Raw genomic sequence first — 72,089 nt, forward strand, 5'->3', positions numbered from 1 at the left:
ATCACAATTCCTAACCTCCAACTTTTTGGGGCTTAAGAGGAAAACAAAATAAAAATTAAAAACCAACATTTTAAAAATCTGCAATCTAAAAACTCTGCATCGCCTTATTGATTGGGCGGATTCTTAACTTGGTACAAGCAGTGGGCTGAATGGTGCTTCCCCTCCCCAAAGATTCTCCACTCAAAGCCTGTAAATGGGACCACATTTGGAAAAAGCATCACTGCAGATGTTATTAGGTTAAGGGTCCCGAGATGAGATCATCCTGGAATATCCAGATGGGCCCTAAATCCAGTGACAAGTGCCTTTATGAGAGAAAGGCGGAAGACATTTGAGGCATAAAGACACAGAGAGAAGGCAGACATTGACCAAGAAATGGCCGGAACTGCCAGAAGCTGGACGAGACAAGGAATGGACTCTTTTTTAGAACCTTGGGAAAGAGTGTGGCCTTGCTGACAGCTTGATTTCAGACTTTTGGCCTCCAGCACTGTGAGAGAATAAATTTCTATTGTCTTGAGCCTCCCACTTTGTACTGATTTGTAACAGTAGCCCTAGGGAATGAATACAGGGCATATGATATGTGTAGGTAGGTCTATTTTACACTAAACTGAGGATAGGACTTTACTCACCTATTTCCTTTGGGGTGTACTTATGCACACTACCATATGATTTCCGTTGCAATTTTATCTCCAATTCATATCACTAAAAGATTAATATTGCAAATATGATAAAATTATCCTAAGACAGCTCCCAAATCTAAAACTACCCTGCCTTCTTTGGATAGAGGCAAGTTCCTGTGGTCACCACCTGGGAGTACCCTAAGTCTGTGACACTGGCTTCTATATGTCAAATTTTGTATTTTAGTGTCCTCAAATTTACTTCAAATGTGAAAAATTTTTTAAAACAATTTGTGCAAATCTTAGAATAAAAATTAATGTAGAATAAACTATATATAACTCTGATGACACAATGGCACAATTTCATGGTGTATAACCTAGAAGGCATATAAAGTGTTAAAATATCTTTGTAAGATAGTCTCATCTTTATGTTCTTCTTTCATCTCCAGATGTAGGCCTATGGAGGATTATTTTTATCCTCCCAAGATTCCCACTTTTGAGGCAGTACAAATTCCTCCCAAACTGAACCAGGATTTCTCACCAGTTGTGTAATCTGTATCTGAATTCTGAGTTTTCTGTCTTTTAGGCTCCCTGAGTCTCCAACAAAGAACAACACCTGGGATTCCCTCCTTCGTCCTTCCTTCCACATTCCCTCTTCTCCTTTCTCTACTTTTTCCTCCTCTATCTCCTTCATCCTAATATATTTGTCATGCTGTCACAGGACATTAGAGCAGCCCTTCGGTTCTTGCTTGTGTTTTCATTTTGCTCATCCTTTCATTTCTCTCTCTTTTTCACTCCTCCTCTATAGGAAATTTTAAAGATGTTTGACAAAACTAAGATGTCCAGGTCTTATTTCTTCCTACCTTTGTCCCTTCCCTCTGCACTGTCCCTGGCATGTCTCCCACCATGGGTCACCTCTTTTATTTTAGAGAGATGAAGGAAAGCACAGACAGGTAATTCCAAGTTCTTGACTTCAATTAAGTTGAACATGGGTAGCTTAATCCATCCTACATTTTTATTTTGAGAGAAGAGGGATAAGAGTCCCAACTCCAAAAGTGAATGCAAAGCCCTCCCACCCCTCTTGCCTATATTAGTTGTGCTCTCTCAGACATAAAGGAATAGAGAAGTCGGGAGGTCATCAGGAATGACAGGTGTCTCCTAGAAGGATGCCTGCCCTCTCCATATTCTTGACTCCTCCAGGAGCTAAGTGCAGGTCTGTTGGACTTTCTCCCAGGTGGGGGTCTGCCAGTATCCCTGTGTGACTGCCTCTGGGCTAGGCACTGAAGCCTCCAAGCAAGTGGCTGCCGTTGAAGGTATCCATGGCAGAGAGCATGGCAGCTGTGCTCAAAGATGAGCTGAACTTTTGGTGGCTTCTTTCCCAAGGGGCCATGGGCATGACTGCACCAGGCATTTCATGGACTGCCCTCTGGCTCACTATTCCTCCCTGTAATGTGCAGTGTCTCTCTCTTCTGCAGCCACTGACACCTACCCAGTGAGGCAGCTGTACAGATTAGAAATAATATATGCAATGGCCTGGCAGGCAACTAGTGACAACACTTATTACTTTGATTTCCTATCTCTTTCCACTGTAGTTAACCTTTCCAATCTGAAAAAAAACTTTTGCATTCTTCAATCATTCATTTACTTACATATTCTACAACTATTTACTGATCATCTACTATATATTTTGCAGTGCTATGGTTTGGATATAATTTATTTGGCTCTGCCAAGTTTTGTGTTGAAATCTTGACATCTACACAAAGAAAAGAAAAAAGTATGTCAAAAAGATCTGCACACACTGGCAACCCTTTGCTTTTCACTACTTGCGGAAGCAGTCTGAGGGCTTCACCAGATGCAGGCGCCAATGTCATGCTTCTTGTACAGTCTGCAGAACTGTGAGCCAAATAAACCTCTTTTCTCTATAAATTACCCGGCTTCAGGTATTCCTTCAGAGCAGTGCAAATGGACTAACACATACCCTTTGCCCAGGCCCTAGGAATAAAGGTGAAAATGACAGGGTTTCTGTTCTCAAGGAATTCGCAGTTTATTCAAACTGTCCAACAGCGGAAGGAAGACGGTCCACAGCAAGGTGGGAGATGATGTAAGTGTGCACTTCATTTTTGTTGATGACAAGCAGTTCAAACATTATTATTTTGCCCATTGCAAGAAATATGGGACTTCAGAGAAGAGCCAGAACTGATGTAGATTTGACTTTTTGTATGTGAAATCTCCATCTGTAAATATGATGTTCCCAATGAAGAAAGTCTAGCATTGATTAGGGAGTTCATTTCCTTGAAATAGTGAAAGGCGAAATTAGTAATAGAAATGCAGAAGAATTCATCAAAGAGATGGAGAGTAAGAAGAGTAGGAGTGTATATTCTCTGAAATGATTTTAGTATTCATTTCTAAACTATTGACAGATAAGAACCACAGAGGTTTACTATGTAATGTACTTTATCCTCAAATAATGAATTACACATTGAGGCTCAGAGATGTTAGATAACTTGCTCAGTCACCCGCTAGTAGGCAGTAGAGTGAGGACTTGGAGACAGGAGACTCAGGCGCCTAAGCTCATGTTCTTCCCTAACTGTTGGTAGCCTTCATGCCTGTAATCTGGGAAACTGTTTGGGGCCTCTTCACCTATCTGGGGATGTGATCCATCTTATACGTTGTCCAGGGGAATGTTAACTTTGATGATTGGCTTTCAACAAATAAGAGTCACTCATTTCCAACTCCACTGGAAATTAGAAAAAAAAAAGCCACTTATTGAAAAAGAAAAAAAAAATCCTTAATAGAGTCAGGGCAATGGTCTATTAATAATTTCTATTCACAAACCACTTCAGTGTTGACTTATACCATTTTACATTTTACCCTTGAAATTTTGAGATAAAAAATAAGAAAATAATTTATTAAAGTTTTCGTTCTTCTCCCTTTGAGAAAAAATACAGAGAAAAATGATGGAAACATTAAACTGCATAAGACAGAAGAAGATATTAGAATCACTCTTCAGAGTTACTTTATTGCTAAACAAAAAGGAAATGTTGTCTAGTTTCTCATATGGAAAACAAAGCTTCAACTTGTATTTTATGATGACTATTGGCATATGCAATCTCAGAATAAGAATTACAAGAAGAACCCTGGTTTATAAAGTTTGGACTTCCAGGAAAATGTTGAAGGGTTTAATAAATTAATGTAAACACTGAGAATACATTTAGAAATATACACTAAGTTTATTTTTTTTTGTAAAGCACAGAGAAATTATCAACCACACACTATATGCCATTGCATTTGAATTATGGACTCTGTACCATAGATTCTCTTTGAGTAGCCACTGTTTTTCAGGACATCTTGAAGTTTACAATTTTTACTGGAAATGTCGCTTTATGTAGTTTCCTCTAAAATTCAAGGAAAAAGAATTTGTTTTTAACTTCAGTATCAATAAAAGACATATTTAAATGGCTCATAATAACAAAAAATAGTGGATAGGATAGAAGTTTAGTTTTCAATTGTATTAGTTTTCTAGTGTGACAAAGTTACATCAAAGCAGCAGATAGGGCAGCTTAAAGCAACAGAAAACAGTCTTACAATTATGGAGTCCAAAGTCTAAAGTCAAGGTTTTAGCAGAGTTGTGCTCCCTCTGAATTCTGCAAGAAAGTAACCTTTTTCTTCTCCCTCGTTTCTAGTGGAGGCTGGCGGTCCTTGGTGTTCTTGGCTTGTAGATACAGCACTTCAGTCTCTGCCTCCTGTGTCATGTGGTGTTCTTCCCGTGCATGCCTGCGTCTTCTCATGAAGACACCAGCCATACTGGATTAAGGCTTCACCCTATTCCAGTATGACCTCATCTTATTAACTAATTACATCTGCAAAGACACTATTTCCAAATAAGTTTACATTATGAGGAATTGGGGGTTAGGTCTCAACATGTCTTTTGGGGAGACACAATTCAACCCATATCATCCTTTGAACATTTTTTTTCTCTTTTTTTAAAAAAAAAACCTTTTGATATTGAAACAGTTTAGATATACATAGAAGTTGCAAAGACAGTGCAGAGCATTCCCATACACCCTTCAGCCAGCTTCTCCTAATGTTAGCAACTTTCATATCCATGCTACTATTAATTAAGCCAGAAACTGTATTTGTATTTCACTAATTTTTCCACTAATGCCTATTTTTGTTTTTGTTGTTGTTGCTGTTCCAGAATTCAACCCAGAACACCAAGTTTCATTTAGTCAACTTTGTCGCATCTCCAATCTGTGACAATCATTTGTGTTTCCCTGGTTTTCATGAACTTGGCATAGAAACTTTGAAGAATGTTGGACAGATACTCTGTGGAATGTTTTCATTTCGATTTTTTTCTGATTTTTCCTTAGATTAGACTGAGATTATGAGTTTTGGGAAAGATATTTTAGAAGGGAAATCCTCTACCTATCACGTCATATTTTGGGTACATGATCTCAACATGACTTACTCTAGATGATGCTAACCTTGATCCCCTACATAGAGCACCGTATGTCAGGTTTCTCTATGGGAAAGTTACCATTTTCCCTTTACGTGCTCTATTCTTTGGAAGCAAGTCACTAAATCCAACAACATGGAGAGGAAGCAGAATTAACTTTCACCTTCTGGAAGAAGGGAATATCAAATAATCTGGGGCCATGTGTAAAACCAATAGAGTAATTAATAAATATCTTGAGGAAGATACTTTGAGCTATACAGATAACCTGTTTCTCCTTAAACACTGACCCATTAATTTTAGCACTCATCAGTGGATCTTGCCTGCAGCAATTATTACTGCACTATTCAATGGTGATGTTTCACTTCGCTCATACCATATTCTTTAGAAGAGCAACTAAAAAATAGGAATCCTGATGCAAGATTAAAGTCACTATATCTACTGGGATGGTGTGGGACTATTAAAATGCATTCACAGTGCTTTTGTTCTAATAATATCAGCCCTAAGAAATAAAAGCCCGTGGGCATGCTTTCTTATGGATGCCAAGTGCATTTGAGCAGTGAATGATGCAAAAGTAGGTACTTAATGGTCCCGAGAGAAGGTGTGTCACCCTCCTGTGACAGGGCTCATTTGCATACACATGGTTAGCCCCAGCAGGGGTGTGCATTCAGGAGTCTCCCAGAGCAGAAACATAGACATTTTCAGCAAAAAGCAGCTCTTGGTAAACTTTATAACCTCATTCCAAACTCCAGGTGTCAGTTTACAGCTTTTTAGATTGGCATCTTAAATCAACAAAATGTCACATGTGTACAGTAACTGGCCTAATCTTTTCTGTAAATTGCTGCTTGCGGTTTTCAAAAACATAGTAAATTGCTGGCAATTGACAATGTGTCTCTTTGCATGGCTAACTTCACTTCTGCAGGGTTAACAAATCAGTCTTTAATTATTCATGCACATCACACTATGTCTAGGCCTTGACTGACAGCTATTGATTTTAGGGAACTGTAATTCTCTCTTTTATAGGGAAGAAAAATATGTCACCTGATTGTTTCCATTTTATTCAGATGTAAAATTAAAACTGTAAGCAGGAAAAAATAACTATACCCTGTGTCTCAGCATTTCAGTTAAAGGTGAACATAGCTCACTACACTACACTAACTGTCCTATGCTACTATAAAGTAGGACTCGCCATTTTCTTAGGCTAACAGCTTTAATGTCCTTTAGTATTTTAAATACACAGAGGAAATTTTATCTCCATTAATTATATAATTACAGGAGACCAAAAAATGATTAATCATATGTACAAACTAAAACATCAGATGGCCCGTTAAGAAATGGTACTATTACCTAACCATTGCACATTATTCTAGAAACAAAGATGAGATCATTTCTTAACCAAAGAGAATTTTTATTCCTGAAATAAGCTTTGGGATATGGTATTTGTTCTGAAAAGATTTCTTAATGCCATTTTCTTTTCTAGAAGCATACTCTTTAAAAGGGAATTTTCTGGAAGCATATTTATCCTTCCTTGAAGCACTTTTTGAATCAGCACTGGCTCTAAACTAATCTACTTGTGCCATATAGGAGTCTTGTATTTGAAAAGTACATCTGTCCATATGTGCTTAGGAAAAATGATTTCTAGGCATCTCAAAAGGCACCCCAGGAGGAAAGCATGTTACTACTCTTTTTGTCTATAACATCAAAACTCAGTAGTTTTGTTTAGAGTGTGTTTCTGGAAGACTACCTTCTAAGGACAGTAATCTATGATAGTGTGTAATCACAAACATAAACTGCATGTAGTGGCCGGGCACGGTGGCTCACGCCTGTAATCCCAGCACTTTGGGGCGCTGAGGCGGGCAGATTACGAGGTCAGGAGATCAAGACCATCCTGGTTAACATGGTAAAATCCCGTCTCTACTAAAAATATAAAACTTAGCCAGGCGTGATGGCAGGCACCTGTAGGCGGGAGAAGGGCATGAACCTGGAAGGTGGAGCTTGCAGTGAGCGGAGATCTTGCCATTGCACTCCAGCCTGGGCAACAGAGAGAGACTCCGTCTCAAAAAATTAAATTAAAAATAAACTGCATGTAGAGAAAAGAGTCTGGAGAAGGAGTGCTTGGTGGTGATTGATAGATGAATGTAATTCATTGCAAGAGATAGTAAAACAAACTGCTTTTCTCCTGCGTTATTGGTCATGAACATTGTCCAAATACGTGAATATCAGCATTAAATATTAAACATTAAAACTCTATTGTCTTAAACACAGTAATGCATAAACCCATCACGTTTTCCTCAGGGAGACCTTTGCTCAACTTGATGTATTTAACGCTCCTGCTCTATGTACTCAAAGTTCTAAGGGAAGTCCTTTATCATAACATTTTAACATTCTATTATTATTATTATTACTTAAATTTAGTATTACTTATGTTTCCCATTGTGTAGAAAATTTCATGAGAACAGAGCTATCTGGTATATTCTTATGTTCCAATTGCTATGCTCATAAGTTCTAAACTAAAATTTGTGTGTCAGTTTGCATTAGGCTGGGTTATATATCACAGAAAAGCCCCAAAACAATGGTTTAAAAGATATTCTATCATATAAAATAAATTCAGTATTAGGCAGACTAGAGATAATGCAATATCTCCACAAAGATAGAAGGTCTCAGGCTCTCCCATCTTCCTTGTCTATTATCCTAATCAATTACTTATCTGCTGAAGGTTATCTTTTGGTCCAAGTGGGTTGTGCTGCCCTCAGCCAATCTTTTTTTCCATCTTTCCTTATATAATTGGTTTGCTTTACCCATTATCCTGCTTAACTTGCAGTCTCAGACTTAATGCTTTTTGGGTGAGGGATCTAGAAAGCTTGTGCTAAGCTTACGGGCACTTTGTGGCACCCTGTCATGGTCATCTCAGTCAAATCACAAATCAAATGCATGGCCATTATAGTGCCTCTCATGTTCAAGGTCACTCCAAAGCATTTAACCCATAATTTCTTGTGACATCAACAATAAACTTTCTCTGTGCAAGGAGAGAAGTTTTTAGATATGCCTACAAGATATATGTCATTTTTAAAAAAGGAGTTACAGAGGTAAATTTTTGTAGTAATTTAGTGTTTTTTTTTTTCTTTATAACATTGCAGAAGGTAGTGCTGCATAATTGTCTTGCAAGCTCCTCTGTTCTTGCAACGCACTTCAACTAAATATTCATTCGGATCATTTAATTGTGTAGTAGTATTCTGTTTTATTGCATAAAACTACACAGAGGCATACATTGCTATTCAATTACAAAAACCAAAAGATGACATGCAAATAAATCTGTTTATCAGGCTTTCTTTTATCACCTATAAACCACTGCAAATCTCACCTAAAATTCTTCATCATTCAGATTTTACTCTTAATTGAAGTTTCTCAACTGCTGCGGGAAGTCAGGGATCCTGAATGGAGGGACCGGCTGAAGCCATGGCAGAAGAACATAAATTGTGAAGATTTCATGGACATTTATTAGTTCCCCAAAATAACACTTTTATAATTTCTTATGCCTGTCTTTGCTGCAATCTCTGAACATAAATTCTGAAGATTTCATGGACACTTATCACTTCCCCAGTCAATACTCTTGTGATTTCCTATGCCTGTCTTACTTTAATCTCTTAATCCTGTCATCTTTGTAAGCTGAGGATGTATGTCGCCTCAGGACCCTGTGATGATTGTGTTAACTGCACAAATTGTTTAAACAATATGAAATCTGGGCACTTTGAAAAGAGAACAGGTTAACAGCGATGTTCAGGGAACAAGGGAGATAACCATTAAGTCTGGCTGCCTGAGAGCCAGGTAGTACAGAGCCACATTTCTCTTCTTTCAAAACCAAATAGGAGAGATATTGCTGAATTGTTTTTCTCAGCAAGGAACATCCCTGCAAAAGAGAATGTGTTCCTGGGGGGAGGTCTCTAAAATGGCCACTCTGGGGACGTCTGTCTTTTACTGTTGTAGATAATGGATGAAATAAGCCCTGGTCTCCCTTAGAGCTCCCAGGCCTATTAGGATTAGGAAATTCACACCTAATAAATTTTGGTGAGACTGGTTGTCTGCTCTCAAACCCTGTCTCCTGATAAAATGTTATCAGTGACAATGTGTGCCAGAAACTTCATTAGCAATTTTAATTTCACCCTGGTCCTGTGATCTTGCCCTGCCTCCATTTGCCTTTAGTATTTTATTACCTTGTGAAGCATGTGATCTCTGTGACCCACACCCTATTCGTACACTCCCTCCTCTTTTGAAAATCACTAATAAAAACTTGCTGTTTTTGCGGCTTGGGGGGCATCATGGAACTTGGTGACATGTGAGTCTCCCCTGGACACCCAGCTTTAAAATTTCTCTCTTTTGTGCTCTTTCCCTTTATTTCTCAGATCAGCTGACACTTAGGGAAAATATTAAAGGACTCATGTTGAATTATTGGGGGTGGGATCACCCGATACTCAACCATGAGATTGCATCCATGAAATGCATTAATTAACATCACAGCAAAAGAATTTGTGATCTTAATGGCATTTACTGGTGTTCTATTTGTTCTATGTATTGTTCTAGAATGACCTTATGTTCAGATTGCTCCATCAGAATTACCCTCGTATATTTGAAGTTCCTTCTAAAAAGCACAGCAATACTTTTCATTAGAAGTTATTCAAGCTGTTTTCTCTGGAGCACAGAACTACTTTCATTGAAGTTTGGCAGTCATGGCCTATCTTTAATGGTTTAATGTTTGCAATCTGTGGCCCAATTAACTCTCACTTATTGGAATAGGTATAGCTTCATTGAGAAAGAAATGTTTCTATAGAAGCATGTAAAAGAACTGGGCAAATTTGGAGACCATTGTATCAGCAGGGCTCCCAGGGGCACTGGAGAAGCTGAATGAGAACAGGGTCAGCTCCCAGCCTCCCCCCGGCTTTTTCTGGCAGGGTGAGATGACCACCACAGCCCATATCTTCCCACACTCAGGCAGTAAAGTCTGGAAGTCAATGCCTGGGAAAGATAGAAAACCTTCAAGCCACAAGTCAAAAGTGTGGTTTTCTTTGACCAGAGATGGAGACAAGAGACCAAGTTTTGAGAACTCAATTCAAACAGTTAAAGTTAGTGCAGACTTATGATGTGTTAAAGAATTAGAAAAGGTGATTTAACACAGAAGAGTTGGGGAGTGAGTTGTTGGAGAAACTAAGATTGTTTCATGTTTATACTCCAGAATTGAAACTATGAAATAAACGAATGACACAGTTAAAACATTTACTTTTCTTTAAAAATTGTTTTCTCATATTTGATTGGAGGGATAATACAGTATAGAAGAAAAAGAACAGAAACCATGTATTTCTGCATAGCTATTCACTTATTTTTGCACAAACCTTGCTCAATACAGTGACTCTAAACAAAGAGCAGTTGTTTTTTGAAAATCCAATTGCTTTTGAAAAATGACAAAAATAAAACCTATTTGCAACCTATTTGTCTGCAAAAAGAGACATATTGCTATTACACAAATTTCTGATTAACAGCTATTAATAAAACATCAGCCACATTGATTCCTTAAAAATTTAGATGGTTTCTGTTTGTAACTAGATTGTATAACCCAGCAGTAAATTAAATTTTCTGAGAAAAGATTCCCAGAATCTTTATATTTGCATTAAGTATCATGATAAAATACGATACAGGCTTCAAATTTCATAGATTTCCTTCATTGTGGAAAACATACAGAAGGAAAAATTAGGTCACCATATCAGTGAGAGAATATTGGAACTTAATTTTTCAGGAATTATATTCACTTCAAACTTTAAGGTCTTTGGAATAAGAAGCATATCTCTATCTAAGATGATTTGTTCCATTTTCTGAAATATAATTGCAACCCTTGGAAAAGTTTTGTGAAGCAACAAAATATAGCCTCTACTGTCCACAGGACTTTAGATTTTTTTACGATCAAGACCCAAAGACAAATTTAATTATAGAGATCTTCCAAATGTAGGCAAACATCTGTCACCATCACCTCCCTTCTTTCACTTTGCTCTCCAAGCAGTGTTTGAGAATAAAAACAGAAAAGTAGAATACATACAGAATTTCATTTTCCCCTACTGATGTAAAAGTGTTTATGCATTTAAAAAATACCCAACTGTATTATTTGTTGAGTATTGACAATATGGTTAACAAACAAGTAGAGATATTGACTAGAGGCTTATAAACCTAAATAACCTGAGTAAATTCCCCTCATCCCCCAAAAAGTGCCTAATTGACAATGATATTAGATTGTTAAAGAGGATGTCATTCTTGTAGCTCCTAAATAAGGCATAGCCTTTGCTGTGTTTTTAGAACGCTATTTCTATAAAGGCTTCCAGATCGTTTCCTTGAGACATTATTCTTGAATATAGGCAGTAGCAGCCTCCAGACCTCCAAAAATACAAAATTTACAGATTTATTTCAGTGGTTGCTCACATAGGAAGAAAACATAGACAAGAAAAGATAAAAGTAAATTATAAAAGATAAAACTACTAGATTTAAGTAAGTTGTATATGTTTAAATAATAATAAAAATATACAAAGCAGGGTTGCCTAAATTTCACCATGTGAAAATAAAAAGAAACCTGTGAAGTAAAAAAAATTAAATAGTTTATTAAATATAATAGATGGATTGTAGCCACCTGGAGGAAACTAGGATTTGGGGTTTCCTACATTCCTGGCACAAAAAAGAACAAACCTTGAAGATTAAGAAAAAAAAAGTAAATCTTGAGCAAGACGAAATGTTTTCCCAGCAATGTTCTGGGAAGAATTTAAACTAGGTAATAAGAATTACTTGACAAAGAAGAATTATTTCACTGACCCTGCCTGACTCCTCAGGTGAAATACACAGGTGGAATATTTCATGGGAAAAATGAGCTCTCATGGGTAGTGGTGTCAAGTCAAGATGGCTAAATAAGGTTCTATTGTTGGTACTTCAAAAAATTGCTTAATTTTCTTGAAGAATTGTAAACCAAAAATAAAATTCTAAGCCCCCAACCAAATGAATGGACTACTCCTCTTGGCCAAGAACATTCCAGAGTTAACTCAAAACGTGAGTTCAGGTTATGATGCGAAGGCGGATCGGACATGCCGTATCATAACCTTCTTCCTTTGGAATTCAGGCACAAATGATCAGCATTAACATTAAAACAGAGATCTCAAGAGGGACAAACCTGACTCTTTGTAGCAATAAGATACGCAATAACAGATAGCAGACCCTGAAAGAAATAAAAGTATTTTACCCCCAAATATATTTCTTCAGCATATTTTGAAATGGCCCTGCAAAGCTGTCTCTTATGGGGAAAATACATTCTATGGAGAATCTCGTTTCCTTTCTAGGTCTTTTTCCTTACCCAGGAGAGGATTAACTAAGAGTCTGTCACCTTTCTAAGTCTGATAAGAAACATTTACAATCTATTCTCTCTGAAACTTGCTACCTGGAGGCTTTGCCTGCGAAATAAGAACCTTGGTCTCTACAACCTCTTATTTCAACATGAACATTTCGATTCCAGATCTGTACATAAAATCTTACACCAATTGCCATCAGAATATCTTTGAATCCACCTATGACCTGGAAGCCTCTACTTCAAGTTGTCCTGCCTTTCCAGACCAAACCAATGTACATTTTACATATGTTGATTGATGTCTTATGCCTCCCTAAAATGTATAAAATAAAACTGTAACCTGACCATCTTGGGCACATATTCTCAGGATCTCCAGAGGCTGTGTCATAGACGTGTCCCTAACCCTGGAAAAACAAACTTCTAAACTGATTGAGATTTGTCTCAGACACTTTTTGGTTTACAGATTCAAAACACTAGCAAATCACGCCACTATAGAAAAAGATCACAAAATATTGTACATAACAGAAAAAAAAGAAAAATACATACTTGAAAATCCATATTTGACAATACAGATGATTTGTGGACTAAGCTATGTGATGGATCAGGCAAAAATCTTATAATCAAGACCTGAGATTTGTAAACTAAAAATGAAATTCTAAACCACCCAACTGACTGAATGAACCATCTCTTAGGCAAGAAGACCCCAGAATAACCCTGAAAACTGAATTCTTGGCCATGATGGGATGAGGGAGTCAGACTACCTTCTTCGCTAACCATAATTAGACTTTCTTCCCTAAGGGCCTAATAGAAACCAGCTGTTCTGAAAAACTCCACCACTGATTTCAACCTACCACCTGATGTTACCCTTCCTTTTTTGCCTGTTAAGTGACCACTGACCACTACTGTTCTGGCCAGTCTGCAGAGAATGCACAGTGAGAGTTTTCATGTCTTCTGCTTTACCTTTTGATATCAGAAGGCCCAAAACACCCTCAGATCACCACCGTTTTATGAACATAGAGACACAGGGAGCTCCATTGTGCATGTACATGTTTCTGCTTTCATAAATATTCATGACTCCTTCTGTAGCTTACTGAAGATGTATATTTGGTCACCCCACTTAACATATTCCTGTTCCCCTTGCCCCTGCCTTGAAGTGTCTGTTTTGAGCTTCTGGTCAGAGTCTATGCTTCCCAGCCTGTCAGAATGGCTGTAGGCTGCAACTCTTTATGATAAAATCTCCTCTTCTAAATTTATAAATTGTATGTTTTTAAATTGACAGAAATAAAGTCTCCTCTTCTAAATTCATAAATTGCATTTCTTTAAATTGACAGGATAAAGTCTATTTCCCCTGTTCACTAAATGTGTCCTCTTAGCACATTACTTAGACTCTTTGAGTTATATTTCTTCATTGAATAATGAAAATAATATTCTCCTCCAAGGATTACTGTAAGAATAGAACAAAAAATATAAATGTAAAGAACATATGCAGAGTAGGCAATCAGTACCTATATGTGATGTGATAGGAAAGCCCTCTTTTTCTATCATTGCTTTTAGAAGGTTGCTAATTTAAGTTCATGATTAATGTGAGATAAATATACAGATTTCTTCACATTTACCTATTTCTATGTCTAAATTTGTTTATTTATAATTGTACGTATGTTGAATACTTGGAGATTTTGAAACATTGAAAATATTCTGGAGTCAGAGGAAAAGTTCCCACTTCTCTCAAGAAAAGTAAATAATAAGGAAAATTAGCCTATAATGTTAGTCATCACCAAAATAACAGAATAATGTCACACTCATTCCTTAGGAAAACAAAAGTATGATTTGGATTTTCAATATATTTCTTGGTATCTTAAATGAGCTAGATGAAAGAAGCTTTCGTATTTATGTGCTGCATGTATTATTCAGAAGGAAGATGATTCCAAGTCATGTTATTTCCAAGGAAGCAACAATAACTTCACTGGACCCCTGCTGATCTTAAAGCACAGCATGAAAAACAGTCTTGGAGACTACTAGAGATATCTGAAGTATGCCTACAGGGAGCAATAAGGATACTAGGAGAATCTGATGGTAGATGTATACTTAAAAAGATGTTTACATGTTAAAGGATAGAATTTAATTAATACTGTTACAACTGTGTTGAAGTTAATGTGCAGATCTGAGATTCTATCACAAGGGACCATTATATATATTTAATGTGTCACTTAGTCCTCCGATTTCTCCTTTTACTTTAACGCATCACAATTAGTATATACTCCAAAGTATTTGCTGGGTATTGTGATGACTGTTAATAATAACAATAATAATGACCATGAGGATAACTGTCATTTATTAAAGTCTCACAATATGCTGGACCCTTTACTAAGTACTTTGTATGCATTATCTTCTCAGCAATTCAACAAAATGGATACTATTATTTTCTCTATCTTGTAGAAAATGAAACTAAGGCTTTAGAAGACTGAGTAATTTGCTATGGAGGGTGCTTTTGTTTAACTACCCAATTGCCACTCCTTACTGTTCCCGTATAAACTTGCAAAGAATATACATTTCTTTCAAGCATGACAATGTCTGGAGAGTCTCAGTGCTTGTCCAGTTCCAGGGTCTGACTTTAAGCAATCTCGCTCTGGTACAGTCTTTCTGTCCCCCTTGTGATTGATTGAGAGGTAAGATTGGACACATATCTCTGAAAGAACAGTTAGGGATATTTTTGCTGCATAACTTATGGGAAAATAGTCTACCTTTTTAAAAGAAACAAACAAAAGCAATACTCTGTCTTCAAGACTTTGGATGTTGTGTGGATGTAAGACCATCTGCCATCAGCATCTTGTGAAGATGAATGAATCTCAAGATGAAGCCCTCAAGCTACCCCCCAACTTCCAATTCTCTGTTCTATTTTTCGCCGTAAAACTCATTGCTTTTTAGTGTACCATATGATTTCCTTTTATTATATTTATTATTTATTATACATTATCATCTATTTATTATTTATATATTTTATAATCTATTATACTCCTTTATAGCTTTCCCCTCTGGCAACAATGCAAGTTCCACAAGAGCAGGGGTTCTGTGTCTGTTTTACTAATATTTCTTGAGCACCTAGAACTATGCCTGCTAAAGGAGAGGATCTGCTGAATATGGAAGAATGTAAACAGTAGAAAGAACCTGGACCATTGAACCCCGGAATTATTCAACGATGTTACTTCTAGACTTCTTATTTTGTGACTAAAAAATTCCTTTTGAAATAAGAGTTATTTGTAATTGAGATCTGGTTTACTTAAGAGCCAAAAAACAATAAGTAACTCTTATCAAATTGATAAGCCAGAAAATATCAGATAAGAGATTCAAATGCATGTCTGACTCAAGACCATATTCATTAACCAGCATGTTATACTGCATTATGGACATATTGCTGGGAGATGCTGTGAGATCACCTTGGAGTTGGAGAAGGAGGCAGTGATAATCATTCCACAAATTGTTGACTACTATGTGTTAGGCATTGGGATGAACAGTAGGAATGTAAGAGTACACAGAACTTGCTCTTCATCCTAGTAATATACAGTGCGGTAAATAATTGACTAGGAGAAAATATGAAGAAGTAACTCACCTGTATCAATTAGGTTGCTTTCAGCAGTAAACAACAGAAAATCCCAGTAAAATTCATCTTCTCAAATAATATGGAATTTATGGTGTCATTTAATAAAAAATCTGGAGGTAAGTGACATGAATTTGTTCAATTCTATGGTTCAATAAACACTGTTATATTAAGGATGCCTTAATACAATGCCTTCTGTTTTTTTTGTTCTGTTACCCTCAGTTGAGTGATTTTCTCAATATCTTAAGGTGGATCCAGCCATCACATCCTCATTCACATCAATGTCTAGTAGTAGGAAAAAAAAATGAGAAAATACTTCCTTTTATCTATTTTTATTAGCTAAGAAAATATCCCTAAAAACTTCCCTAGGCAAACTTGACATTATGTCTCATTGGCCAGATTTGGATCATATAACTATTTCTAAGCAGGGAAAGGGAATACAATGACTATAATTAATTGAGCAAAGGCAGATTCATTCCCTGAATCTGCAGTGGTTTACCAGGGATGTGCATTTTATGCAGAACAAGGTGACATAGAAAAGTTCCGATCTCTGAAAATATCAGAGTTATCTTAACAAGGAAGAAAAGGAGAATGGCTATTGAGCAGATGTCATTGGTGTTTGTGACTGGTTTAGTTCTCACCTTATATGATATCTCTAATGCTTTTGCTGGAGTTCTATGAAACAACTTTCTGTTAATTATTTCCTAATTATTGCAAAAGTAAATATAATAAACACCAAACAAAATACAAGTTTGGTGCTTTGAGTATCATGGTTACATAAAAAGACACCCCAAAACTTAGTTGTTCAGAATAAGAACAATAATTATTTTTCTTTCAATCTGCAATCTGGGCAATGCTGTCTGGGTACAGCTTGTCTCTACTCCATTACAGTGTCAGGTAGGGAGGCATGAGAACTGGGGGCTGGTATTATTTTTTACTTGTATACCTAGTACTTGGGTTGAAAAGACCCAAACAGCAGGGCGTCTTCTCATCTTTTATGTCTCCCCATGTGATCTCTTAGCTGTGGACTCAGGGATTCCAGGATACATATGTTGAAAAAGGAGAGAGAGAGAGAGAGAGAGAGAGAGAGAGAGAGAGAGAGAGAGAGAGAGACAGAGAGCACCAGAAAGAAGCTTGATTGGCTTTTAAACCTAAACTCAGAAGTCATATACCACTTCCATCATAGCCACAGTCCCCCACCCCCCAATACAAGAGGAGGGAACATAAAATCCGGTTCTCTATGGAGGACTGTCAACATCACATGGAAAGGAGAGAATGTGGAATGGGATGTATAAAAGCATAGATATTTATATGTGTTTTTAGAACATAGGCAATATTATTCTAAAGGTTGTATGGAAAAGCAAATAGAAAACATAACAGAAAGTTTAGTGAAAGAAGTATATAGACAGACAAACTTTATCATATATTAAAACATTTATAAAATTAAAATAATTATAAATAATACTGTTGACATAATAGTTAAAAAAATCAATGAAATCAAATGGGTACCTAAGAAAAAGGGCTTATAAAAACTTAGTATATCATTTAAAATGCATGACAAATCAGTGGAAATATTGCTAAGTAAATATTGTTCATATGATTGTTTAACTTGTAGCAGCATCTATTTTAATCTTCATCTTACAACATGTTGTGAAATTAAACTGCCAAGAAATCAAGCAAAACTAAACAAAATACTGCATTACCAAAGGAAAAATGTTAAAAATACACAAACACTTAGCAAATATAAAAACAAAACGAGCTGTTTATTAAGTATACAGGAAGATATTCAACTATATATGTAATCATAAAAGTACCCAGCCTTGAAAATAAAGCATTTTTTATCTACCAAAATATCAAAATTAAGAAATGACATTAGACAGTGTTAATGACAGTGTGACAATTTATATATTGCTATGATGCCATTTGTATTGATTGCCTATTGCTGCCTCACAAATTATCCCAAAAGTTAGTGACTTAAAATACCAGGTAAAATTTACTACCTCAGCATTTTCTGTGGGTCAGGAAACTGGGAGCAGTTTAGTTGGTTTGGGATTGCTCATGAATTTGTAGTCAGGATTTTGTAGGGGGTGAAAACCTGCTAGAGTCGGAGGGCCTTCTGTGATGGTTCACACACTTGGCTGGTTCAGTTTCTCACCATGTGGGCTTCTTCATAAGGCTACTTGAGATTCTTCACTGTGTGGTGTCTGACCTCCCCCTGGACCAGTAATCCGAGAGAATAGAGTGAAAGTTGTAATGCTTTTTATGAGCTAAATTTGAAAGTCACACGCAGTCACTTCCAAAATATGTTATTTATTAGAAGATGTTACTAAGTGTAGTCAATATTCAAAGGAAAGTGTCAGGGACTTTATCCACATATTTTTAAACCATCATGATTTTTTCATTTGAAAAAAATTAGTAAAAATGTATTAGGAGCCTTATAAATGTACATATCTTTAAGTCCATAATTTCGGTTCCACAATCGTAATAGGTAAAACAAATTTAAACAAAAAAGCTACTGATTTTCATTATTGCATTATTATTACCGTGACTTTGGAAGCAACATAATTGACCAAACAAACGAGAGTTATGTATCGTATCTACATGATGACAATGTTTTAACAACTTAAAATAAAAGACTGACATTTCTGGCCATGACAGTAAAGTGCTACTGGAATTGTCCTTTTGATGAAAATAAAAGTAAAATAACAAAATATATACAGCAACTTTTCAGGTATTAAACATCAGTCAGATCAGCAATCTCATCCTTGAAAGCATGAAAATACAAAATGTGATACACAAAATAGATCATCCTAGCTTCTTGACCAGAGACACTTTCTTGCTTGGACCAGTGTTACTCATTGGAGGAAGATGGTTGGGTTTTTGAGTGCTCTGGTTTCAATGTGTTCTCCAAAATTTATGTGTCAGAAACTTAATCCCCATTGCCAGAGTGTTGGAAGGCAAGGTCTAATGGGAGGTGTTTAGGTCATGAGGGATCCACCTTCCTAAATGCATTAACACAAATTATAAAAGGATTTAAGGCTGCAGGTTTGATCTGTTGATCTCTCTCACCTTGACTTTTCCCTTCCACTCTTCCTACATGAGTTGACACAGCATGAAGGTCCTTGCCAGATGCCAGAACCTTGATATTAGATTTCCCAGCCTACAAAACTGTGAGCTAATACTTTTTTATTCATTTTAAATCACCCAATCTGCGGTATTTTGTTATAGCAACACAAAATGGACTAAGACATTGGGTTTTTGACATGGTGAAAATTTATGTGACAGAGACTGGAAATAAGGGACGGAAGGAGTAAGTAAGAGAGGACAGAAGTTTTCACAGAGATACATAAAATTTTAGTGGCCAAGCATTACAACACACATGCACAAGATGGCTTTCTGTGAAGTGTAGCAAAGATAACCTACTCTGGGGCTGAGAGACGAAGTGTTACTAGAGCTCTAGACTGGGAGTTTAGCATTTTGGTTTATTCAGAGTTGAAAGGCTTTATTGAATACCTTGGACATTCATTTGAGACTCCAAAAAGGACATGTCTTAGAAGTAGGAAGTATGCTCTCAAGGAATGACCATGTTGCAGGACTAAGTTGAAGGCTGAAACAGATCTCTTCTAGACAAGAATAAAACCAAGACTTACAGAACAAAGGATTTTCCAATAGTTAACTGCCTGCCAAAGCACAACTCAGCACCCTGTAAAGCAAGGCAACATATCTAAACTCCCTATAATATAACATCAACACTGTTCTGCATACAATGAAAAGCTAAAAAACACACAAATAAGTGAGAAAATATGGCCTACTATGGAAAAAGTAAAATATCTCAAAATGACTCAGATGCTAACATTAATAGGCTAGCATTTGATTTATTATACTTTTTTTTAGCTGGTCATCTGTTGGTGTTGTCTTTTTAAGAATTTTATTTTAAATTGAAAAATAATAGTTGTATATATTTATGGAAAGCAACACAGCATTTTGATATGTGCATATAAATTATGGAATCATTTAAATCAAGCTAGTTAACACATTCATCACCTTACATATTTATTTTTTTGTGGTGCAAACATTTCACACCAGGATTTTAAAATGTTAAATTATGAATATGTTCAAGGATTTAAAGAATAATAAAATAATAATGAGTGAAGAGATAGAGAATGTCACCAGAAAAATGGGAATCATAAAAATTATAAATTCTAACAGAAAAGTACAATATTTGAAATGACACATTAATTGGAAGGCTTAGGAAAAGATTGAAGACTACAGAAACAAGCAATGGTGACCTTGAAGACAAATTAGTACACATTATTCAATCTAAAGAACCTAGAGACAAAAAGATGGGGAAGGGGCAGAGGGAGAGGCTAGTGCCTCAAATTCTGACATATATGCAATTAGAATCCCAGAGAGACATGTTTTTCCTATTAAACTAATAATAGCAAAAAGTTCTAAAATTTAGTAAAATGCTCCAGTTTACAGATCAGAGAAGTCAAACAAATTTCCAAGCAAGATAAACACGCAGTAAACACACTTTAGTTATATTATCGTTAAACTGCTGCAAAAGGAAGAAAAAGGAAATGTACCTTAATAAAATGCCCAGAGAAAAAGAAAGCATTATATACAGGTAAACTGTTAATAAGAGCAGTTGCCATGTTATCAGAAACAGTGAAGGCAAGAACACAATGGAGCAACATCTTTGAAATGCTAAAAGAAAAGAAAATTCTGCCATCCCAGAATTCTGTGTTTTGTGAAATTTTCTTCAGAAATAAGGGAGAAATTAAAACATTTTTAGATAAATGAAAGTGAAAAAATGTGTTGTTAGTAGATATATACTAAAATAAATACTATACAAGGTTTTTTTTTTAAAGAGAAGAAAATCAGATTGAAATTTGGATCCACAAGAATGTCATTTGAAAATTTCGAACAGGAGGCTAACTGTAAAAAAGTAAAAAATAAAAGGATATCAAAACCAGACAAATGAAATAAAATGTTTATATATATATATATAAAATTTTTTTTTGAGACGGAGTCTCACTCTGTCGCCCAGGCTGGAGTGCAGTGGCGCAATCTCGGCTCACTGCAAGCTCTGCCTCCCGGGTTCACGCCATTCTCCTGCCTCAGCCTCCCAAGTAGCTGCGACTACAGGTGTTCGCCACCAGGCCCGGCTAATTTTTGTATTTTTAGTAGAGACGGGGTTTCACCATGTTGGCCAGGATGGTCTCGGTCTCCTGACCTTGTGATCCACCCACCTTGGCCTCTCAAAGTGCTGGGATTACAGGCGTAAGCCACCCCACCTGGCCAATGTTTCAAAATATTTTTTTTTTTTGTTTTATGCAATTTTTATTCTTTATCCCAGTGATAACCACAGTTTTAAGTGTATATTTTGAGTGAATGCATAAAGTAAAGATTGATTAACAGATTTAAAGTATAATATATAAGTACAATTTTATCTGGTAAGAAGGGAATATACTAATTACATGAAAACTATAATTAATTAATTTTAAATATATAATATTGCATAATTGTTTCTTTACAGATTCAGAGTAATCTTGCTTGGCATATTGTTATTATTAATTAAGTTAGAAATCCAAACAATTTCTGGTTTCTTTTTACTGTAGACATCACAAAAAGAGAGAGCTATATAATTAAGAGGGCTAGATGAACTATATACTATATGTGTCTCTTAAGAAGAGGGCTTAATCCACAATTGGGTGCTTATCTTGGAAGAGTTATAGAATTTATCTGGAGATTTAACATGGAGTAAATATTAGTTATGGTCCAAAATTTTCACTTCCCTGATACCAATACATAAAGTTCTATTAGATCATAAAATTCAGAGTATTCAGTTCTGTCAGTCAGGATAGGTTAGGTTATGCTGCTGTAAGGAGCAATACATGCATTTCAGTGGTTTAAGACAACCAGGTTTATTCCTCATTAATATTACATGTCTATCACAGGTGAGTTGAGTATTCTGCTCCATGTTGTCCTTTATCACCTGGGCTAGAACATTGCTGGTCTCCATGGCAGAGGGAAAGCCTAGTGAACTGAGCACTAGCTCTTCTTAATATCTATTTATTTGCTGAGAATTTCTATTTTAAAATTTGTTTCAAAAATATTCATGATTTCTCACCAAGCATTTTAACAAAAATCATCTTAAAGTCTTTGTTAGGTAATTCCAACATCAGTGTCATCTTGGCCTTGGCATCTGTTTCAAAATATTAATAGCAGTTATCTTTGGATAGTTTTAGCATGAGTCAAATTATCTATGGAAGCATCTTGCATATCTGATCCCCTTAATTAGAGAGGTCTTCTGAATACAAAAAAAAAATCATCAAGAACAATACTCCAAAATTTACTCAAATATAGTAGGAGACATAAATATATGAGTAAAATCTCTATGCAGTTGCTTCTGCCTTCTGGAGATGTGGCATAACACATCTGTAGGGTAGAATGTTCTCTGTTTTTATATGTCTTTGGTAAAGGGCAAGACTAAGAGAAAGGAAGAACTGTTCTACCAATATATAGGGGCAGAAATTTTGTTTTCCACTGTCTGGATAAGAAGAAGAGACAAACTCAGAAATCAGGTACGTATGGAGAAATGAGGAAGGAGACCTCTGAAAAAGTAGCACATGGAAACATTTGAGGAAAAAAATGGCAAATGAAAAATTCCCTGTGGAGGAGATGGTCCAGGATCACTGATGTCTAATGCTCAAGTCACGTTCTACTCATAATGTGCTGTGGTCATCCTTTTTAATCACCAAGTCTTCAGTTAAGGTCTATAGACAAAGGCCCTGTGTTTATGTGATTTTCAAGCACTAAGGAAGTGAGCTGGAAGAGGGAGAGCCTCCCTGGAAGCTGAGAGTGACAATGGGAAACCTAATCGCAGCAGAAAACAAGTTAACAGGGTGTTGATTCTACAGGGAATGCCACCTCTAGTCGAATCGATGATTGATTTCACATCACATTAAATGGAAGCAAATAAAGAAAATTCAAATTACAGCCCACGAAATGAGTTGAAGGAACACATAAAACAATGTTTATAATTATTTTCTTTATAAAATCTGGAGTTATTTTATGACTTGCATGTGATAGAAGATAGTTGGACAATTATTGAAATACTAGCACACTATTAAAGAGAAATATTAGTTTACAGGTATAGAACTTAGTGTGGGAAATTTCATGTCTGGTTCTCTTACAAATTAACTGATGTGAGAAACAGTAACAGGTTCTGACTATAAAGTGATTATAAGGTAGAATAAATGGAAACCACCTCCGGAGGTGCTAGAGAAAATCCTTGGGGATTTCTTACTGTTTGACTGAATCAAATGCCCTTTGCTACACAGTAGGCCTCTCTGGAGTCTTTGTTAGACAATTCCTTAAGAATCTTAGATAGCCAGGCACATTTTCTAAGATCTAAACCACAAGGGCAAGTAAAGGTCCTTCGTGGTACTCAGAGAGCGTTGAGAGTGACTTAACAGAGAACGTTGAGAGTGACACAAAACATCAGCATACATTTGAAAACTAAAATTGCAAATGAAAAGTTTAAAAAATAGACGTGGCTTTTTATTTAATCATACTGTTTTAACTTCTTCTTTACAATAACAAATTATGCTGTGTACAAGAAAATATTTAAATCACTTAAATAAAAAGTCAACACAAGCTGCTCTTCTATTTGGATGGCAATCAAAAAATGTTTCTGCAGGAATTGTAATAACAATCCTGTGCTCTTCTGACATTTGTTCTAGATAGACTGATATAACCCTTGTCTAAGAGTTCATCCTGACAATGCTATGCCATCTAATCAGGAATTAGAAAGATGAGTCACCACACTAAAACATTTAGTTGGTCGTAAATAAGTGTTCCACTTCAATATGTACGTATGCCACTCTTTGTTATAATTCATTTTCCAGAATTGCTATTCGATCTGTGATACCAATTTGCTATGTGTATTGTTGCATTAAAATTCTTAGTCAATCCCTTTTCTTGTTTTAATAACAAGCATGTTTAAAACAATTTTTTTTTAGTCATTTGGAGCTGTGGTTATGCTGATGTTATTCTTTTATAAATGTATAGATTAGAAACCAAGTCCCACTTAAGCATAAAAAAACAAAATATAAGGCTATTGTCTTGAAGATTTATTATATTTACATATTTCCAAAGTCATGATTTAGCATTTAAATGGGCATTTCTTTTATCATATTATTTTGATTATTATATAAACAATAATGTGTAAGGATAATTTGTAAACATATTTCTACTTAGCAACAGTATAATAAATAGCATGATAAACTACCCATAGAAATGATACCTACTTCCAGATCAAAATAGATAATAAAAACATTCCAGGTGATGCAAAGGCAGTCCACATTGTACATAAGAAAAAAATAAAAAGAGAGAAAAATGTGGAGATCAAAGGCATGTATTGAAAACGAGTCAATAATAAAAATGTCAGTAAGTTTAAATCTAGAAAAAAAGAGACAGGGAGCACCCAGAAAAGTATGTGCTTTACAATGTCTGCTAGGATCTTTAAAATTTCAAAGACTGATAGTTTCCGCCACTTGTAGTACATGCCAATAAAATTCGATTTATTTTTAAAGTGTTTTATTGGCCTGAATATATAACTTTATTTTAAATGCTGAATTGACTACTGTTTTCTGAGTATTCTCATTTTGTTACAAATAACATTATACAAATTTTCTATCATGCCACCCATAAAATCAAAATAAATTGTGCTAGTAAACTCTCAGGACTAGAGATAGTAAATAACAACATGCCTATACCCCTAACAGTAGGCTAGTTCTAAAAACAGAGATGTGATCTTAAGTGAGTATAGTGTACTTTCTTGACTCATTTGATAAAAATAGGAAATGTGCTTTCTGTGAATCATAATATTAACTGAGGCCAAAAACATTAACTAAAAAAGCGATGACAATTTAATGAATAGAATTAGGATGAATAAATTAACAGCAGATTTCCATAATGATGGAAACCCTTCTAATCAAACTCAGCAACCTATGAATCTGTTGACATCACAGATGAAATGGTTTTTATTAATGGCTCCTTTGTATTAGAAAATGCTTTAATTACTAATTTGGTGGGTTTTTTTTAAGGAAATCACCTTTTTATTTAAAATATTTAACTGACAAAAATAATGCATATATTCAAAGCATACAATGTGATGACTTGATATTTGTATAAATTGTGTAATGATTATGAAAATAAAACTAATTAATATACCCATCACCTCCCGTACTGTATATGTGATCCTTAAAACTTATTCATCATTGTATTATTTGACCAACATCTCCCCATTTCCCCATCCCCAGTCCATGGCAATTGGTTAGCTTTAACTTCACTGGTTAACCCCAGATGGAGATCTTAGAGTTCATCTAATCCAGTCACTTTCTCTGTGTGCCACAGAGAACTTAACTATAGAGAAGCTTGAATTACTGAGAATGATATCTTCCTTGGGAGAACGTCACCACAATTAGATACAATAGTTGTTATTTACTTTACTATACGAGTTCATAAATTCTTAATTTCCTTAATATTCATTATATATGCACACCAGTTATATTATGACTTTCTATCAGTGATGATAAGAAATGAGTTTTAAGTGAAATAAAATTACAAAAAAATTACATTTATTATATGTATTTCTGTAAGTAATTTTATAATCTACCAGTGATAGAATTATGCAATGTGGGGGATATTTATGAATGGTTACAGTAATCATAAGTCACTCAGCAGCTCATGATAGTCACAAAATTTCATTTACATTCCCTCTGCTTTGTCATTCGTGATTTTTTCTAAAAGTGTAGTCCCAGAATTGATTACATTTGGTGTCATACTTCTCATCTTGACTTTGAAGTGGAAGTTTTCCTGGTATAACTTATTTTTAAAGGACCATAAAACTGCAAAAATGACCCGGAGCTCCTGACTCTGGAGATTTAGAAAAGTTGGTTAATAGAAGTAGAAATTTAAAAATAGGTTGAGGAAGAATCTCGCTTCAGCTCCCACATGTAAAGAAATTGGAAATCATCACTCCCATTCTTATAACAGGAAAAGCTTTACAAACTGAAAATCAATAACTTTTACTGAACCAATCAGAAAATGGAGATTCCAGGACAAACTGCCACCCTTACATTTGGAGGCACAGGCATATCCTGAGAGATAGAGCTGAAATCTGTTTACCTGGAGAGAAGCTGCTGGAGCCATAAACTAGTAGGACATTTAATGTTGATTCTGATGAATTGCTGGATGCTGAATGTGAAATAACCTGAGAGAGAGAAGCTCCATAGGGCCACATTCTTCAGGACTCCCATGCTTCTGTGGGCTTTTCCTACAGGAACCCCACCAAGTTCTTACATGAGACTCTGAGAAAGATCCGTCTGTGGCTCTCTTGAAGAGTGGGGAGTGGGAAGGAGTAACCATATATACCCATAGCTTTCTCCATAGCAAAGCCTACTATGGAGGAAATAATTTTGTCAGAGCCTTATCTCATCTGAGAGAAGAGGATTCCTCCCCACTCCAACCTTCTCCAGACTTCTAGGGTCTAGCAAGGTGAAAAAACATATCCACCAAAGTTCTGTTCTTCAAGAAAATGGATTGGAAACACTGCAGCCTGGGAAAGGAACTGGGCAATATAAATGAGAGGATGGGAGGAGGGGACATTAATACAACTGGAGAAACACTTGTGAAAGCCTGAGACACAGGCTTACTAAAAGACAGATTTAGTTGGAAGATTGTAAGACACTCCTCCTCCCTCATGCCTTGTCACCACACCAATAGCTCTCCAGCGGCAGATTTACCATCTAAAACATGTAAGCAAAAGAATGGAATAAAATATTTAAGGTGTTAAAGAGAAAAACACCAACCTTAAATTCTATATCCAGTAAAATTGTCTTTGAAAAATGATGAAGAAACTGTTTCTCAGATTAAAAAACAAAACAAAAAAAACAAACAAAAAACTGAAGGAAATTACTGAAAACAGACTTGACAGGCAAGAAATGTTAAAAATGCTTCTTAGACAGGAGGAAAATATCAGAAACTTGGTCTACATAAAGAAAGGAGGGCCAGGTGCAGTGACTCACACCTGTAATCCCAGCACTTTGGGAGGGCAATGTGGTTAGATCACCTGAGGCCAGGAGTTCGAGACCAGCCTGAGCAACATGGTGAAACCCTGTCTCTTCTAGAAATACAAAAATGAGCTGGGCATGGTGGTGGGTGCTTGTAATCCCAGCTACTCGGGAGGCTGAGGCAGGAGAATTGCTTGAATCCGGGAGGTTGAGGTTGCAGTGAGCCGAGATCACGTCACTGCATTTTAGCCTGGGAGACAGAGTGAGACTCCATCTCAAAAAAAAAAAGAAGAAAGAAAGATCTACACAAAAAGAAAGAGTAAATGGTAGTAAACTGAGATGGAAAATTTATAAAAACATAATTTACATACTACTATGCTTGATAAAATGATTGGCTTATGATATTCTTTGAATAATAACTTCAGGCTAGCAATAATCTATTTAGTACTACATGAAGAAAATTATTTCACATTATTATCTCGCTATGAGTAAATACACATGGCTTTACTTGTTTTCCAGAGAATGGCAATTTTGATGACTAGTAACGATGTATTAAAAGCAAAGATTTCCTATTACTTGCTATGGCCTAAGGGTCCTAATGAAAATTGGTGGAAAGCAGTTCCTTTGAACCCCATTTTGTTGAGAACTAATACTTACAGGAAAATTTCTCTTAGATGAAGTAAAATTATTTTCAAATATTGAAATGGAAATCACAGAGCCATAAGAGTTTTCACTAAGCCTGTTTTCATTGTATATGTAACACTGCTGAACAATTGAGAAATATGCTAAAGTATGCATTTTTATATATCGCGTATGATGATGCAACTGAATTACATCAAGTTCAGGGACTTACATCAAGTTCAGTGACTATCAAAAAGATTATAATCATGTAAAAAAGAACATTTTGATTATATATCTGTAATTTTTACAATCCCATATTCTGTAGTAGGACTACATGTCATATTTCAGGCATTCCCCCTCCTCATCAGATTTACATTGATGAAGTAATATTCCAACAAAATGAACCAATGATTAGCTCTACTGATAGCAGTATGAGCCACAGGTTAGAAGTGAAAATGACACTCAAAGTATTTTGCTAGATATGCGTGGCAGGTGTTTGGCTTGAATAGCTTTAATCTCCTTTGACAAAAAGAAATGCTCTTCTTCCAGCAAGCTGAATTTACCTTGGTTAAGATTCACCTTCAGTAAGCTGCAGACAAGAGAACAGAGAAAATGCCTGAAGACAACCACACCAGAAGCACATTCATTTCATAGGTGCCTCCTAATTATTGACTCGTCACCATCTCATGCATCCACAGATTGAAAGATGTGTAGAAATGATAACAAAGCAAAATGATCAGAGTAATGTAAGTGAAAGGGCAGTCTTGCAATTCTGTTTCTCTCTGCTTGTGATTCTAATTAGTTCCCAGGAACACTACACTAAATATGCAGCCATTTGTTTCTCCATCTATGTGTGGCACGAGGGTACAAACACAAGTATTGCGCTCAGAGAAGAAGATTCCTGAAGAGCAGCTGCAGGCAACACATTCTGAAAAGAAAAAATATTTTAAAGCTATCATATAGGAAAAAATGTTAAGTAAAGTTTTCAAACAGATAAAAACACAGTATCCTGTTCAGTCAGAAAATGCATGAGTAACATTTCATTTTATGGTGTTAAACAAAAAGTATATAATGAAAGAGACTACAAATTAATGATCTTATTAGGAGATCTGTATTCTTTACTGAGGAAGATTATCTAGCTATCTGTCTATGAATCATCTATCTATCTATCATCCATTTATCTATTCTATGAATACCTCACTATACATTTTAGGTGACTTGAAATTAGAACCCCTAAAATAATTAGCACATAAAAAGAGAACAAATGACAGAAATTGAAGGCAGGGAATTATGTCAAGAAGCAGACTAGCCAAAGAAAATCTATAATAATAGCTGCTATAAAATCTATCAAAATTACATTTGAGTGCTGCACTTTAAGAAGCAAACTATACATAACAAAAAGGAAACAAACAAAAAACTTCTAGAATATTTCAGACCATTTATTCATGCGAATTTCCAGCAAAAGTATCTCTACTTTATAACCTGATTACATTATTTTATTACATATAGCTCTGTTAGCACAGAAGGAGGTTGAAATATATATCTGAAATAGTTCTGTAAAAGTGGTTATAATACAAAGTAGAGTTAATCAGTCAGCTTAATTTACTGTATAAAGGAACCTAAATTTATCAACTGATTATGTATCAACAATGAACAAATATTGATTTCTTGTTCTATACATTTTCTGACAAGCAAATATTTCTAATAAACATATATTTCAAGCTCTGACATTGAATCATTCAAATAATCTAGAATATAACAAAGTCATGGACTGACACAAAATTTAAAAATCTATCTATATCCATCTCCCACTCTCTCTGTATATAAATATAGCCTGTGTATGTGTATATGTGTAGATAGAAACTATCTATCTATCTATCTATCTATCTATCTATCTATCTATCTATCTGTCTGTCTTTCTGTCTGTCTGTCTGTCTATCTATCTATCTTCTTGCATTAAATCCTATAATCACCATCTAAGGGAAAATAAACTTCAATATTATTGAGACAAAAGGACGTGAAATACAAATGTTCTCCTCAAATACATGTATTTCTTGGGTCTTAAATTTTCTTGTGCTGGAAAGGAAAGTAAATAGTTTAAACCACAGAAAAATAATTCTGAAAATAGTAGAAATTTAAATATGTTTTTGTGCCTATAAATGCTAGAAGACTTACGAAACATTCAGGCTATTATAGATAAACTCATTTCCCCAAATCATGAGTATATTTATGCCATGAATAGATTGCAAAATTGCTTTTTCTGAAATTCAACTTTGTAAGACTTACAAGCTAACAGTAACACCAAGACTGGTATAAGTGTATTACTAAATGCTCAGGAAAAATATAATTGCCAGATTCTATTATATAAATGGAGGACTATTGATTTAAACTTCCAGATATTTTCTTTTCTTGAACCTCTGATGTTCTATTGAGAATCTATTTGGATCCACAGCAGAGGAGTGAAAGTTTGTGTTTAATATTTGAGGTATACTGATTCTGGAAGCTCATTTCTGTAGGAAATTTATGCAAATTTAATAGATTACAGAACTAGTTCACAATGAGATTAATAATTTTCTGGTTTCATGATTAGATGGTAGTTTGAAGGACAAAATGGATTTTGTCATTTATAGGCTATTACTGAGGTACCACTATTTACTCATGATATTGGTCAATGATTCCACATATCTGATAAATTGAAAGGCATAGAAAACAGGCATTTTAATTCACTAATCATGAGAGAATAAACTATAAAGACCTTCTTCAATCTTAAACATGTGAATCAGGGTTTCTAGATTCATATTCAAGTTGATAATATATGTTTGTAACCTTTCCTTTCATGGCCCTCTCCAAAAACTAGTGTAGGAATTGAAAAGCTATGCTATGATAACAGTGAAGAGAATGATAGGGGTGCCTATATGCACATGAGAAATTTTTTCAAATAACTTGAAAACAGAGCAGATAGAAGTAGGCTGACAGATGATTAAACTGACCAAAGGAACCCTTAAGAGTTGGAGATTCTAAATGGGAAGGACCACAGAGGCTGGCCATGAAAAACCTTTCTGCAGACAGGAGACTCAGTTAATACTCTGCACATAAAAAGTCTCTCCACACCTCACCTGCATGCAGAATCCCACAGACAGATCTCCTTTTACTACTTCTTCCACTGCTCTCTGTCTCTGTCTCTCTCACACACATACACACACACACACACACACACACTGTTCTGTGTACAAATAGAATGAACTGCATGATAAGAACTATAATGGGCAGTATGTCTGGTGTATGAATAGGTATCCTGGAAATAAACTTCAGGTGTTCAAATATTTAGCTCCCTCCGTAGTAGTAACCAGATTCGTGCACACTCAGTCACCTATGTTGCCAGGTGTGCCAGACAACACAGCCTGCCCATGTAAGTTGACTTCCCAGTCTATGGCAATTGCTCCATTGTGTGGTGATGAACACTCAAGGCTTACCAGTCAATGGAGGACAGTCTAGAGAACAGCAGAAGAAAAGGGGGATCTAAGAGCAAGACCAAGTGCACAGAGATACACATAGTTCTGGGGGAAGCAGAGAGGTTATGCAAAGTCACTTTTTAGAGTGTCTAGTATCTTCAGAGAGTGCCACAAAGCTGTTTTAGCCTTATTAGAACAAAAGCGTAGTATACAAAATGGAGACCTGGAGAATGCAAAACGACTGTTAGGCACTAGAAATATGCTGAAATAAACAATTCAGATATTTGGAAGTTAATATTGTAAAAATAATCCTGAGCACAGTACGGGATTAAAATTTTAAGATAACTGATGAGAAACACAAAGCAATAATCAAGTACATTTTCTGCTAATAGAAATCCCCAAAATAAAAGGGAAACACAAGAAGAAATGATCAAATAATTAAAATAGATTTTCTAGGAAAGAAACGGACACTAGCTTTAGATTTAAATGTTTTACTGAGTAAAGAGAAGTCTGAATGAAAATGACCCATATGTAGACACATCCTTATATTATTCCACAATTCCTATAGTAAGAAGAGTGCTCTAAAATTTTCCCAGATGAAAAAACAGAACAGAAATAAAGGACTGACTTTTAGACCAACATCAGACTTCTCTTCAGCAAGATTGTCAGAGGGCTTTGACACTGACTCTGCAATGTGGTCAGCGTTCTGAGGGAAAACTATATTCAACGTGAAATTCAGTATTTAGATAAACTGCCAATCAAGTGATGAACACAAAATAAAGATATTCCAGATTAAGGAATCAGAAAAATCACAAATGCACTTTTATTGGTTAATTACCTAATGACATAACAGTTAAGGAGTAAGTCAGGAAAAATGAAAATACAGGCTCCACAAAATAGTGGCTCTAACTGAGGAGAGCGGTCAATTTCAGCCACTGGTTAACAGTAATTAAACCGAGTAGGAAACAATCACTCTAGAGAGAGCAGAAGAAAAGAGAGATCTAAGAGGAATGACACCACAGATTCCATGCAAATGAAAGAATAGTGTACCCAGAGGTTTTCAAACTATGGCTCATTGGCCAAATTTGTCTCATCTCTTGTTTTTGTAAATCAAGTTTTATTAGAATACAGCCACACTCAATCATTTAGATATGGTCTATGGCTACTTTTGTTAACACAGCAACAGAGCTGAGTAGTAGCAACAGAGACTGAATGTCTTGCAACGGCTAAAATGATTTACTATTTGCCCTCTATACAGGAAAAGTTTGGCAACTCCTGATGTTGCAGCTGAAGAATTGAAGAGTACAATAAAGACACAGAGTTCAATAAAAAAGAGGGCAGTTAGACACTCCAGGAAATTTTTTTAAAAGCTGAATGCGCAGCAATCAGTCAACAGGTCTAAACAGGAGGCAGGACCTTAAAGAAGAACAATGGAATGATCCTATTTGATAAGTAGGATGCACAGTAAACAGAAGTTATTAGGGATATAATGAAGAATATATATGTCTCATTTTTTCAAGATAAAAAGATGAAATGAAGTCAACATTATTGAAAAGTGAAAGAGGAAGAAAAGAATAAATAAACGAAACCAAGGCAAGTGTTACTTGAAAGATGTGGTTCATGTAAAAAGCATACTAACACTGTCCTAATTTAGAGTGTATGAATGTAGAGTACATGGACACATGGGTCTTGATGTTGGTACCATGGAGGGGGAATGTGACCTTAGCTTATTTATTACCTGCTTCTGCATTGAGTATATTATGTCATTATAAAATTAATGCCACTATTGCCTTGTAACATTGAGAATCAACCTACAGAAAAAACATTAAAAACTTCATCATACTGAGGGAAAAGAATGGAAGTGTATACACATTCAACAACATAAAAGCCTGTCAAACAAGAGGTATGAGGTGCTGACAGTTCTAGACTGTATCATGCATGTGAGCACAAGTGGAAGGTGTTCTTAACTCTTTTCACAATGTCAGGCATGTCCTTATCTAGCACAAAGGAGCAAATGAATTTCCTCATTGAACACCAGTGTATTTCCCTTGATATAAATCAGTAAATTTTTCTAATTCCTCAGAAGATGGACTTACTGTGCCATGTTATGTCCAAGTTAAACACACACACACACACACACACTTACACACACTCACTCTTCAGAGTAGTTTTTTTGTTAATCTTAGCTGCATCTAAATGCCTAATATAGTACTTTGCATTGTATTTTGTTTATTTTGATGATATTCAATTTTTACTTAAATAGCTTTTAAAACTCCCCAAAACAGAGTATATTTCTGGATACTTACCTAGGCTGAATCTGTAGAATGAGCTTCACCCAAATTGAAGCTAGTAAGAATGTTTTTTCTTAAGAATCAAGTACCCTATTCTTGGAGACTGAATGTTCTTGTAAATAAAGTGAGCTGCCTTTTATTCTTACTATTCCTGCTGACTAGAGGCAGAAACAATAAAATGATTGCAACCTGCGAATCAATACAAGGCCATTCATAGCTGTGTTGACAACCATGAAATACATGCTTCATTGTGAATAGACAGATCTACAGAGGCTGAGGAGTTGAAAGACTGTGTGTGAAGGGCGTGTAGCACACATGCACTCAGAAAGGTTCTTTCAAGCATACTGTGCACTGACTTAGCAATCCACTGGCAGAGTGATAATGAAAACATAGGAAACATGTGATGACCATTTCACCAACTTCTCAATATGTCAGGGAATAAACCCAAGTGTTAAAGAAATACTCCAAGGCAATAGTATGGATAAGAAATAATTTACCACTTTAATTTTTCCACATCTGTTAACCTCATGATTCTAATAAAAGTATGAAATATATTATTATCCTACTGGGTATATGAGAAAAAATAACAGTCACTAAGAGCTAGGAATAGAATAATGTCTTGATCCTATTTCATTTCCATCATACCATACTGAAATCTTGCAGCAAAAAGCTCTTTGTTTAGTAAGATTGAATTCCAAAATAAACTGCATTACCAGAGGTAGAAATAACATAGGAAGCAATTAGAAATGATAGGGCTTTGCCCCATTTGATCTCTTTACTTCCTCAGCTTAATCCTAATAGCCAAGGTGGGAAATGCAAATCTCCCTATCCTTCAGTAGAGTAACATGGCACTTTTTAGAAATTCATTATCTGTGTGACAACCATTAAGTAACAACCTCTCAGCTTTTGTTTCTCTCTCAAATACGTATAACAGTAATCCTCACCTTGAAGGTAATCATTAGCAATCGAATATCTATAAAACGCACAGAGGACAATCAATCTAGATGGCAAAACTAAACTCAGAAAACATCCTCTTGGCAGGCCCACACCAACCCACGCAAAATCGATACCCACCCTTCTCCTCTCTCAACCCTAAAATTATTTGTCTGAGTTAATATCATCCTTTCCAGATTCGATCGTCACCAATCCAGTATTGAGTAGAGCAATGCTTCACAAAAACTCACCTGCACCAAAGATATTCTTATTAAAATGAATCATTGTTTCTTGAAAATTTCATTGATACAGCAGTTTCATGTAAAATTTATAATATAGCAACATTAGCATTTGACACAAATAAATGCAGGTCTGACTTCACATTATATAAAGTTCCAAGATCAGGGCGTAAATGAAAGGAAAGATAAGTGTTTCCAGCACACCATGTCTCCTAGTAATATGCTTTTTAAAATGTCAATATTATGAGTAAGTCCTTACCCTTTGCCTAGAGAAAATGACTTTCATGCCAGTAATGAAGAGAATCACTTGTGCTATGTTGAGTGATTCTTAATGATCAATAACAATACTTAGCACTTATGTAGCAATTTTCATCTTCAAACTGCTTTACTGGCATTGAACAAATTCAAGATGCTATAATTTTCTCTCAAGAAAATCCATGAGATGGGAAGTTGTAGTTTACTTTGACATCCAAGATTCCAGGACATGAATTGTGGAAGCAAGCATTTTGCACAAATCATGGGGTGCCAGACCATTTTAGGCAGCTAGAGAGATTATATCAATAATTTTATTGTTTATAAAAGTAACAGATCTCTACTGTGCTGTCAAAAATGTGAGAATATGCCAAAATATGAAGAAGAAAAATTACATAAATTATCCTTAATCCCATTATGCATCAGTAGACATCTGTATACTAGTAGTGTCTTCTTGTTTTTGAATGCATTATGTGTTACATTTATGGCATATATATTAGTTTGTTTTCACACTGCTATCAAAAACCACCTGAGACTAGGTAGTTTCAAAAGGAAAGAGGTTTGATTGACTCACAATCCTGCATGGCTGGGGAGGCCTCAGGAAACTTACAATCATGGCAGAGGGTGAAGGGGAAGCAAGGCACGTCTCATGTGGCAGCAAGAGAGAATGAGAAAGAGGGAAACCACCACACACTTTTAAACCATCAGATCTTGTGAGAACTCACTATCACAAGAACAGCATGGGGGAAACTGAGCCCATAAGCAAATCACCTCCAATCAAGTCCCTCCTTTAACACCTGGGGATTACAATTTGAAATGAGATTTGGGTGGGGACACAGAACCTAACCATATCAGCATGTGAGTTTATTTTTGTAGTTTATTTTAAGGACAGTGTATTTGTCTGTTCTCACACTGCTAATTATGACATACCTGAGACTGGGTAATTTATAAAGGAAAGTGGGTTTAATGGACTCACAGTTCTACATGGCTGGGAGGCCTCACAGTCATGGCAGAAAGTGAAGGAGGATGGTGGCAGGTAAAAGCGCATATGTAAGGGAACTGCCCTTTATAAAGCCACCAGATCTCATATAGCTTATTCATTATCACGAGAACAGCACAGGAAAACCCACCCCAATGATTAAATTACCTCCCACTGGGTCCCCCTCCCACAACATATGGGCGTTATGGGAGCGACCATTCAAGACGAGATTTGGGTGGGGACACAGCCTAACCATGTCATCAGACAGTCTATATTCTTTGTAAATATGATCATAATAAATATCTGATTTGCTGCCCTGACTTTTCACTTAGAAATAAGTATGGACACGTTAAAAACTTTTCAAAATGATCGTTAATATCCATATGATATTCTGCTCTATGAATGCATTAAAATTTACTTTGACATTTTCACTTAGACATCTCAGTAGTTTTCCTTTTCCTTTCGCTACTATATACAACGGCATTGAATATCTTTTCACACATTTTCTGCCTTATTTACTGACTAGCAATGTATCTGTCAGCATGTCACATTCTCCCATCTGCACTCTTCCTCCTCCCCACAATTTGGGTTCACTATTAGAGACTGCAGGGTCATGAATCAGAGATTTAAAAACATGGGGCTAGGTGCGGTGGCTCATGCTTGTAATCCCAGCACTTTGGGAGGCCAAGGTGGGTGGATCACGAGGTCAAGAGATGGAGACCATTCTGGCCAATGTGGTGAAACCCTGTCTCTGCTAAAAATACAAAAATTAGCTGAGTGTGGTGGTGTGTGCCTATAGTCCCAGCTACTTGGGAGACTGAGGCAGGAGAATCATTTGAACCCGGGAGGCAGAGGTTTTAGTGAGCCAAGATCTTGCCACTGTACTCCAGCCTGGTGACAGAGCAAGACTCTGTCACATACAAACAAACACATGGGTACTGTCTCATGATTCTTGAAAAGTGTTTTGGTAGCAGACTCCAGACTGTGACTGCTGTGGGCCCTAGTTGAGAAATTGGGAGGTATAGTGCCAGGAGAAAAGACTGCTAAAGGTATTCAAATAAGGGAATATCATGACCAAATTGTGCTTTAGAAAACAAGAAACACTCTTAAAGCAGTTTTGGAGGATTTTGGTTTTTTTAGTTTTGGTGGAGGAAGGTGTCCTTTGGAAATAAGGAATGGTGTAACCTATTATAATCCTCCAGGAGATGAGATGAGAATGTGGCTGTACATAACACAAATACAGAAGCCATCTAGGATGTTCTCTACCTGTTTAAGGACAGTTGAAGCCTAGTGTGGATCATTTGCCTTGTAGATTGTCCACTCTGACAATGCCTCAAAGCTGGTGGTTTTGGGCTTTATCACGACCATGAATGCTGGTCCTGCTCCTTCCCTGCTGTCAATATGTGCATACAGAAGTTCAGTGCATTTCAATTTTTTGTTCAACCAAATATATATAGAAAGATTTAAATACACAATCACAGATGAACATGAACTATCCTATAAGGAAATTTAAAGCTTAGATTTAGGATTTTAGATTATTAACCTTCAAGATAATGTTAACTAATACTCCTCTTGCGTTACAGTTACCTTAACTCAATATACAGAGGTTCAAACCCTGGTGATTTAATTATAGAAAATCAATGTTCATAAGTAAGTAAGCTCTTAAGATCCTTTACTTTGTCTCCATTCTGACTTTAAGTAACATTAACAAAACAGTCTTGCATTTTACCAATAGTTACTTTGTAAAGCAAGGTCTTTATACACAATTACAGTGGAATTTAAGTTCTTAATGTGGACATGAAACACATTATATCATAACTGACTAAGAGGTGAATACTGGTATTTTGTAAAACATGTCAAAGCATTAATATCCTAGGGAAGACTCACAAGAAATGTACAGAAGGAAAATTTGTTATTTGCTTAAGGATGTCTTTTAACACATTTATGACTAGTAACTACTTCTTTAGTTTCACAACTTATATGACTGTTGTCTTTTTTAAATTGCTAGTCTAATTTTATTTTTATTTTTTATGATTGTTGGTTTTGTTTTTTAATTGATCCATAATAATTGTACATATTTTTGGGATATAGAGGATATTTTAACAATGCATATGATATATAATGATCAAATTAGGCCATCTAGGCATCGTAAGTACATACACATGGTGCTCTTCTATATATTCTTAAATTCTATGTAACATTTACACTGAAGGAGACAGTTTATTGTTTGCCTTTACTCAGCCACCATCATCCTTCTTTCACTCACAATCATGTCTCCACAGCAATGCCCATTAACTTGGCAGCAAAACTGTATTTGTATGTCAACTTTTATCTGACTCTACCACTGTCAACCAGAAATCCAGATGCTTTTCTTTTTGTTTGCTTTCAAAGTCACCTCTCAGTGACTGTATTGCTGCATATTCAAGCACATCCCACTGAGGGCAAAGGTAGAATTTTAAGGAGGAAAAAAGGCTATCATCCAAAGGCAATCGCAGGGCCAGGAATTCTACATCAGTATTTTTTTCCTTTTTTTTTTTTTCTTTTTTGGTATGAGTCAAGATATAGCTAGCAACTCAAAGTGCACATACTGTAAACAGCATTAAGTCATTCTAGCACAGTAAGCAGTCTGTAGGTACAGCAGGAACACTATGGCATTAGAGTTAGTGAGGATACAATATAGTGAGAATAAACTTACTAGTAAGTCATTGAATGGTAACCACAAATTATGATGAAAATGGCTGTACATTTTATATCGACTAGACTTTCAACTTTATAGCAAAACTGAACTAAATTTCAGATAGTAAAGTGAGTTTACAGACTTCACATCATGGCAGAAAACCAAAGAGTTTTAAGCCACCCAGAAAGAGTCTGGGCGTGGTGGCTCACCCCTGTAATCCCAGCACTTTGGGAGGCCAGGGCGTGCAGATCACACGAGGTCAGGAATTGGAGACCAACCTGGCCATCATGGCGAAACCCCGTCTCTATCAAAAATACAAAAATTAACTGGGCATGGTGGTACACACCTGTAATCCCAGCTACTTGGGAGGCTGACACAGGAGAATCGCCTGAACCTGGAAGGCGGAGGTTGCAGTAAATCAACATCCTGCCACTGTATTCCAGCCTGGGTGACAGAACAAGATTCCATCTCAAAACAACCAACCAACCAATCAACCACGCAAACAAACAATTCAGAAAGAGTTCACCATGCCTATGTGGTTAACAGCTGGAAAGGTGATGACTAGTTTATTTTATAATGAAAATATAGATACCCATGTGCTATCATAATTATCTTTAATTGGGAATATCTTCATATAACATAAAATTCATTTTAATCATTTTAGGTATACCATTCAATGGTTTTTAGTATATTGCCAATGTTGGGCAACCATTACCACTGTCTAATTCCAGAACATTTCAGTCACTTCCCCCAAAAAACGCTGTACTAATTAGTATTTATTTTTTATTATCTCCTCCACATGAGCTCTGGAAACCACTAATCTATTTTCTGTTTCTGTGGATTTATCCATTGTGGAAATATCATACAATGGAATCATAAAATATGTGGCTTTTTGTGTCTGACTTCTCTCACTTAATGTAGTTTCAAGGTTAATCCATGTTATAGCAGGTATCAGTACTTCATTCCTTTTTATGGGCAAATGATGTTCTATTCTGTGGATATACCACATTTTATTTATTCACCCACCAGCTGATGGACAATTTGAGTGGTTTCCTCTTTGGGGTCTTTACAAATAATGCTGCTATAGAACATTCTTGGACAAGGTTTTGTGTGAACATCTGTTTTCCATTTTCTTGGATATATACCTAGGAGTGAAATTGCTGGGTTATAGCGTATTTCCATTTTTAACTCAGAAATTTCCAAGCAGGTTTTTATAAAGTTACAAGTCAATAAGCAACAAAGAAGGGTCCAATCCCCATTCCTCAACAATACCCATTAGTTATAAATTTTTTTGCTTTTTATTATAGCCATTCTAGTGGTTGTGAAGTGATTTCTAATTGTGGTTTTGATTTGCATTTCCCTAATGACTGATGATATTAGGCCTTGTCTGTGTGGTTATCAGCCATTTGTACATATTCTTTGGAGAAATGTCTATTCAAATCCTTACTCATTTTTTAACCAGACTGTTTTTTTCTTTTAGCTGACACATTTTTATTGCAGTAAGATGCACATAACATGCAATTTACCATTTTAACAGTTTTAACATATATGATTCAGTTGCATTAAGTACATTTACGATGTCATATAGTCATCACAACTGTTTCCAGAACTTTAATATAATCCCAAATGAAAGCTCCAGTATAGTCCTCACGGAGTCTTTATGATTGATCTGTTCTAGGCAACTCATGTAAGTAGCATCATACAATATGTGAACTTTTGTCTCTGAATTATTTCATTTAGCATAATGCTTTCATTAATGTTGTAGCATATATTAGTACTTCATTCTCTTTTGTGGAATGCATAATATTTCATTGTATGGGTAAACCACGTTTGTTTATCTATTCAATAGACATTTCAGTTTTTCACTAAATAAACAAACAAAAAAAAATCCTGTCTTTGTGGAGAGGTTCTCTTTATGTGGGGGCATGCCTTTAATAGTCAAGTGGTTTACTGCCTTCCCTTTCTGCTTGGTCAGTTTCAACATCAGCCAGAGGTGAGAGTTTAAGATCTTCTCAAATCTTTCCTGATGATATGTGCAACCGTATACATGCAAACTTCTAGATTCCCGAAAGTGCATCCGACCTTTTCAAAGCACTTATTCCCAAACATATCTCACTCCCTAGCCTTTTCTCTCAAGATTTCAGTCTGTTGTTTGCCCATATCCATTGCCCTAGGCATCAGTAACTAAACCATTTCCCTGTAAATATTTTTATCAAATGTCCATGGGTAACACCATAGCAAAATACAGTTTCAGTCAAGCGACATAAAAATCAGCCCTTTGACTGGGTTTTCCAGAGGGTGACTAGATAGATGAACTAAGGACAGTTTGCAAATTGGGTCTGCTCTGCTTCTTCTGGTACCAGTACCATAATGATGGGCTATTAATTTCATGGCTTTCATTGAGCTGAGGAGTGGTAGATGAGAATACAGTACGTGAAAACACTAAAGGTTCACTATTCTTACTGAGATTCTGCTGATTTTCTTAATGACCTCCCCCCAGGTTGCTGCAAACTTTTCATTAGTCTCCAAAGTTGCAACGGTTTGATTCTGAATTTTTTTTTTATTATTATACTTTAAGTTCTGGGATACATGTGCAGAATGTGCAGGTTTGTTACATAGGTATACACGTGCCATGGTGGTTTGCTGCACCCATCAACTTGTCATCTACATTAGGTATTTTTCCTAATGCTATCCCTCCACTAGTCCCCCACCCCCAGATAGGCCCCAGTGTGTGATGTTCCTCTCCCTGTGTCCATGTGTTCTCATTGTTCAACTCCCACTTATGAATGAGAACATGCGGTGTTTGGTTTTCTGTTTCTGTGTTAGTTTGCTGAGAATGATAGCTTCCAGCTTCATCCATGTCCCTGCAAAGGACTTGGACTCATCCTTTTTATGGCTGCATAGTATTCCATGGTGTATATGTGCCACATTTTCTCTATCCAGTCTATTATTGATGGGAATTTGGGTTGGTTCCAAGTCATTGCTATTGTGAATAGTGCTGCAATAAACATACGTGTGCATGTGTCTTCATAGTAGCATGATTTATAATACTTTGGGTATATACCCAGTAATGGGATTGCTGGGTCAAATGGTATTTCTGGTTCTAGATCCTCGAGGAATCGCCACACTGTCTTCCACAATGGTTGAACAAATTTACACTCCCACTAACAGTGTAAAAGTGTTCCTATTTGCCCACATCCTCACCAGCATCTGTTGTTTCCTGACATTTTAATGGATGCCATTCCAACTGGTGTGAGATGGTATGCCATTATGGTTTTGATTTGCATTTCTCTAGTGACCAGTGATGATGAGCTCTTTTTCATATGTTTGTTGGATACATAAATGCCTTCTTTTGAGAAGTGTCTGTTCATATCCTTCACCCACTTTTTGATGGGGTTATTTGTTTTCTTGTAAACTTGTTCAAGTTCCTTTTAGATTCTGGATATTAGCCCTTTGTCAGATAGATAGATTGCAAAATTTTTCCCATTCTGTAGGTTGCCTGTTCACTCTGATGATAGTTTCTTTTTCTGTGCAGAAGCTCTTTAGTTTAACTAGATCTCATTTGTCAATTTTGGTTTTTGTTGCCATTGCTTGTGGTGTTTTAGTCATGAAGTCTTTGCCCATGCCATGTCCTTAATGCTATTGCCTAGGTTTTCTTCTAGGGTTTTTATGCTTTTAGGTCTTACATTTAAGTCTTTAATTCATCTTTAGTTAATTTTTATATTAAGTGTAAGGAAGGGTTCCAGTTTCAGTTTTCTGCATAAGACTAACCAGTTTTCCCAACACCATTTGTTAAATAGGGAATCTTTCCCCATTGTTTGTTTTTGTCAGGTTTGTCAGAGATCAGATGGTTGTAGATGTGTGGCATTATTTCTAAAGCCTCTGTTTTGTTCCATTGGGGTATATATCTGTTTTGGTACCAGTACCATGCTGTTTTGGTTACCAGAGTCTTGTAGTATAGTTTGAAGTCAGGTAGCTTGATGCCTCCAGCTTTGTTCTTTTTGCTTAGGATTGTCTTGGCTATACAGGGTCTTTCTTGATTCCATATGAAATTTAAAGTAGTTTTTTCTAATTCTGTGAAGAAAGTCGATGATAGCTTGATAGGGATAACATTGAATCTGTAAATTACTTTGGACAGTATGGCTATGCAGTGAACTGCATCAATATTTTACAAGTAATAGTCACTCTTTCCAGTAGCTAATATTCAAACAAATAATTTTACAAATGATTAAGGCACATTATTATTTTTACTATCAATAATAATGACTAAGACATATGTCATTATTATATATACAATAGTTTATAATGATTCAATTACATTTATTTCAAACAAAGCATTTTCAAACCCACAGGGTTGTCATTAGTATTTTTACCTTTTTAAAAACTTTCTTGTCTTACTTTAAACATATTACTACAGTACTAATTGACTCACTTAATCCCCTGTTACTTAGCATCTCTCAGACATTTGAGATGTAGAAATATACTCTTTATGATATTAATTGAAATGATTCTCAGATTGGGTAGATTGATTGTTTAAAATCCATAGAATAAAACTTTGGTACAAAATGCTTTCATAGAAATGTGATGCAAATTAAACACACATGAACTGAACTGAAGTGAAAAGAATGAAAAAAAAAAAAAAAAAAAAAAAAAAACAGCTACAAATCCTGGAGTCTTCCACACTCGAGGTTTCTTCTCTACCACCACCTCCTATGTTTCTATGATCTCTAGAGAGAGCTATGAAGAGTAAAAGGAAGTAACATCTGAAGTACAGCAAATAGACGTTGTCTTTTCATCTCTTTATTCACTTATGTACCTTTTATATAAGCTAACAATTTACTTACTTTTTACCTTTAGTCTGCTGAGGTCAGAGGTTATCTAGAGTTCACAATAAAGGTGAGGATATGGGGACATCAATCATTTCAAAAATTACTGACTTTTAAAGGCTGGAACTATAAGGGAAGTATGTATGTCTTCAGGACCACCCTAGATGATGGCCAATAGCTTCAAAGATCTTCCAGATCACTGCACTGCATGGTGAGTGCAGTTAATAAGACAGTAAAACTGACCCTCATTGTTTGCAGGTTTCATATTTGTGAGTTTTTCTACTTGCTATATTTTATTTGCAATAGCAGAATCAATACTTGCAGTTATTTTGGGGTGATTTACGAACACATACAGATATAGAGTGGCAAAAAAATTGAGTCATCCAATAGGTATGTACCATATATGTACATGTACCATGCTGTAAACTGTATAGTAAACAAGTGTCCTCTTAAAAGTCTATTTAATAAGATATTTTTCACATTTTTGTGATTTCTCTTGGCAAGTTTACTGTTTAAAATGGCCCCGAAGCATAGTGGTTTATTGTTATCTATTGTTTCTAAGTACAAGACAGTTGTGATATGCTTATGGAGGACATTTGTGTAATAAATAAGCTTTGTTCAAGTGTGAGTTACAGTGTTGTTGGCTGTGAGTTCAACATTAATGAATCAACAATATGCATTAAGTAAGGCTCCTTTAAAGAGAAGTGCACATAAGACAAAGTTATATATTGCTTGGTTGCAGAAGACATTGTGACCAGAGTCTTAGGGAACCTATCCTTGTACTTCCATTAGGAGTAATCATTTAGTATTCTTTAATGCAATGTTTGTGGTAACTTTATACAACACAATTATTATGAATAATAAGAATTTACTATATGTAACAATATAAAAGATATTTATATTATTTTTATGCCAGTCAAAAATGTTAACATATTTCTCACACATGTATTTTTTTCTTTTCCCAACTTCTATAAAATGGGTTCCTGCTTTAAGATTTTCTGAAATCGCTAAGAGTGTACATAAATCTAAATGTATAGATGCTGATCCAAAGCACCAAGTCTTTTTATTTGTATCAGTGTATAATTTTTTTGCATATCCAAAATTGTAATAAATGTCTCTTTTCCTGAGAAATTTAATGCCATAAAAACAATTTTTAAGGTCAATGTGTAAAATATTTAAAAGTAAATTTAATTATTTTAAGGTTTCACTGTCTCACTGCAACTAGAAAAAATTCCAGTTTCAATAATGTTTTAGGAATTAGTCTAGGCACTGACAGAGATTTAAAAACTGAGAACATCAGCATTGTCTTAATAGAGCTTAGAAATCTAATAGTGATAGAAATTTAAGTCCTTTAAAGATTACTACAAATTAGAAGAGAGAAATGACATTAGAATAATGTAACCAAGTGCTATAATGGACCAAAAACAAAGATGAAATGAAAATTTCATTAGTTTTGTCTACAGTTTTCAAATAAATGGGAAGAACTGAGAGAGAAATATTTTTAAAATCCCTTTTAAAGACCAACTGCTGAGGACAAGCAGTAAAGCAGAGGAGAAAGAGAAACATTGACCAGTGAAGAATGAGGAGATGAAGAATATTAACAAAGAGTTGGTAACTTTAGTTAGTTGTCCAGTCAACCCGGACATTGGATATTATTGTAAGAATTTAAAATGCCTACCGTATCCATTCATTATTTCATTTCTTTATTCAGTATTACCTTTTCAGTGTCCTGTGTGATTCAAAGTGTTAGAGGTAAATGGATGAATGCAAGGAAACTGGACACTTGTTCTCATGAAGCATGCACTTCTAAAAATTAAGAGAAAGACAAAGACATAGTATACATGTGCAGATATGTGAATTTTATATGTATATATAATTTCTGAAATACTTGAAGAAAAATTAATTTAATCACATTTGCTAATAAGTATAGATTTAATAATGTTAAGAGAGAATGAGGCGGCGGGGGGGGAGAGAGAGAGAGAGAGAGAGAGAGAGAGAGAGAGAGAGAGAGAGAGACTAAGAGATAAAGTTCCAAGAATCAGCAAAAGAAATCTAAAATCTAAGAGAAAGAGTTGATCCTCTGCCAGTGCCATGATTATGCTCAAACTGCTTGAATACTCCTCAGTTATCCAGAGAGAACTTGCTCATATCTAAGAAACATTGTGAATGCAAAAGAGATAATTCTACATTTAGCTTTTCATCCTTGTTTTCTATCTCCAACTATATCAGTTCTTCTTGCTAGACAAAAAATTACTCAATTCCCACCAACAGAGCCATAAAAATTCTTATCTGTTGGGTTCCTTAATATTTAAGTGTGTACTAATTTAATCACCAAGTCTTATTAATCCGGTCTCTCAAGTTTCTCTCAAATCTATCCACTTCATTTTACAGTCACTGTCCATGAAGAATTGTTCACATTTTACAGCTACTGTTGTAAAACTATTGGGCTATTGTAAAGCTCTGAAGCTGTTTTTTCCCACACTTATCCTAACTCTGCTTCTGTTCTCCACAGAACAAGATGAGAAATCCCTTTAGTATTACCTCAGTATGTAATGTGTCTACTTGAAACTCTTTAAGATTTACTCATCTATTTTCATATAAACTTGAAACTTCTTAGAAAAACTTACACACTCTGTTAAACTTTTGGTAGCTCGTTCTCCCTTCTGGGTATTCACACACGACGTTTCCTCCCACGGAATGTTTTTCTTTCTTCTGTTCCATTGTCACATGATTCTCTAGTCTCAAATCCAGTGTGATACTTTTTAGTATGCCTTACTGTTTTACTTTTTCTAACTTGGCTGTTTTATGCATTTTCCTTTTGGAGTGTGTAAAGCCATAAGAGAACATCACCTCCACCCTAACAACTAGAAAAAAGAATAATCCAGAAAATTATAACTTTTCTTGAACCTTCAGGGAGCTGAAGCTGAAAGATAGTTAAGTGAAATGATTCCAAATAGTATTAATCCATCAAAGGACATAGAGAACACATGAACTGTTTCACTTTAGGTTGAACACAGAAAGGAGAGTTGGCTAAAAAAATATGAATAATTACCACATGAGTCCCACTCCGGGGTATATATCCAAAGGAATTGAAATCAGTTTGTCAAAGGGATATCTGCACTCCCACATTCACTTCATCATTATGACAACAGTCAAGATATGGAAACAACCTAAGTGTCTATCAAAGAATGAATGGATAAAGAAAGCATGGTACATACAAGCAGTGGAATATTATACAACCTTAAAGAGAAAGAAATTCTGTAATTTTCAACATGAATGGAACTGAAGAGAAATATGCTAAGTGAAATGAGTCAGGCACAAAAAGATTAATACGGTGTAATCTCACTTATATGTGGAATCTACAAAGGTCAATCTCATAGAAACAAAGAGTAGAAAGGTGGCCACCAGAGACTGTGGTAAGAGGGAGGTTTGGGCAAAGGGGAGATGCTGACCGGAGGGTACAAAATTTCAGTTAGATTGGAGGAATAAGTCTTAATGTTCTATTGCACTGCATGGTGACCACAGTTAACAATAATGTATTGTCTATTTCAAAATTGCTAATAGATTGTTTATATCCTAACCACAATAAAATGATAAGTTGGTGAGGTGATGGATATGTTAATTAGCTTGATTGAATCTTTGTACAATGTATACCTGGATCAAAACATCTCATTGCATTCTATAAATACACACAATTATTATTTGTCAGTTAAAATTAATAAAAAGAGAAGGAATTGGCTAATTATCTAAAATTTATTAAATTCTTGAAGACTAGGAAAAGGTTAGCATGATAGTTTAGAATAGCTGGAGCCAGCTGGGCGTGGTGGCTCAAGTCTGTAACCTCAGCACTTTGGGAGGCCAAGGCGGGCAGATCACGAGGTCAGGAGATCGAGATCATCCTGGCTAACATGGTGAAACCCCGTCTCTAATAAAAATACAAAACATAATTAGCCGGGCATGGTGGCGGGTGCCTGTAGTTCCAGCTACTTGGGAGGCTGAGGCAGGAGAATGGTGTGAACCCGGCAAGCAGAGCTTGCAGTGAGCGGAGATGGCGCCACTGCACTCCAGCCTGGGAGACAGAGCAAGACTCCGTCTCAAAAAAAAGGAATAGCTGGAGCCATAGACACAACGGAAGCTTTCACTGACTTGCAACTTCTTGTCCACAGATTTCCATTGAGTGCTTATGTGAAATACTGAGGACTGGGCCAAAGACCAGAGGGTACCCTCCTTAATGTGTTAGGCATACAAGTAGTGATTACCAACTTCCTGCACCTTATTAAAAAAGGACATGTATGTCCTTTCATTGAGGCATTAAAAGAGGAAACAAGAGGCCCAGTAAGGATCTACTCCAGGAGGAATAGAGGAAAAACTTGCCCTTCTCTGGAAGAGAGACAGGGAGGCTCCTTAGATCCAGCTTCCTGTACAGTTATAAGGCAGAGATCTGATACCCTCGGGTGGAGGCAGGAAATTCTCAAGACTCATCATAGGGTTTGCCATCCTATGAAAGTAGGAGAAAGGATGCTGAGAAAGCCAAACCCATAAGGCCCAGGCTCACAGGGCTTAACTAGGTCTGGGACTTAACCATGAGACCAAAGAATCCCTACCTCATTCTTACCACTGTTCTAGCACCAACTGATAAGCAACAGCTGACTGGTTGTAAAGAAGGTGCAAAGGCTTCTGGAGTGCCCCTTCCATGGCACAGGCATTCAAGGGCCACTGAAAACCAAAACTAAGAAATACTTTCAAGTGTCTCAGACCCTGCATGAAGCCCAAGGTCACAACAATCCATCATCAGAATGTTAAGTCTGTGATACACTGAAGATAATAATGGCAACAAAAAAATCCAAAACACAGCTCAACTTCTAGATTGATTCGGCTCCTCACACCAGGGACCCAGAAGAAAAGTAGGCATGTCCAATTACAGATATTCACATTATTCAGCTTTGCCTACTGCTCTTTTCACATGATGTCTGACATTCAATAAAAATTATGAAATATTAATACATTAAAAAGCAAGGAAAATAACCTGCTGTCAAGTGATAAATCAATAAAGAGAAACTGACTCAGAAATACACTGAATGCTGTAATTGATCAGATAGGGACTTTAAAATAAACATAGTCAGAATGGTTAAGGACCTAGTAAATCTAGTGCCAGAGAATTTGTAGAAATGGAAATGCTGGAAACAAGTAAGTTGCTCCAACTATGTGCTTTCATAGCTCTGCACTTTCCGTGATATGACACTTATTACAACATGCAGTTTTTACTCGTTAAATTATCTTTCTATGCTCGATGAGAAAAGGAACGTTTTCACTCATCTTTGTATTCCTGTGTATTTGTATAGTTTCTAATATGAATCTTGGTCCATAGTAACTACTTCATAAATATTTGTGGGAACAAGTGACTGAATATAAAAGTGATAAATATATTATTACTTCTTTTATATTATATTTTATTAATTTAGTTTAGATGCAAATATGTACTCTATAAAAATTGGGCTTATACTTATAATAAATTTAACTTCAAAATGTATGTGAATGCAAAAGACAACTGTCTAAATTTGTCTTTAGTATGATATGCAGTATAAAGAAAAAATTACAAGACACTACAGAATTGTGAGATTACAACACAAGGTCCTATAATACATATGACTTTATAGTTTAAACTAATTTAAAGTATCACTTTAAAAAATAGTTCCAGGCTTTACAGTATCCAGAAACTATAATAATCTTTCTGAGACAATGGCACAATTATCTGTGAATCTGCAGAACTGGTTCCAAACATTTGAAACACACAGTCATACGCACAAAAGCTAGATGTCAGCCACATCAAATGCCTAGGTTGAAATATTCATACTGCTTTTCCACTAACAAGTTTGTCTTTAAAACTAGAAAAGTGATTCTCAGCTTAAGAGATCAAGAGGAGATCTCTCAGTAATTGATATAGTACAGGGATGTATTATTCCCTGGACCACTGGTTCCAAATAGCTTCATCTTTCTAATTGTGGGTTGTAGCCCAGCATCAGAGCATTACCAGGGAACATTACCAGAGAACTGCAGAACGTTGAATTCTACCTCAGATCCAGTTAATGAGAATCTTCATTTAACAGGATGTCAGATGATTATACACCCACACACATTGTGTGTGTGTGTGTATAGATAGATAGATAGATAGATAGATAGATAGATAGATGTACGATGTATATAATATACAAATTTGAAAACTGCCATCTCAGAAGACCCCTTCATTTCCATTCCATGCCAATTGTACAGCAACCAATAGAGTGACTCCTGACCTACCCCACAGACTGAAGCCCAGCAGAGCTGATGCCATCACAAGATTCTGCTTGCTGTGATTGGAGTACCAATTTTACTCTTTTAGATCATCATTGAGCTGATACTCAGGAACTATTCAACTATTTTAAAACAGAATCAAACATTAGAGCTTTTCTGAGCACTAGGGTCATGGAATATAGACCTGTGTTTCTTGTTATGACTAGAGTACCACTCTCTGAGTTCTCCTTGGCTGTAGAGAGTGCATCTGCTTGACCAGGAATCAGTGAGTAGGTATGGCAAGAAGGCCCTGGACATCCACTGAAGCCACCCAAAGTTGAAACCTTATTTTTACTAAATGTCAGTGAAATTTGTTTCATAACAAATAATCTTTTAATGAAGTTGGAATTGCTATTTTGCTTTTGGGAAATTCATAAAGTAGAAACACATATGTACAAGTGTTTGTGTATGTGTATGTGTGTATACATGTATGCATATATATATACACACACATAGATATGTACATATAGAAACATACATATTTTATGTTGTGATGGTTAATTTTTTTTTTTTTGAGACAGAGTCCCACTCTGTCACCCAGGCTGGAGTACAGTGGCACAATCTTTTCACTGCAACCTCTGCCTCCCAGGCTCAAGGGATTCTCCTGCCTCAGCTTCCCAAGTAGCTGGGTTTACAGGCACTCACCACCATGCCCAGCTAATTTTTGTATTTTTTTGGTAGAGACCTGGTTTCACTATGTTGGCCAGGCTGGTCTCGAACTCCTGACCTCAAGTGATCCACCCACCTTGGCCTCCCAAAGTGCTGGTATTACAGACCTGAGACACCGTGTCCAGTCTGTGATGGTTAATTTCAATGTGTCAGCTTGACTGGGCCATGGGATGCCCAGATAGCTGGTTAAACATTAATTCTGGGTGCGCCTGTGAGGTTTCCTGAAGACATGAGCATTTGAAACAGTGAACTGAGTACAGCAGATGGCCCCCCGAGTGTGGGTGAGCATCCTCCAATCCCCTGAGGGCCTGAATAGAACACAAAGTTAGAGGAATTTTGGATCCACACTCCCGCCACCTGACTGATTGGACTAACACATCATCAGTCTTCTCCTGCCATTGGCACTCTGGCTCTCAGGACTTCAAACTACACCACTGGTTTTCCCGGGTCTCCTGCTTGCTGGTGGCAATTCATGGGGCTTCTCAACTTTCATAATAGTGTGAGCCAATATCTTATAATAAATATAATACACTATATGCCCAAGATCCAGGCACTGGCATCTAGTGAGGGCCTTTTTGCTATGTCCTTATATGGCAGAAGGTAGAAGGGCAAGAGAGATGAACTACCTCCATCAGGCCCTTTGGTCACTAATCCCATGCAACAGGGAGGAGCCCTCAAGACCTGATCACCTCTTAAAGACCCCACCTCTTAATGCTATCACTTTGGAAACACCTGAATTATAGAGCTGACACATTCACACTATAGCATTCATTCTTCCTTGTCTGTCTTCTTCAAGTGAGTCCCTGAATCCATCTTTAGACCATAGATATCAATGATGAAAAGAGTAGTCTATGACATCAGCTGAGTTGCACCAGGCCTCTGCAAACTCATTTCCTCCCTGGCACCACACACTAAAAAATAGAGTATTTATTGTTTGCATAAAACAATATGCTGCATTGGCATAAATCTCATTTTTAATATTTAAAGCTATTCTGGCTCCTGTGACACCCTGTGTTAGAATCCTGGGCATGGAATGCTGTGTTCAGCAAGTCCTAAAGATCTGAAATGGTATTTTCCTCTTTTAATGTTTTTCCACACATTTACATTTTATACTTAAATAGAAAGAAAATGACAAATATTCCACCTAAAAAAATAACCTAGAGAATTCTATTTTACGATGTCCTCTCTCGAAATTCTGGAATCTGTTTTTTTATTATTATTTTTTTGAAATGGGGTCTTGCTCTGTGGCCTGGGCCACAAGAGTGCAGTGGTGCTATCAAGACTCACTGCAGCCTCAAAGTCTTTGGCTGAAGCGATCCTTCTACCTCAGCTCCCTCAGTAACTGAGACTACAGGTGCCTGCCATCATGTCTGGCTAATTTTTGTAGAGACAGATGCCTTGCTATGTTGTCCAAGCTGGTCTTGAACTTCTGGTCACAAGCAATCTTCCCATTTTGGCCTCAAAGTGTTGGGATTACAGGTGTGAGCCACTACATCTGGCCTGAAATTCTGTAATTAAAAACACAGTTGGTGGCATACATTGACTTGTTGCTTAGAAAGCAACCAACTATGAAGGTTTGAAAGTATTTTACAGAGAGCTCATCCTCAATACTGCTTTAGCTGCTGTTCCTGAGTTACACATTAGTTCAACTATACAACTGACTTTGGGTTTTGGAGGCAGTCCATGTGCTGTGTCGGCCTCTTCAAGCCTGCCTCCATTCAGACTGCAATGCCCAGAAAAACCTGGGATTGAGAGTGGACTGATGGAAATCTCTCGAATCTTTATTTGTAAGTTATAGAGTCTCACAATAATATATTATTAGCAGAGGTATAACATAGACAAGTCCTGGAAGTAATGCATATTAGGAGACGTACTTCATATACTATTCACAATGTGAGACAACCAGCAGCTGATTTATATTAGAGATCAGAAAAAGATGACTACAGGGCCAAATGTAGTTCCCTGTCCATTTCTGTAAGTAATGTCTTATTAAAGCACACCCATGTCCATTCATTCATACATTGCCTATGGCTGCTTTGTGCTATAACACAGAGTTGAGTAGTTGCAAGACACATGGATGTGTATCCAAATAAAACACTGTAAAACAGCTTCTAGTTAAAGCTATTGATAAGTGCACTAGTTTATCTAAATTCCTTGTTGAAACTCCACTAAAATAAAAAAATGGAAAGATCAATAAAGGCATAAATCCACAAAGACAAAATATAAGTGAAGATGATAGCAACCAAATTTGGTAAGCTGGAAAGAGGAGGACAAACAGGAACTGATACAGTGGATCAGAGAAAACTAGAATCAAAGCAGCCATTATAGAAAGAAGTAACTCAACTTGCATCACAGAACCTCAGAAGGCTCAGGAATTGGCATTCTCAGGTATCTCTGGGGGAGGTGGGTATGTGGTGAAGCAGAAGAATTGACATAAGCAATTTTAGAAAAGACATCTGACAACACCAAACATTTTCAAGATTTAAAGTGAAGGATCAAAGGAACATTATTTATTGTTAATGTCTTAATACACTTTTATTTACAGGCATAATCTTATGGATGTATAGCAAAGGAAAATTTCTTTTTTCAAAATTATGCTTTAAATTCTAAGGTACACATGCGCAACGTGCAGGTTTGATACATAGGTATACATGTGCCATGTTGGTGTGCTGCACCCATCAACTTGTTATTTACATTAGGTATATCTCCTAATGCTATCCCTCCCCCAACCCCCTACCCCCCAACAGGCTCTGGTGTGTGATGTTCACCACCCTGTGTCCAAATGTTCCCATTGTTCAATTCCCACCTATGAGTGAGAACATTTGGTGTTTGGTTTCCTGTCCTTGTGATAGTTTGCTGAGAATGATAGCTTCCAGCATTATCCATGTCCCTGCAAAGGACATGGACTCATTCCTTTTCATGGCTGCATAGTATTCCATGGTGTATATGTGCAGCATTTTCTTAATCCAATCTATCATTGATGGACATTTGGGTTGGTTCCAAGTTTTTGTTATTGTGAATAGTGCTGCAATAAACATACGTGTGCATGTGTCTCTATAGTAGCATGATTTATAATACTCTGGGTATACACCCAGTAATGGGATTGCTGGGTCAAATGGTATTTCTGGTTCTAGATCCTTGAGGAATTGCCATACTGTCTTCCACAATGGTTGAACTAATTTACACTCCCACCAACAGTGTAAAACTGTTCCTATTTCTCCACATCCTCACAAGCATCTGTTGTTTCCTGACTTTTTAATGACCACCCTTCTAACTGGCATGACGTGGTATCTCATTGTCATTTTGATTTGCATTTCTCTGATGACCAGTGATGATGAGCATTTTTTCATGTGTCTGTTGGCTACATAAATGTCTTCTTTTGAGAAGTGTCTGTTCATATCCTTTGCTCACTTTTTGATGTTTTTTTTTTCTCTCTTCTTGTAAATTTGTTTTGAGTTCTTATATTCAGGATATTAGCACTTTGTCAAAGGTAGATTGCAAAATTTTCTCCCATTCTGTAAGTTGCCTTTCAATCTGATGGTAGTTTCTTTTGCTGTGCAGCAGCTCTTTAGTTTAATTAGATCCCATTTGTCTATTTTGACTTTTGTTTCCATTGCTTTTGGTGTTTTAGTCATGAAGTCTTTGCCCATGCCTATGTCCTAAATGGCATTGCCTAGGCTTTCTTCTAGGGTTTTTATGGTTTTAGGTCTAACATTTAAGGCTTTAATCCATCTTGAATTAATTTTTGTATAAGGTGTAAGGAAGGTATCCGGTTTCAGTTTTCTACATATGGCTAGCCAGTTTTCCCAGCACCATTTATTAAATAGGGAATCCTTTCCCCATTGCTTGTTTTTGTCACGTTTGTCAAAGATCAGATGGTTGTAGATGTGTGGTGTTATTTCTGAGCCCTCTGTTCTGTTCCATTGGTCTATATATCTGTTTTGGTAACAGTACCATGCTGCTTTGGTTACTGCAGGCTCTTCATATTGTTTGAAGTAAGGTAGTGTGATGCCTCCAGCTTTTTCTTTTTGCTTAGGATTGTCTTGGCAATGTGGGGTCTTTTTTGTTCCCACATGAAATTTAAAGTAGTTTTTTCCAATTCTGTGAAGAAAGTCATTGGTAGCTTGAAGGGGATGGCATTGAATCTATAAATTACCTGAGGCAGTACGGCCATTTTAATGACATTGATTCTTCCTATCTAGGAGCATCGAATGTTCTTCTATTTGTTTGTGTCCTCTTTTATTTCACTGAGTAGTGGTTTGTAGTTCTCCTTGAAGAGGTCCTTCCCATCCCTTGTCAGTTGGATTCCTAGGTATTTTATTTTCTTTGTAGCAATTGTGAATGGGAGTTCACTCATGATTTGGCTCTTTGTCTTTCTGGTGTATAAGAATACTTGTGATTTTTACACATTGATTTTTGTATCCTGAGACTTTGCTGAAGTTGCTTATCAGCTTAAGGAGATTTTGGGCTGAGACGACGGGGTTTTCTAAATATACATCAAGTCATCTGCAAACAGGGACAATTTTACGTCCTCTTTTCCTAATTGAATACCGTTTATTTCTTTCTCTTGCCTGATTAGCCTGGTCAGAACTTCCAACACTATGTTGAATAGGAGTGGTGAGAAGGGGCATCCCTGTCCTGTGCTGGTTTTCAAAGGGAATGCTTCCAGTTTTTGCCCATTCAGTGTGATATTGGCTGTGGATTTGTCATAAATAGCTCTTATTATTTTGAGATACGTTCCATCAATACCTAGTTTATCGAGAGATTTTAGCATGAAGTGCTGTTGAATTTTGTCGAAGGCCTTTTTTGCATCTATTGAGATGTCATGTGTTTTTTGTCATTGGTTCTGTTTATGTGATGGGTTACATTTATTGATTTGTGTATGTTGAACCAGCCTTGCATCCCAGGGATGAAGCCAACTTGATCGTGTTAGATAAGCTTTTTGATGTACTGCTGGATTTGGTTCGCCAGTATTTAGGCTATTCATTGTTGCCTCATTTTCAGAGCCTGTTATTGGTCTAGTCCGAGATTCAACTTCTTCCTGGTTTAGTCTTGGGAGGGTGTATGTGTCCAAGAATTTCTCCATTTCTTCTAGATTTTTTAGTTTATTTGTGTAGAGGTGTTTATAGTATTCTCTGATGGTAGTTTGTATTTCTGTGGGGTTGGTGGTGATATCCCATTTATCATTTTTTATTGCATCTATTTGAGTCTCTCTTTTCTTCTTTATTAGTCTTGCTAGCAGTCTATCTATTTTGTTGATATTTTTGAAAAACAGCCCCTGGATTCATTGATTTTTTTAAGGGTATTTCTGTGTCTCTATCTCTTTCAGTTCTGCTCTGATCTTAGTTATTTCTTGCCTTCTGCTATCTTTTAAATTTGCTTGCTCTTGCTTCTCTAGTTCTTTTAATTGTGATGTTAGGGTGTTGATTTTAGATCTTTCCTGCTTTCTCTTGTGGGCATTTAGTGCCATAAATTTCCCTCTACACACTGCTTTAAATATGTCCCAAAAGATTCTGATGCTTTGTTTCCTTGTTCTCATTGGTTTCAAAGACCATCTTTACTTCTTCCTTCATTTTGTTATTTACCCAGGAGTCATTCAGGAGCAGGTTGTTCAGTTTCCATGTAGTTGTGCTGTTTTGAGTGAGTTTCTTACTCCTGAGTTTTAATTTGATTGCGCTGTGGTCTGAGAGACAGTTTGTTGTGATTTCTCTTCTTTTACATTTGCTGAGGAGTGCTTTACTTCCAATTATGTGGTCAATTTTAGAATAAGTGTGATGTGGTGCTGAGAAGAATGTATATTCTGTTGATTTGGGGTAGAGAGTTCTGTAGATGTCTTTTAGGTCTGCTTGGTACAGAGCTGAGTTCAAGTCCTGTATATCCTTGTTAACTTTCTGTCTCGTTGATCTGTCAAACATTGACAGTGGGGTGTTAAAGTCTCCCATTATTATTGTGTGTGAGTTTAAGCCTCTTTGTAAGTCTCTAAGGACTTGCTTTATGAATCTGGGTGCTCTTGTATTGGGTGCATATATTTAGGATAGTTAGCTCTTCTCGTTGAATTGATCCCTTTGCCATTATGTAATGGCCTTCTATGACTCTTTTGATTATTGTTGGTTTAAAGTCTGTTTTATCAGAGACTAGAATTGCAACTCCTGCTTTTTTTTTGTGCTTTCCACTTTCTTGGTAGCTCTTCCTCCATCCCTTTATTTTGAGCTTATGTGTATCTCTGTATGTGAGATGGGTCTCCTGAATACAGTACACTGATGCGTCTTGACTCTGTCCTATTTGCCAGTCTGTGTCTTTTAATTGGGGCATTTAGCCCATTTACATTTAAGCTTAATATTGTTATGTGTGAATTTGATCCTGTTATTATGATGTTAGCTGGTTATTTTGCCAGTTAATTGGTGCAGTTTCTTCATAGCATCGATGGTCTTTACAATTTGGCCTGTTTTTGCAGTGGCTGGTACCAGTTCATTCTTTTCGTGTTTAGTGCTTCCTTCAGAAGCTCTTGTAAGTAGGCCTGGTGGTGACAAAATCTCTCAGCATTTGCTTGTCTGTAAAGGATTTTATTTCTCCATTCTTCTGAAGCTTAATTTGGCTGGATATGAAATTCTGGGTTGAAAATTCTTTATTTTAGAATGTTGAACATTGGCCCTCATTCTCTTCTGGCTTGTGGAGATTCTGCCGAGAGATCTGCTGTTAGTCTGATGTGCTTCCCTTTGTGGGTAACCCGACCTTTCTCTCTGGCTGCCCTTAACATTTTTTCCTTCATTTCAACCTTGGCGAATCTGACAATTATGTGTCTTGGGGTTGCTCTTCTTGAGGAGTATCTTTGTGTTGTTCTCTGTATTTCCTGAATTTGAATGTTGGCCTGCCTTGTTAGGTTGGGAAAGTTCTCCGGGATAATATCCTGAAGAGTGTTTTCCAACTTGGTTCCATTCTCCCTGTCACTTTCAGGTACACCAATCAAATGTAGATTTGGTCTTTTCACATAGTCCCATATTTCTTGGAGGCTTTGTTTGTTTCTTTTTAGTCTTTTTTCTCTAACCTTGTCTTCTCATTTTATTTCATTAATTTGATCTTCAATCACTATACCCTTTCTTCTACTTGCTCGAATCAGCTATTGAAGCTTGTGCATGCATCACAAGGTTCTCGTGCCATGGTTTTCAGCTCCATTAGGTCATTTAAGTTCTTCTCTACACGGTTTATTCTAGTTAGCCATTCATCTAATCTTTTTTCAAGGTTTTTAGCTTCTTTGTGATGGGTTCAAACATGCTCCTTTAACTTGGAGAAGTTTTTTATTACCGACCTTCTGAAGCCTACTTCTGTCAGCTTGTCAAAGTCATATTCCATCCAGCTTTGTTCCATTGCTGGCGAGGAGCTGTGGTGCTTTGGAGGAGAAGAGGCACTCTGGTTTTTAGAATTTTCAGTTTTTCTGCTCTGATTTCTCTCCATCTTTGTGGTTGTATCTACCTTTGGTCTTTGATGTTGGTGACCTATATATGGGGTTTTGGTGTAGATGTCCTTTTTGTTGATGTTGATGCTATTCCTTTCTATTTGTTAGTTTCCTTCTAACAGTCAGGTCCCTCAGCTGCAGGTCTGTTGGAATTTGTTGGAGTTCCACTCCAGACCCTGTTTGCCTGGGCATCATCAGTGGAGGCTGCTGAACAGTGAATAGCAAATATTGCTGCCTGATCCTTCCTCTGGAAGTTTCCTCCCAGAAGGGCACCCTCCTATATGAAGTGTCTGTCAGTCCCCACTGGGAGGTGTCTCCCAGTTAGACTACACAGGGGTCAGGGACCCACTTGAGGAGGCAGTCTGTCTCTTCTCAGAGCTCAAACGCTGTGCTGGGAGAACCACTGCTCTCTTCAGAGCTGTCAGATAGGGATTTTTAAGTCTGCAGAAGTTGTCTGCTGCCTTTTGTTCAGCTATGTCCTGCCCACAGAGGTGGAGTCTACATATGCAGTAGGCCTTGCTGAGCTGTGGTGGGCTCCACCCAGTTTGAGTTTCCCAGCCGCTTTGTTTACCTACTCAAGCCTCAGCAATGGTGGACACCCCTCGCCCAGTCAGGCTGTCGCCTTGCAATTTGATCTCAGACTGCTGCACTAGCAGTGAGCAAGGCTCCATGGGCATGGGACCCGCTGAGGCAGGCACGGGAGAGAATCTCCTTGTCTGCCAGTTGCTAAGTCCTTGGGAAAAGCACAGTATTTCGGTGGCAGTGTCCTGATTTTCCCAGTACAGTCAGTCACAGCTTCCCTTGGCTAGGAAAGGGAAATCCCCTTACCCCTTGCGCTTCCTGTGTGAGGTGATGCCCCACCCTGCTTCGGCTTGCCCTCTGTGGGCTGCAACCACTGTCCAACCAGTCCCAATGAGATGAACTAGGTACCTCAGTTGGAAATGCAGAAATCACCTGTCTTCTGTGTTGATCTCACTGGGAGCTGCAGACTAGAGCTGTTCCTATTTGGCCATCTCATAACGGACCACTAGAAAATTTCTATACTGCCACTGGGAAAGTACATTGATACAATTCCTTTGGGAATGACTCATGCACATAGAGCAAAGGTGAACATGCCTTTCACCTTGTGATCCAGAAATTCCATTTCTAAATATATATAGCCTAGAAAAATTATAAAATATATACACCTGAATGCATGAATAAAACTGTAGCTGTGCTGTTTGTAAAGAAACAAATAATAAATATAACCCAAATGTCTATCAATAGCAAAGTGGATACATATATGAGACATTAAAGTCTACTATGAATGAACAAGAGTTATACACATATTTTTTTTTTTTAAAAAATGTTGAATAAAGAGTTCCATGTTTAAATAACAAGCAGAGATTTTCTATGACTTGGCCATACACACACTAAAAGTATTAAATTTAGCCATACAAAATGGCCATTTTATAGGTAAAAATGGTTAAGTAGAAATTTCACAAATGGTTTCTTTTGTAGAGCAGGAATTAGGAACAAATGTGGGTAAGGAGCTGACATTATTTCTTACAAGCATTGTTGAAGTGGTTGATTTTTAAATTGCATAAATATATTTGATAAGAAGTTTAAAAATCACATCCTCTCCAGCACCTGTTGTTTCCTGACTTTTTAATGATCGCCATTCTAACTGGTGTGAGATGGTATCTCATTGTGGTTTTTGATTTGCATTTCTCTGATGGCCAGTGATGATGAGCATTTTTTCATGTGTCTGTTGGCTGTATGAATGTCTTCTTTTGAGAAATGTCTGTTCATATCCTTTGCCCACTTTTTGATGGGGTTGTTTGTTTTTTTCTTGTAAATATGTTTGAGTTCTTTGTAGGTTCTGGATACTAGCCCTTTGTCAGATGAGTAGATTGCAAAAATTTTCTCCCATTCTGTAGGTTGCCTGTTCACTCTGATGGTAGTTTCTTTTGCTGTGCAGAAGTTCTTTAGTTTAATGAGATCCCATTTGTCAATTTTGGCTTCTATTCACAATAGCAAAGACTTGGAATCAATCCAAATGTCCATCACTGACAGACTGGATTAAGAAAATGTGGCACATATACACCATGGAATACTATGCAGCCATAAAAAAGGATGAGTTTGTGTCCTTTGTAGGGACATGGATGCAGCTGGAAACCATCAATCTTAGCAAACTATCACAAGAACAGAAAACCAAACACCGCATGTTCTCACTCATAGGTGGGAACTGAACAATGAGATCACTTGGACTTGGGAAGGGGAACATCACACACCAGGGCCTATCATGGGGAGGGGGGAGGGGGGAGGGATTGCACTGGGAGTTATACCTGATGTAAATGACGAGCTGATGGGTGCTGACGAGTTGATGGCTGCAGCACACCAACATGGCACAAGTATACATATGTAACAAACCTGCACGTTATGCACATGTACCCTAGAACTCAAAGTATAATAAAAAAAAGAAGTTTAAAAATCAGTTTAATATTATAAACTACTCGTGAGCATATAATTTGTTTCTTCTCACATGTTAAAGCTGATTCAATATTTATAAACAGAAATGAAGCAAGTTATAGATCATTGATCGCCTTTATTTTAAATGTGGTTGACTCGTAAACAATACACATTGGAATGTTTCTTCCTGAGAGAAGCAGAGTGTCAGTTTGCTGCAGAGTGTCAGTTTGCCCAGATATATTCATGTTATTCAGTCAGAAGTCATCCTTTAAGCTTTTAATAATCTGTGCAACATGTTTCTCAGATCTTGGTGATTTTTAGTGAGAATCTAGGACAGATGGCCAATTTCATGTTGTAAGGACCTGAAATAAATCACTACCCTTGTTTCTGCCAGTTTTACAGTTCAACTTTTCAGATGTTGGAAGTAAATCTATTCCAATACAAAATTTTAACTTCCCTTGCTCTGATTCTCAATCAAATATCTAATATTTATATTTTATAGTTCCTGTAAATTTCCTCACGATGATTCAATTATTCAAACAAGAAATTAATCCTCACAGTGCCATATTTCCTTATTATGTGGTTATTTTTTATTCCTACATAAAAGGAATTGATGATCAGCTGGGATGGTTTAAAAACCATTGTGAAAATGACACATACATTTGATGGCAAAGACTAAAAGTAATGTGTAGAGTGTATCAGGCTTAAAAGCCAGGAGAACTGGAAGGACCACTGTTTCACCCATTCCTTCAAAAAACATCTATTTAAATCCTTCTCTGTGCCTGATATTGCTGTAGCTGCTAAGGGAGGGGAATAAAATTTCAATATTCATGGAACTTATAGTAAGTGTGTAGCATGTCACATGGAATAAAGTGTGGTATGACAAAGGCAGATGCTGTCTTACATTTTATTGACTTCTTAAGTGCATTTGAGTAAGTCCTATTCCTTCTCCTTTCCCTTCTTCTTTTCTTCTTCCTTCTTCTTTATTTTATTTCTTACTATTGGTTCAAATTATAAAAGCTGGATAACACAGAATTTCACTAGGCAACCAGGTATTACAAAGACTTTGTACAAAAGAATATTAATGACAAAAGATAGAGAAATCAGCATTAATTTTAACCAAATCTCCATGGTTGAAACCACATATAGTGCTATAAATTATTTGAAATTAGTAGTAGAGAAAACTCCTTATAACCCTACACTGCAGAAATCCAAAAGGAATCACTTTTGTTGCTGTAACTAACTAAAGTGAACTTTATGACAATAACATTCATTCTGAAACTGCTTCTCTCTTGATATCCACTCTAAATCTCTTTTGGAGAAAATGACAAAAGCAAGGAAAAAAAATATACAGTCTATTCTGCAATAAGGATTATTCTTGGAAAGTACTTGTTCACAGATCAAGCCAGACCTATAATTTTCCAAGTTTCCTTGGGGCTCTGTTTTCCTGCCCCTTTCCCTGTGCTCGGCACCTACTTTCTGTCAAGGGAAGCAGCTCCTGGCAGAGACCCTGGACTCCAGGGAGGTTGTGGAGTAATCACAGTTGCCATCACTGTGAGGCCAGGCACAAAAGAAGACACAGCCCCATCCTCGATCATAACTTCTCATAAGTTGCACCAGGAAGTGTAGAACTTTCAGTATCTTGCCTAAGATTCTGTAAAGTCCAGTTCAGCAGAGCATTTTTAAGAAGGCAATCTGACCAAAATAGTTCAGGAAAAAGTATGTTAACTTTAAAAGTCACCAGTTCCATTTGTATTTGATAAAGCTCTTGTATTTCTTCACCATAGTTTATTTTCTTATATTCCTGAAGAATTTATAACAGCCTCTGTGGAACTGCCCATTACATATATTATGTATGACATATAAAGGGCTGTTGTATTAAAGATATAAGAGGAGACAAAGGATCAGAGCATTACTAAGTGTAATGAGGTTCAGTTAGGTAGAAGGGCCAAGAATGAAGAAGTTAAACAATACAAGATGTCCTGAGAACTAAAGCTGGGGAAGAATTAGGTTTTAATTGGGAACGTTCTTTCATTTGGGGTATTAAAAATTGTAGAACAAAAGCCTGAGACTCAGTTTGTATCTCCTTATTCATAATAGCAACACCAAAGGGTGGATTTGGGGAATTCTTTATACCCTCGGTAATTTCCATCGATATCCCCAGCTGCCTCACACAGAAAGAAAAAAGATTTATACATATATATGATTTTATATACTTTAATATTATTTATATTATATGTTGATATTATATAAATTATAAATGTATAATATAGATCATATTATATAAATTATACAGAAAGCATTTTAGGGAAGCTTGTTAATATATAAAATAAAAACTGCACATGTATTTCAGAAGTCACTTAGCATCTCCTTCCAAGCAGATTGTTTTGTGTTTAACTTTTACAGAAATTCTGGAATATCTCTTCATTCAATGACAAAAATTACAAAAAGAGTTCTTTCTAATTGCTAGGATGGATTTGCATTTTGCCGTCACTGGAAATATGTGCTTACCCAGAATTCATTCCAAAGTAAAGTCAGAGGTAGAAGACTTTCTTTGTTGTTTTTTTCTGAGCTATTCGAATACTTACCATAAAAATCTCATACTAAATGATGTAGTGCCATGTCTATTGGTAACCATGTGCCTTTCTTTTGCTTCCCTCCCTCTGAGTGTAGCATAAGGAAAATAGAAGTTCTTGGTGATGCTGGCAGAGTGAATAGATTACATCCATGCTGATATGAGAGTCTGGTAGGTATCGGAGTTTAGGCTGAGATGTTTTTGTTTGCATTGGAGGTAACGAATACTCTAACTGGGTTCTAATGTCATTGGGGCTGACATCAAATTAAAGAGAAGCTAGGCAAGTTGCCTAATTGAAATGTAACTGCCTCCTTTGAGAAATGAATGCCAAAAATAAAAGGGAAGAAATGAAGAAATGGCAAATGCTGCAAGAGTGCTAGATCCAGTGTTCTGGGGAGATCTATGGCCACAGAAGCTTTTCCTGGATACATGGTTTCCAAGGCCTTCTTAGGTTTGCATCCAGAGTTCCTTGTAAGCCAGACAAGGAGGGAGAACATTCAGGGCAAATGTCTCCTACTGTTTTACTATTCCCATATCTAATTTTTACAAAAAAATGTAGCCAAAGCTTATATTATCCTGTAAGTCTCTTTATTAGGTTCTATAACCTGAAATATTGAGATAGCTCTTTGGGAGAAGGGACTGTATATAAACAGCAATTTTGCATCAGCCTAGAGGGTACTTTGCATCGTGCACATAGTATTTAATAAATGGTGTTAGATGTTTATGCCACTGATATATTTTTCTAAAACCAAGAGGAAAAGCAATAAGGATATGCCACATCTCTGTACTTAGACTAATAGTCTGTCATGAAAAGAGCTTGTCAGGCCGAACTTTTAACGGTAATAAAACCAAAATTGTAATTTTAAATGAGTTTTATTTATAAATTACTAAAAAATTACTTAAGGTCACTTTTAAAAAATTCTGTCAAACGGTCTCTGAAACATTTAATGCTAGTGCAAGGAAAGTTAAATATCAAAAGAAAAAAAAGTAGAGATGCCGCATGTACTACAAAGAATTTACAGATTCCCCTGAGTGCTTATTTGTTGGTACTACCAGTTCTGAATAGAACAATCATGTAGTGACTATCTGAGTGGTGGAAATGACTCTGTGAAGGGAGTCTTATCCTCTATTTTATAAGTTATGCTACTCAGAAGTAAAAAATTGCACACAAATGAAGTTAAATCTTTTATACTTACACACACATATATGCTTATGGGTAGAGTTGTTTCACTTACCTTGTTTGCATAAAGAACTGTTTATGAACTCTCCCTTGGAACCATCTATGTGACATTTAGACAATAAGAATATCCATGGAGAGAGAAAAACAATTTGGATGTTAATGAAACTCTTCCATGAAGAACAAACCCTTTACCAGACAAGGGATGAAAGAGTTCTCCATCTGGAAACTTAAACACATCAGGAAGAGGGCTCAGCTCTTTGATATGAAGCACAAAGAAAGACTATTATGCTTTAGAGTTCACTGGAGGGATTTAACCCACCTCGATGAGCTGTTGAATAATCTCATATTTAACTGTGATCAAAATTATAAAAATGAAAAGGAATGGGTCATCATGGTCTCTTTATTCTAGAACACAGCTAGACAGAATTGTGGGAGAAACATTAAGAATAGCAGAAAATCTATCCTGTCTATTAGCGTTCATCATATGGTATTTCCTTCTGACATTTCTAGTCTATGTTTCAAAGACGTTGGCTCAGTCTTGCCCACATTGTGCTTGGGCTTTAACCCAGAGCCAGCTTCTGGTGCTTGCTCTTGTTGGTGCTGAATTGACTCTGATCTACTCACTCATTAAGCCAGTCCTTATTTCATGACAATGACCATTGGCCAAGAGAAATAGGGGAAAATATGACATGTGTAGGGATGACAACAGATCTGTGGATCAGTCTTCACAAATACCAGTAATCCACTGAAACTCAGCCTGCTCTTCTGATTTTCACCAAGTTGCCCTGGTGATAATGCATCTTAAGTCAGGGAGGATCAGAGTCTGGGGACTTGCAGTGCCCTCTGCAAGCTGCGGGCTCTCTGATATACACCAGTTCTCAATTCCAGTCTGATGCCTGTTTTTTTCCATGTCTAACAACTTGCAAATCTGGATGACATTGCAGAATAACTATTATCACAACGTTGTTTCCTGTAATTCCGTGGTGGTGGAGTTTCATTTACTCTGAGTCCACAGGGAAAAGACTTACATAAATCCAAATATAATTCACATTTCTATGAAGAAAATTTGCTTTGTCCCCAGTACCTTTCTAGTTTTATCTAACTAATAATAAAGATTATTCCAGAAAAAGCGAGGTCAATTTTAGAAATTAGAATTAAGCCACCACCCCATCTACAAAGTAAAATAATATCAATAGGCTTAAGAGAGAAAGCTATTAAAACCCAACATGGAAGGAATTCTGCCTTCCACCTGTAATATGTGCCTGCCAAATAATAATCCCCTCATCCAAGCACCAGGAAGCTCTGGTTTGGAAGATAGGAGGACGGGAGTTCAATTTTCCTTAGATCAAACTATGTCTAAATTTCACGGCTACACATAGAATCTCTAAGTCCAACTGGATCCTTTATCTTGTTCTATCTCACTGGAGCCTTGCTTTCCAAAAAAAGTTAAAAGCCTCAAACATATTTTATTCATAATTAAAATACATTTACTTTTTTTTTGGCTTGAGATAATTAGGTGTTTTTAACCGAATAATCATTCAGTTGTCTCAGTCACATTGGAACTTTTCCTGACCAAACAATTGAAGATAAAGCCAAACCACTATTTCAAACTCTCTCCTTCTTCTAATCCTTTTCTCTGGTATTTTTGATAATACTGTGCAAGATCATTAGATTTTATGCATTTACTTGATTTACTATCTGCCTTTCTTCAAAAGAATGTACGCTCCAAGAAGGAGTGTTTTTTATTTTTTCTTTTGTGACATGCTGTATCCACAGGATTTTGAAAAATGTCTGTCAAATTGAGCCACTCATACACCTCTGTGGCACGAGTAAATGAATAACTGAACCAGAAGGTAAAATCATTTAGATTACAAACATTCACTCAGGAATGCCAGGATATCAAGACCATACCTAACAATAATATTGGGTGAACTGTTGAGTTTGTCCTATTTAGTCCCTGAAAACAACCACCTCAGCCAGGTAGTTAACTTCACCTAGAATGGGGAGGAAAACAGAGATGTTGGTGGGGAAGGTTCCCACAAATTTTGGCTACATTTTGAAGCTTACATAGGGTGAAATCACATGGCAGAGCTGGACCACAAAACTATGGTTTTATTTTTATTTTTTCTCCTATTTCAATATAGATAATAATAAGGTAGTCAGACAAAGTACAGTATACTGTTAAACAGTATATTGCCAAATATGCTGTACAATATATTGCTGTATATGCTGATAGGAAGAAACACAATGCAAAACTGTATCATTACTAAACATTCAAAATCCTGAGCCTGCTTGACAGGGATGTTAATTTTTTTTAAAAAAAAGATTAAGATCTATGGAAACATGGATAATTATAGCATCAAATTTATAAAGCACACATTCATTATGACATAGTTTTCCCTCGAGTCTTTAATCTAAATATAGATGTTGTCTTTAGGGCTGAATCGCGAATTACAAAGCCTTAGCCCAGGGAAGACAGCAGAAGCTGAGTGAAAGCACATTACAGCCTTGACATGGATGGAACACTCTGCCTCTCTGTGCCAAGCCTTTGTGTTTTTACTTATCTTACCTAGAACTATGAGGTCATCCTTATTCTTCAAGTAACCAGTCACAATCTGTGTGGCCTTGTATGGCATGTTAAACAATTGTCTTATTTTACATGGACACTGAATACGTACTAGCTTACCAGAGCCTCATGCCATCCCTGTTCCAAGAATGTAGATGACAAAGTTTGTCTGTTGGGGCTTATAAGGTGGTTTTTAATGACAATATAATTATCCAGACATGTCAAGGTTTGGTACATTAATCCCCAACTTCCTCACTGTCATCTGAGAGAACTAGGCAGTTGTGATAGCACTTGGCAAGGACCTACGTGCATGGAGTTTTGTGCACCCACACCCAGCATTCATACTAGAGCAATGGGTGGTATTGGTGATACAGAAGAATACAGGGGTCTGGTTACTTTAGCTAAACTTTTTTCTCCATCTCCAACTAGACATCAGAACCGGGCTTCATCATTGCAATGTCCTGGGAAAACTAACCATGAGATGACTGTTGGTCATTCGCTTCAGTCCATCTCTGGGTTCTTTACATTGTGAAATAGATGATGAATAGAATCATCACCTTCTTTCTTTATTCAACACACAGCTATCAACCATCAATTGAATAGATACTATGTTTAAGATACAAATACAGGAAATATCCTGATCTCTAGCCCTAAGTAGCTGACAATTGAATTAGGAGGACAGATGTATAAATATATCCATTAACTATAAAGAAGAAAGGAGGAAAAAGACAAACATATCCTTGCAATACAAAAGATTACAATATAACAGATGAGTAAATATATCCTTACAGTGCAAGGCAATATGAGCAAGACAACTGTTCTGGGTTAATGCAGAGGGAACAACTACGGGAATCTCATCCTCAAAGAAATCAATTGAAGAAGAAGATATTATTGATATTGAAGAAATCAATAATATTTTTTAAAGGATTTGATGTTAAACTACCTCTAAGGCTAAATGATATCTTCATAGGCAGATTAGAGAGTAATACATTTCAAACTGCAAAACACACAGAAAAGCACAATCAGATGAAAGTGTGGCATGTTGGGGGGTGGTGGTTATTAGCTGGGGATGAGGAAAATGTCAGGAATTGAAGTTGGTCTATCATGGCAATAGACCACACATGAAGAGTATCCGTTTTTCAAAAACGTTTAATGAGCACATACTCTATACCAGGCAGGGGACGTGTGCTTATCTAGGGCGTCATGGTGTTTCACTTCTCTGTGATAGACCTAAATTATGATTCAATTATCATTTAAAAATAAAAGATTAGTACAAAATAAAGGCACCAATTACCACTGCTTTCATTTAATGACATTTGGAAAGTTTGGGCCAGTACAATCAGGGAAGGAAAAAAGGGAGAAATATGAGATAAACAATAGGGAGGAAAAGATATTAGTCTGCATTTTATTGTTCTAAAATAAGATGTCAGTTCTCATCTCCAGAGCAACTACAAAGGAAATGACATGAAAATATAGTAACATAAACAACAAAGGAATAAAAATAGTTCACTAGAAAATGTCTATTTAATCAAAAGAAGAGAAAAATGGAAAAATTCAGGAGAAAAAAGATAAGACATATAGAAAAATGTATAGCAAAAAGCAGAAATAAATTCTTTATTAGTGATTACATTAGATATATACCTGTTAATATTAAACTCTTTAATAGGCAGAGATTGGCAGAATGAATTCAAAAACAATACCCAACTATATGCTGTTTATAAGGGTCTAATTTTAGTTCAAAAGCACAAAGAGATTGAAAGTCAAAGGACGGAAAAGGATATTTCTTGCAAACAGTAACCAAAAAAAGGGAGATAGAGTGGCTGGGCACGGTGGCTCTTGCCTGTAATTCCAGCACTTTGGGAGGCTGAAGCAGGCAGATCACCTGAGGTCAGGGGTTTGAGATCAGCCTGGCCAACATGGTGAAACCCTGTCTCTACTAAAGATACGAAAATCAGCTGAGCATGGTGGTGGGTGCCTGTATTCCCAGCTACTTGGGAGGCTGAGGCAGGAGAATCGCTTTAACCTGTGAGGTGAAGGTTGCAGTGAGCCGAGACTGTGCCATTGCACTCCAAGAAAGAAAGAGAGAGAGGGAGAGAGAGAGAGAGAGAGAGAGAGAGAGAGAGAGAGAGAGAGAGACAGAAAAGAAAAGAAAAGAAAAGAAAAGAAAAGAAAAGAGATTGAGTGACTATACTAATATCAGACAAAGTAGACTTTAAGACAAAAATTGTTATGAGAGACAAAGTGACATTATGTAATGATAAAAGGATAATCCATCAAGAAGATATTACACATATAAACATCTGCACTAAACATCAGAGCCTCAAAATACATGAAGCAAAACTGACAGAATTGAAGAGATAAATGACAGTTCCAATGAGAGTTGGAAACTTTTGTACCCCATTTTCATTAATGTAAAGAAAAACTAGACAGAAGATCAACAAGAAAATAGGATACCTGAATAGTATTGTACATCCACTAGACCTAAACACATCTACACATCACGTCAGAAAGGACAGCAGAATGTGTGTTCTAATAATGTGCACATGAAACATTCTCTAGCATAGACCATATATTAGGCCACAAAGCAAGTTAGGATAAACCTAATAGACTGAAATCATTCAGAGTATGCTCTCCAATCACAAGGAACTTAAAAGGCAATAACAGAATGAAATTTGAAAAATTTACAAATATATGAACACTACACCAGACTCCTAGATAACCAATGGGACAAAGAAGAAATCACAAGGGACATTAGAACACATTTTGAGATAAATGAAAATGACAACATAACACACTAAAACTTACAGAACACAGCAAAAGCAATGCTCATCTGGACATTAATAACTTTAAAAGCCTACCTTAAAAAAATAAAAAAAATCTCAAACAACAACCTGTTTACCTTAAAACTAGAAAAAGAAGAATAAACTAAATTCAAAGCAAGGCGATAGAAGAAAAATCAGCCCAAGATTACAGCATAGAGAAACAGAATAGATAATAGAAAATCAGAGAGAATCAACAAAACCAGAAGTGGTTATTTGAGAAAAAAAAAGGGGCTCCCAAAATGGTAGTCATGTCCCCTATTTCACTCCTGATTTTAGTAATTTGAGGCTTTTTTTTCTTTGTCAGTGTAGCTAATGGTTTGTCAGCTTTGTCCTTGGGTTTGAGATCTAGGTATTTTGGTACCAGAGGAAATAATTGTTTTCTTCTCAAATAAAACCTGATTCAGAAGCCTGGGTAAATATGCCTGGCACAGTGTTTCTTAAACGGTGCTAGTTTTTAATTAAAGGACTACTTTTAAGAAAATTTTGCCAAATATGTTGTAGATCAGTACTTCTGTAAAATAAAATAAAAGTAAATAACTAGACAAATGAAATGGGAAGCATTGGAAATACCACCCAATCTTTCATTATTATATCCAACAGACATAGAACTACTCTCTGAAATTGATGTAAAATTTTCTAAACATTTACTCTCAATTTTTTTAACCTCATTGTGGACTAGTACACACACAGGCCAGAAGCCAGCACCTAAGAGTTGTACTGGTCTGGTAGCACTGCCATTTTTTTCTTTACAAATTCATATTTTTTCAATTATTCAATCAGAGCCTAGATGAAATTGCCCTTTAGACTAATGCAGAACACAAATTTTAAGAGAATTGTCATTTATCCCTTCTCTAGAGTAAGGGAAGAGTTGAAGGCTTTGTTTCCAAAGCTGAATATAAGACAATGATTAGAGAAAGACCACATTAAAAAGCAGAGTTGGTGGCATTGTCAGTCTCATGAAAATAAAGTTTCAAATGTTTTACACTGAGCATATAATTAAAAGTTTATTGCCAATGATATTTTCTAATCACCTTACACTGTGGTTGATTTCAGGTCTTTTCTATAAATCCAGTGCTTGGACTTCCTCAAAAAATAGTTTCTCTCCATTTCTTCCTTTTTTTTTCTTCCCTATGAATGGCCTGTACTTCCCTATTTCTACACCTTGCATTTTTGTTGTTGTTGAAAACTAGACATGTTGAATATCATAATGTGGTAACTCTGTAAATTAGATTTTCCCTTCCTTCAGATTTGCTGTTGTTGATTGTTGAGGGCTGAAGCCATCTATTTGTTTAGTGACTTTTGCAAACTATTTTTGCAAAAGCTATATTCCTTGTCATGTGCAGTCACTGAAGCCTCTGTCCTGTGATCTCAGATGTCAGCCAGTAACGCAACAGCTGACAGAGATTTCCTTAAGTGACTAGAGGAAAACAAAACCAACCAACCAATCAAGCAGCCAACCAAAAGAAATCTGTCTCCCTGTCTTTGCAGATTGCTTCTGACTTGTGGTACTTCTTCAGCCTAACACAGGCTACATACACCTCTGCTTTATGCTTCACCTCCTGTTTGCATGGAACTCACAGACTAGCTAGGTGCAAGCTGATGCTCTTTTCAGGTATTTTCTGAGAATACATCTGACCCCGAGTATGTGCTTTGCATTCTGGCTTCCCTGGTATACACAGTAACCCTTCAAATACCTTATTCTCCCAAGAATTTTCCTCCTCAACCTCCTTCCAAGCCTGTTGAGTCTGTCTGATACTTGCCCATCTGCCATTGTTTGCCCCAGGCAACTGTGGATGCTGCCATGTCTGGAAAGCTGCTCCAGCTGCTCCAGAGGATAAACTTTCCTTTGCCCCATTCTGGCTGTGCTAGTCCTTCAGGGTATATACAGAAAGGTCAAAATTTACAACCAAAACTTTTGGAAAATAAGATCTATATTGTTCCCCTTCACCCCAGCAACTTTCACCAGTGATGTCAGCTGTTGTCCATCCAGTTACTCCTGAACTGGAGAGTGAAGGATGGTAGACAAGTAAGCAGAAATGCCACAGTGCTTTCTGAATGACACTCAGCAGTCTTTTTTGTGTGTGTGAGTGTGTGTCTTTATAAAAAACTCACCTGTAAGTTTTCGTTCAGATTTAAGAGTTCGAGAAAATTTGATTCTATAAGATTTTCCAGCTTAATAGTTGGTTCAGTTAAGGCCCTGATTCTTCCAGCTTCCAACTCCACCATTTTCTATGACATCACTGTTCAATTCAATGAAGGGAGAATAGATGTTGCAATAAGTGGTGCTGGGGCATCTGGATATTCACATGCAAAAAATATGAAGTTGAACTTTATTTTATACAAAATACAAAAATTAGCTCAAACTTGAAGACCTCATGTAAGAAGGAAAACTATACAATTCTTAGAAGGAAACATAGGAGTAAATCTTTGGGACCATAAATTTGGCATTGAGTTCTTAGCCTTGACACAATAAGCACAAGCAGCAAAGGAAAAAGTTTATAAATGGGGCTTGAAAATGTGAAACACTTTTATCACTTCTCGGCCTTTTGGCTAAGATCAAGTGTAAAAATATGAAACACTTTTGTGTTCAAATGGGTGCTATCAGATAAAAGAAAGACAACTCACAGAATGGGAAAAGATATTTTCAAATAAAGCATCTTATGA

The sequence above is a fragment of the Chlorocebus sabaeus genome, chromosome 8 (assembly GCF_047675955.1).
Source record: "Chlorocebus sabaeus isolate Y175 chromosome 8, mChlSab1.0.hap1, whole genome shotgun sequence".
NCBI lineage: Eukaryota > Metazoa > Chordata > Mammalia > Primates > Cercopithecidae > Chlorocebus > Chlorocebus sabaeus.